Raw genomic sequence first — 72,089 nt, forward strand, 5'->3', positions numbered from 1 at the left:
AATCTAAAATTTTGCATGAAGAAAATTAACCCAATTTTTATACAAATAAATGATTTTCCATTCGGTCATCATTTTTATGACGATCAAGCACCCACATTTCACATTACAAATCTTTTATCCATTACTTTAATATATATATATATATATATATATATATATATATATATATATATATATATTAATTACTTAAATTGTAATATGGTGGCATTTGTTGTGCAACTTTTTTTAAAAACTGTAAAAATCACTGTAAGTCATGAAAATCACCACTGAGAAATATAATTTATTATACTCTTTCATATTTATGCAAACATATATATTTTAGAGTGAAATATGACCCAGACATGCTTTCCCACACATTCATACATATGTTTGTGTTGGTACAATAAAATAATTTTCTAAAAGGACCTAGGAGTGTCAAATGTAATTTAAATGTGTAGGGTTGGGGCCAGATGGGACAGGGTGGCAGCTGCCACCTAAAAAATGAGCTTTGCCACCCCAACTTGAGGCAAACTTGTCTTGTAAACACAACAATAAATGTGCAAATGGTATCTGAATATGGCAATCATACAGTGCCATGATATAAACACATGCACGCACAGTTGAAGTCAGATGTTTACATACACTTAACCTAAGTCATTCATACAAATTTTTTAATCACTCCACAGATTTAATATTAGCAGACTAGTTTTGGGCAAGTCGTTTAGGACATCTATTTTGTGCATGACATGGGTAATTTTTTCAACAATTGTTGATGTCAAGCTTTTAGACAATTAGCTTCTGATAAGAGGTTTACTGAATTGGAGGTGTACCTGTGGATGTATTTTAAGGCCTACCTTAATTGCCTCTTTGCTTGACATCATGGAAAAATCAAAAAGGAATTAGTCAAGACCTCAGAAAATAAATATGGACCTCCACAAGTCTGGTTCATCGGAGCAGTTTCCAAATTCCTGAAGGTCCCACGTTCATCCATACAAAAAATAGTACGCAAGTATAAACACCATGGGACCACGCAGCAATCAAACTGCTCAGGAAGGTGACACATTCTGTCTCCTAGAGATGAAAGTAGTTTGATGTAAAAGTGCGAAACAATACCAGAACAACGGCAAAGGGCCTTGTGAAGATGCTGGAGGAAACAGGTAGACAAGTATCTACATCCACAGTAAAATGAGTCCTATATCTACATAACCTGAAAGGCTGCTCAGCAAGGAAGAAGCCACTACTCAAAAACTGCCATTAAAAATCCAGACTACCGTTTGCAAGTGCAAATAACTTGTCCTTTGGTCTAATGAAACAGAAATGTACCTGTTTGGCCATAATGACCATCATTATGTTTGGAGGAAAAAGGCTTGCAAGCCGAAGAACACCATCCGAACCGTGAAGCATGGTGGTGGCAGTATCATGTTGTGGAGGTGCTTTGCTGCAGGAGGGACTGGTGCACTTCACAAAATAGATGGCATCATGAGGAAGGAAAATCATGTGGATATATTGAAGCAACATCTCAAGACATCAGCCAGGATGTTAAAGCTCGGTCAAAGGGTCTTCCAATGGACAATGACCCCAAGCATACCTTTAAAGTTGTGGCAAAATGGCTTAAGGACAACAAAGAGCAAGGAGGCCTACAAATCTGACTCAGTTACACCAGTTCTGTCTGGAGGAATGGGCCAAAATTCCAGCAACTTTTTGTGAGAAACTTGTGGAAGGCTACGCAAAACGTTTGACCTAAGTTCAAAAATGTAAAGGGAATGCTACCAAATATTAACAAAGTGTATGTAAACTTCTGATCCACTGGGAATGTGATGAAAGAAATAAAAGCTGAAATAAATCGTTATCTCTACTATTATCCTGACATTTCACATTCTTAAAATGAAGTAGTGATCCTAACTGACCTAAGACAGGGAAAGTTTTCTACGATTAAATGTCAGGAATTGTGAAAAACTGAGTTTAAATGTATTTGGCTAAGGTGTATGTAAACCTCTGACTTCAACTGTATATACATATATATATGCTGTATATATCAGAGTATGGTATCACCAACTGATACCATCACTGTACCATGATACAACTAAAGTATTTTTAACATATTTTCATGTTGTGTTCCCTGCCTCAAGCACATAACTAATAAACATAATAATACATGTAACTGATAGTGACAAATAGCGAGGTTTGATTGACTTCAAGAACACTGGCAGACTGTAGCTAAAAAAAGAAATACAAGAAAGAGAAAAGAAAAGTCGAGCATGCTGAAACAGAGCGAGCAAAAACTTCCTGTCACAAACAACAAACGTCTTTCCAATCGCACACAGCCAATCAACAGCAATTATAGCAGAAGACAGCAACGATTTCCCAACGAGAAGAAAAAGGATGACAAAAAACAGGTTAATGAAACGTCACAGAAAACATTTTACTGTAATTTCCTTTGAGATCTGAAGAGATCTTAAAAAAACCTTATTGAAACATGGAAAAAAACAACAACATGGTAAACATTTTAATGTGCTGTTAAAAAAAAAAAACCTACATTGGGGTCCCAAAAGCCCACATTGAAAATCTGGATTGAAATTAATTTACACCTTTTAAGTTTTAGGAACAGCTGAAAACAGAAACATAATGATGCAGTGACGCAACATGATAAAAAAATGTCAGAATACTGAAATTCATGTACATTTTCCACTAGTGGGCTCAGACTTATGGACCCCACTGTATGTCAAAAAATATGTTCTAAATAGAAAACAAATAAAAATAATAAAAATAACATGAAACCATAGCAACTACATATGCATCTATTGTAAATGAATGCCTTTTCTGTCTGCTATCTCTCACACACATCTAAAACCAGATTTATCAAGAAATAGCTCTAGTATACATCTGCAAAACACTATCCAAGAACGCATATGGGAAACATTTTTGTTTGTTTAAAGCATACAATACATCTATTAAAATTTTGTGAAATTTAGTTTCTTCCCTTTTAAAATTCGAGCAATTAGCAAAACAATTACTGAGTGGACCTTTAAAGACATTTCAGCCTGATCTCATGAAAATTGCATGACTGTGTTGACATTTTTGCAAAATTATATTACGTGGCTCCTAAGACACATCACGGCAGTGCTGAGGTGAAATGTCTACTGTGTGGCGCTAAAAGGGAGTTCAATGTTTCCCAAAATGGATGAGTTTTTTTTTAAGGTTAATGCTCTATTGAGTTTTAAATAAATAATAATGAAAAAAACAACCTCCCAACCCTAAACCTAGCCGATTGTGTCAGAGAAAGCAAACAAAAAACAAGTGCTGAAGCAATCACTTCATTTTGGGTGCTTCTATGACACTTTCAGCTTATGTGTCGACTTGCAAAGGAGCGGGGGTACGAGTCCTGAAGAGCATGCATCGCAAGTTTAACACTATCAGTTGAGCTACTGCGTAATTTGATTGCACTCAAACAAGCTTGTGAAAAGTGTATTGCCTTACAAGTCATGCACTATTGTAAAAGTGTTTAGATGTCATATGATAGCATAGCGTGATGAACAAAGCAAAAAGTAAGTGTTTATTAACTGATAATCTGATGTTTTACTTCTGATTTGTGGGAAAGTGAATAAAAGTAATTGTTGTTGTAGCGCCTCTAGTGTTAATTTCACCAGGAAACCAAGCCATACATACGATGAGCCATGCAAAAATTATTTTGCAGAAATACAGCTTTATTTACTTTCCTTAACGTGATTCAATGGGACCAGGTTGAAACGTTTAGATATTTATACTCAGATTTTTTTTTTTTGCAGTGCCATGCTGCCTTGTGAACACTGTAAATCTCTACTATCAGAGCTCTTTCACGTGACAAGGGCTTTGTTGTTCTTGTCTTCCAGTACTGTTAGCCAAGAGTGTTTGTTCCGGTGTAGTGTGTGTGCGTGTGTGTGTGTGTGTGTGTGTGTGGGGGGTGGGGGGGGGGGGTGGGGAGGTCTCCTGATCCGAGTGCATGGCATTAAGTTTCAGCTCTAATTCTTTTGTGATGGAGGAGGTACAAATTGCTGAGCAAGCCTTTAGAAGCAGGCCCAAGGCACAAGTCCATACTAACCAAACCCTGAACTCAATTGCAGTAAATGAGCCAAAACATAGTCAACGCGCAAGTACATGAATGCAAATGCTTGGTTCCCACCCTTTTTGACCAATGAAATTTCAACACTTTTCCATTACTTTTCCAGTCATTGGTGATCACTGGAAAAGTATTTTTGAATGAAGTGGGGATTTTTTTTTGAAAAATCCCATCATTTTTTTCAATAGGTAAATGGATTTTTAACAACTTCAATAAATGATAAAACCGACGTTATATGCTTCTGTTGGAGCAATCAGTCCACATTATTTAAATTTTATTTTTAACAATGTGTTTATTAGTGGAATTTCTGGTGAATAAATACACTTCCCATTATCCTGAAGGGAAACAATCCACCAATAAGAGAATAGCAGCTAACAAAGCAATCAAAAAGAGCTATGCAAAAATTGACACACTGTGAATGATGCAATCGATTCACTCTCCCAACAGTCTCAAACTATGTATATATATATGAATAATTTGCAATGAACAACTTTAAATCAATAGTTTTACATTTTTCTCTTTTAAATTATATTACATCATTCATAATGCTTCATGGAATTGTAGTTCATTCCTTTGTTAAAGATGTTAAGTGTACAGTCTTGTCCCTTGAACTTTCGTCTGATTTTCAAATACTTTTTTGCTTCAAATCAAATTTTGTCATGTTGTGATTCACCCCAGAGCTGGTTGGTTTGGTTCATGGCTTAGAACGATTTTTTGAAATCCCTATGGAAAAAATGAATGGGAAAAATACACACCGAACCAAGAAGGCAGACACTATTTTGCTCTCTATATCTAGCCAACTGAATAGTTAAGAGCTTGCATGCAAAGAAATTTAAGTTAGTTAAACTTAGTCAATATATAAATTGCTGATATTTTCACAGCTAGCTACCTGAATAGAAATACATACTGTTTAATGGCACAGACATTTGAAGAAAACTCTATTGCCCCCTTTAGTACTGAAGTTTGTTACCAATACAGTAATGCTATAGCATGCACGTTAAGTATGCTCAATGGGGGGCTTGCAATGTGTTGGCCCATTTACAAAGAGTGTTTTTTTGCCTACAAGTCAACATTTTATTACCTTAACCATGGCAATTAACCAGTCAGCCATTCACTCAATCTTTCATTCAATTACATGGTCAGTTTAGACCGGTTTTGATCAAGATTTGTAGGAGAACAAGACCAAACAGTGCATAAAGTCTGATGCATTAACATTGTGTCACAAAATCAAGGACAAAAAATTTGCTAATTTCACTCACATTCTACACAGCTTCTGCTCTTCCAAATGTCTTACGAAAGGAGAGTAGCACCATACTTAGAAGAATCGTGTTATAAAGTACTATCTTTAAACTTTATAACTTGCATCCGTCTGTCTAAAATTATAAACTAGTGTGTTTTTAACCCTGATGTGAAAGCAGATAGGCTCTTTGGAGCATTGATGTAGTGTAAAACAATCGTTCAATTTTGAGAAAACTTGATAGGTATCTCATAAAATACTTCTTTCTTTTTTGTACTGTAGTGACATTGAAGAAACTTCCATTAATCCAAAAAATAACATGTTCCTGCTGATAGAACAATATGTTTAGTGCAATAAGTCTGTAATGTCGCCCAGGCAGTTGCTTCATTTACAGTAGATATTTCCTCTGAGAGTGTAGCTCCCATTTCCTACGGTCGCCCCTTCCGGCCGTGCGTAAAAAGTCACGGTACTTCATCTCCGAAGCTTCGGTTGTTTGTTGAATTGTCACCATGGTGTCCATTTGGTAAGGGGGAAGCTATTTTGAACTGTGCATGTCAATCCATCTCCAACTCCATGAGTTTGTTGCGAGAGCGTGGTGTAGGTGTAGTGTTTTTACAGCAGCAGTGAGCACAGATCAGACCCAGGATGAGGGAAACGACACCCACAGTCACTGAAGCACAGATCCCGTACAGCAAAGGCAGCTTCATAGCAGTCCCACACTAAAAGGAGACCAAACATATGGCACATACACACAAAGTTTATGGACATCAGAATAGTTCACCCAAAAAATTAAATTCTGTTAAAATTTTTGTGATACCCTCATGTTATTTTGAAACACGCTTGGCATTCTTTCTTAAGTGGAATGTTCACATCACGTTGGTCAGTGCTCCCCTCCATCATAGCTTTCTGATTTAATTCATAGGGTTGGGAACATAGAAAAATGTTTCTGAATAAGATTTAAAAAATATATATATTTCGTAAAAAAATCCAAAAGACCAAATGATTTTCATGACTTCTGATTTAGTTAAAGTGTTAGATTCCCGAACAACTGACTCTTACTATGAGAAATACAGCGGAACCAGTGTAGTCCGATTACGGAACAAATGATTCTTATGAGTCTTTTGAATGTATACCAAAACATACAGTGTTTCCTACCAAACTAACGGCTTTTACCAGCCTATTCTTTTAGTGAATCAAAAACACTTACTGAACTGCAAGGAATTATTTTCAGAGTAATTACTGACTGGTTGTTTATTTGACAGTGTAGTAAAAGATTCACATAATTAGTTTTGTTGTAATTAGTGTCTTTTTTTACATTAATGAATAACATATCTTCATAAAAGGTCTGCATAAACATACCTTTTGCAAGAATCAGTTCTGTTAAATATGAAATGATCATATAATTTTCTAAGGGTTGAATATCCAATAAGAATTGCACCTACTCAAAAGTACTAAAAGAATCAATAATGGTTCCGTTAAGGTGTAATGAATCAAAATCATTACATTCCTTTTTCCATTTGCTTTTGCATGGCTTCAGAAGACAAGGAATATAGTGCTCAAAAGTCATACTACTTTTATTAAATCATACTTCATGGACTTCTTTTTATGGTGTTTTTGGTCTTTTTTGGACCTGGTAAATGTATTTTGCTGTATGGAAAAAGAGTAGCGTGAACATACTTGAAATATTCTCCTTCTGCCTTTCACTGAAGAAAAAAATGTCAAACAGGATTTTTAACAACTTGAGGTTGAGCAAATAATTAAAGTATTTAAAGTTCTGAGTGAATCATTCCTTTAATAAGCAAATGCACAAGCCGTCTAAATTTTTACACTTGCAAGTTCCAACATGCATTGACAAATTGGACTTAACATAATACTATCGTGGGAACAAGTGTCAAACATTGCATTGGCAGCTTCCCACTAATAATAAAATCTTGTGGAACTGGAATAACTTCAGGCTTGATAAATGTTGCAATTGTAAGTTAGTCATCAGAAAATTTCCTCAGTGTACTCACATGCAAACTTCACGTTCAGGAAGACTCTCTTTGAGGTCACCTCTGGCGCTTTACTCCAGGCCCCTGTGACGGTTGATCGTATCCATGGTGTGGCAGCACAGTGATACTCGCCGGAATCGCTGTCCTGGGTGCTGTGGACATTCAGGGTGAAAGTTTGGTGTCCAAGACGCTCCAGGCTACAGTCACTGCTGTCATTGCGTGGCATTTTGCGCACAACACCCCAGCGATCCATACTGGCTAGCAGCACGGGGCTGTTCGAACCCCTCAATCGACTCAGAAACCACTTCATCTCATACGCTACGTCTTCTAATGGAAGAGACCATAAAATTATGGTAAAAATGCATTAGACTGAGTGTTTGGTAATACTGTATGTATCACTGTTAGCCATAAGCAGGTGTGGGTTACAGTGATTTTACTATGGTTAAGAGTTTTTTTTTAGGCAAAACCCAAAGAAGAGTCCCTTAATTGTATTTTCAATTGGTGGAAAAAAAATATGATGAAAAGACAAAGATGTTTAATAATTGTTATGAGAAAAGGAACAGGGCTCAGGATACAGTCTCAGAGCAAGTCACGTGCACTGTAAAAGCAAAATGATACACGTTCACACATTTGCACAATTCCAAACATTTGTAACTGCTACGTACGTGTAAAAACGCAACATTGTGTAACTGAAATGGAGATGACTTCGTTTCACCTGATTTGAAACGAGGAACATTGTAAACTGTCAAATTCACTCTGCACTTTCAGTTTTTTGCCAAAATGAAAGTAAATATGATTGAAATATTTTACTAATGTGTAAAACAAATTATAATTCTATATTGTTATGTTATATAGTAACAATATCCTGTTATATACATAATAATAAAATAATGAATATATTTATTGTAATATATATATATATATATATATATATATATATTAAAAAAACATGAGTGAAGTTGCAGTTTTTGCACACCATGTTTAATCACAAAAATCTATGTATGCAAATAATGCTGTTTATTAGGCTTCTATGTATTATTTTACATTGGTGCATATAATTGAAAATGATTAAATATAATTCTTATTTTTAACAATATTTGTACTTCATGGATTAAATAGTTTAAATGTACTTGCCAACAAATGGCTGATGTGAAATCCTGGTTTCCATGATTTAAAAAAAAAAAATTCTGAGCAAATACATAATTAAAGATATTGAATATCATAAATAGGCTGAAAAATATCAAGATATCCTTTTTGCCCAGCCCTACCAAGAAATATGCATCAGGATATCTGTAGACCATTTGTGATGCTTTAATGTGTTATATTTTTGAATTAATATAGAATTCAAATGAAGCAAAACAGATTAGTTTACTTCATAGCTAACCAACAGATTTAGAGCTTTAACACTGTTTTATAAAACATATTATAGAATATTCACTTAAAAAGCTTAAAAATATTGATTCATGTTTTTTCTCTCAACTTAATAAAATAAAAAAGATTTATATTTCTTATTTGCCTCAATAATAGATGTTATAACGGCACATTTTCCCAAATAGAAAGAAAATAAATTGCCTCTAAAGAGTCAGTTGTTATGAATGGTAAACCCGGACATATTTTCAGAAATGAAAATCTCATTTGAGTTGCTTTTACTTGAGGATCCTCCACAATGTGTATGATATGCTTTGCTTTTTTCCATTTAGCATATAGCTTTACATTTATGGGGGTTGTGCCAAGATTTCTTCGAACTGCAAATGTTTCAGCTCCATTTCTTCCAAAAGTCTTTTACTGGTTCAAAGAACTACAGATCAATTAGAAAATGTGACATGTCCCATAAAAATAACAGACTTTTGCCACTTCACAGAAATTGCAAGAGAGAGAATAAAGCTAAGCCGGTCCCAAACTAGCAATTAGACTGACTGTACAACAGCCCTCCGCTGTCAAACCCACGCACAGACCTGAACGGCGTCTGCCTTCAGAACTGCCTCCTCGGAGAAGACAATGAAAATAGAGACGAGGAGGACGGAGACAGGGAGAATGAGAAAAATTCACATTACATCAGTGCTTCTCAACTGGTTTTGCATTGGCCATCAAGTGGTGACAAAACATACAAAATTGTCCTTTAAACATGTGTGCCAAGAAAACTGTATTTAATGTAGTCTGTGTCATAATTTATTTTACCATGCCATGTATGGGATGCGTTTTGGTATCCTAAGGCCAGAAACACATTTTACGCAAGTACTTGTACGCAAGCGCAAGCGCTTGGCCAACACGCGGTCCAGTTGAACATGCTTAACCTGTGTTCTCATGGTGGTAACAAACCTCAGTACTCAAGGGGGCAATATAATTACCTTCAGAAGTCTGTGCCATTAAACTGGATGTGTTATTATTCAAGTTTCTATACATTTATTGACTGTATCTTACTTGCTCAGCAATATTTTGATTGTTGACTTGAAAATGAAAAAACTCAATGTAGAAGCGGACAGTCCACTGTAAGGGCAACGCTGAGAATGCAACTCAAGTATGCCTTTCACAAAATGTAGCTTGTGTAGCCAAAGGCGTCTGTGTACATTTACTTGCATAGAGTCTGTTTTGGACTTGAATAAGCAGGTTTATATTTAAATCACAGTTTATTATTTGCATTTACTAAGTCTTAGATGTTGCAGATCTTTCAAAGCTCTGGAGACTTCATGGAGTACTTTGTTATATTTAATTTAAGTATCAATTTGGTCTCAGATGCTTTTGCTTAACACTCTAATGAGAAATAAAAATAGAAACAAATGCACCGACATACAGTAAAGAGCTCTAAAAAGATATTGTCAGCATAGCTCAGATCATTTGTTTTCGGGATAATTTGATGAGAAATGTTTGATCTCGTATTGAGTGCTCAGTTCTTTAAATGCTCAGAGTCTATGGGATTTTTTCCCAAACAATTTTAGAGCTCAACAAACAAAAAGTCTTAATCCAATTGCTTAGAAGTCATAACACACCGCTACTAAACAAATCATTCACATCCATAGCACAAACGATGCAAGATCAGTTGCATGCTTAAATTTAGTATTTAGGGTAAAGCCTTTTTTTAAATACTCAGTTCACCCTCAATAATTTTGATGCTTGCCATAATAAAGTCAATAGTTGAAAGAAGGGACTGATGTGAATCTAACGGTGCACAATTTACTGTTAGAGTCAAAAATGGAACGTTTTATCATTATGCCTTCCCATGATCACTATCCAGCATCCATCCTGAGCTGATGTGTTTGGAACTTGTATTACAATAATGATGAGGACAAGGTCAGTGGATTGAGTGATGATTATGGAGTCTGTAGGGTGAGAACAGAGAATGGATCACGGTTGCTTCTGAGGTCATAGCTGGTCACTCAGAGATATGGGTTGACATGCCAGTGCACACAATTGGCCTGAGGGACTTGTAGTGAATAAATAGCAAAAAGGCATTTAATTTAATGTGCTTAACCCAACTGATTTCCAACAATGGCCACATATCTTTGTAAATCCTTTTTAGAGGTCCTTTTTAGAATTATTTTAGTGTTACTTATTATTCATCTGAAAAACAATTTTTCGCTGTGACAATTATAAAAATAAACAGCCCATCTGGCACCAACAACCATCCATGCGATTATGTAAAAAAAACAGTAATCGGGCATTCCCACAATTCCCTGCATGACCCATTACATTTAATTCTATTTTATGGGAATAGTAATGTTTCATCATATTTTTTATATCAGTTACGTACACTGCGGTGTTCTGTGTTATATTTGATGTAATTTAGTTCATGTTTACTGCATTATTTAAATCTCACATGTGTTACCATGATGGTGTTTAGTGTTTGTGTGAGTGACACTGAGCACTGTCTTTATATGTTTATTTGTCAATACTCCTGGAAGACCCACTACTGATGAACTTCATGTCATTATGTGCCCTTCTGTAGTTACTACTACCTTATAAAGTAAACAACAGATTTTTACAGTTTCAGAAAGCATGTTAATGAATTTCTAAATTTCTAAATAACTAAATTTAACAGATTTTTTATGTAATTTCTTTTTACAGTGCCAGCATGTAAATTACAACCATTTTAAACTGTACAATGTACAGGTTATTCTGTAAAGTGGTTTACATTTTAACTGTATTTTTTACATAATTATTCTGGCAACCACAGCTGCCAAATTGTTTTTGTAAAAACAACAGGATTTTTTTTACAGTGTAGGGTAATTCAGATAACCACTCTGTACAATTGTGGTGAGAAGAATATAATCTCAGAATGCTATTCTGAAATGCGGGTTGGCACTGTTTTGGCAGCACGAGGGGGACCAACACAATATTAGGCAGGTGGTTTTAATGTTGTGGCTGATCGGTGTAATGTAAGATTCATTGTGAATTTGTTAATGTATGTGAATGACCGCAGTTTACTTTCGTTTATGTTTGCAAATATTTCTAAAATGAACAAATATTTATGCTGCGCTAAGTTTGAATAGTTTTATACAAATCTTCTATGCTGATTTTTGGCAGTATTGGTTTGGTGTGAATGGGCCTTAATATTGTGGGACGCTTTTCTCTTCCTGTAAAGTTTGATGATGTTTTTGATAGGGCTGTCAATCGATTAAAAATTAATCGAATTAATTACATGGTGTCCCGATTAATTAATTGCGATTAATCGCATATACAAATATTTGCTGAGAAAGCCCCTCATATAACAATAATTCAATACATAACGATGAAATAATTATACATAGTTATCTTTAAATATTAAACAATTATATATATAATAAAAAATATTCAGATAATTAAAATGCATTACATTCTTGTAGCAGAAGAGTTAATCATTGATAAAACAATATTAAAAGTGGCTTTAGAATACAATGTATTGTTTACTACCATATTATTGAACATAAGTCAATCATTGACATATAGTTCACAGCAATCCATTTCACAAGTGAATTTGTCAATCAGTTGGAGATTTATTATGAGGGCTTGTTTAAGAACCGTCAATGTACACCTGCGTCAGACATTTTTTTTTTAAGAAACAAGCCAGGGGTGTACATAGGGTGAACCACCTGGCTATTGCTCTGTTGCAGGTCAGCAGACCTGATTTTGCGGGACAATGCGGGACTCGAGGGAGAGATAACTTACTATTATTGTACTAGGTGAATAAATATTGATTTTATATTAGATGTATTTTTGCAGTGATGTTAAATGTTAATGACGGCGCTGTGAACGTCACTCAGTTTGGCATAAGGTCTACGATACAAACTAATTTTAACAGCACAGACCTACTCAATGTAAATATAATGAAGTGAAAATAATAATCTAATCGTTAAAAAGCACATTTCCAAATAAGCACATCAATTCCATTATTAAAGACTAGAAAGATTAAATGCGTTCTTACCAGATTTAGTGCATCTTGAATTTAATTTTTTTTGTCTGATCTGGCTGCTTCGAGTAGGGCCTTCTCATTCATTATAACTGTAGAACTCCTGGCAGGTGTAGGTGTTCACTTTCACCAGGAGTTCACTTTTGATGAGGTCCACAGATACTCAGTTCCTTGTCTCTGTCCACGCAGCGGTCATCAGAGAAAACACCCTCTCCACGAACGCGTTGGTGACAGCTCAAAGCCAAAGATATCAGAGCTGTCATGTTTGGGGCACTGAAATGCTTCAGCAGAGCTGTCCGTGAAACTTCGGTAGCATACCCTGCACTCTCCTTTTTTAGGGTCACCTGTAAGTAAGGAATAATTGACGACGGGCCGTTGAATTATTAGAAAAAATAATGCACACCCGGGGTGGTAATGCGGTCACGACGCGAAGCGGAGTGGCCGTTACACCTCGGGTGTGCATTATTTTTCTAATAATTCAACGGCCCGGAGTCAATTATTCCGCTTATACTACAGTTACCACACCTCGAAACATTGTTCAGATGATGTGATTCTAGACGTTTGTCAAGTTTTTGTCATTAAAACGCTCTTGTATGTAGGACTAATTTCTTACGCATCTAATCCCATGCCTCCGTTGCTAATTCCAAAACGTAATTTTAGAGTTAGTAACGGAGGTTTGAGCCACTGACAGCAGACTAATGCAGTTATTAGTGTAGGCCTAGTTATTAGAGAGACGGAGGTTGCAATAATGAGACAGAAAATCATGTGCGTCATATTTAATTTATTTATTAATTCATACGTTATAATTCATTCGTTAATTCGAACGAATTTATTTATTAAAATTAAACTGCACGTTAAACACATTGACAGCCCAAGCTGTTGTTTTTTTGGAGTTTTCTTCATGTTTTTCGCCCTCGAGTCGGTCTAGCTGTTCTTCGCTGATTGTTTTATGTCTTTTGTTGTTGCCGGCTGCCTTTGATGTCCTCTTCCGTTTATTTGTTTTTTCATCTGAGCTATCCAATACTGCGGTCGCCCAGTTGTTAAAATGTTTATGTTCACCATAAATATTAAAATTTACTTCCGGAAAATCAAAATAGTCTGTCATTTCTTTTCCTCTTGAAGTTGAAGTGGATTTGTCGCGGTCACTTCTTGTTATGAATTGTATCCTATTTTCCGTTATTACAGTTGACTACGCAAAGTGATATGGAACTGTAATGCGGTCAAGACCTGCCTGGAACTACTTTAGCCGTGCGTTTCCCTGAAAATAATTGCACACCTTAGAACGTTCTCAACCAATCAGAATCAAGCATTCAACAGCCCTGTAGTATAACTGGTTTTAACCATGTATATATTTTCTCCAATTCTTTATTATACGAACAAAGACACTTTTTCTTCTCGGGAGCTCGGATAGACCCATTTTTCTGTTGCAGTTCCCCCAGTGTTTTCCCGCTCTGGCAAGAAAAAAAGACTGCGCTGCGCATGTTCAGTGTTTTCTTATTAATTTTTTTTTTAATAGTGATTTTTTAATTAAAGGACGATGAAATAAAATGATGCCGAAATAATAATAAAGATACAAAATTATACAGACAAAATTGAAATGCGGGACACTGCTTATGACTTGTGGGACGCGGGACAAAGCTTCCAATTTCGGGACTGAAAGAGTCCCGAAGGTGGTCACCCTACCATACGACCTGCGTCAGACATGCTTGTGTCGCGTCTCGATGCAGCATGGCATGTTAGTGCATGTTAAAAAAACAACAGTGTGACTAGGTTCCCATGACATCAGTCCTATTGCAAACTTTTTCCCAACATTAAACATTAATTTCAACTTCTGTATTGCAAAAAGGGCAAGAACAGACACGTGTGAACTTGATTCCAATCAGGAAGTAACAACATAAAAAAATGGCAGTTTATTACCCAATTCTGATAAACATTTATGCTCTGAGTAATGCAACAGGTTTTAGGTGTTTCCTGAGCAAACTTACTAGGAGTTATTAAAAATTGAGGCTATATAAAAATGTAATTCTCACACACACTTCTAGTAACTCAGAATAATGTTTTGAAAGTGCCACAATGTTTACACACTTTAGAAAGTCAGCCTACAAATGGTTTACTTATAGCTGGGATACGAGAAACTTATTTGAATATAGAAAAAAAAAAATGACACATCCCTTAAACATATAACAAAAAATGTATTTGTGCTCATCTTAAAGGTGCAGTATGTAAGATTCAGAATCCCTTGTTATTAATGACACCTGTGGCCGTTAATTGAACTGCAGCCAGCTAGCTGTTGCTCAAGCACACACTCCATAGGTACGCAAGCGAGCGAGCATCGGCCAAAACAATGACGTAACATACAAAGAGTCTGAACGTGATTCACCGGCATCATGCAGACAGCTAAGGTAGCATAACTAAAATTACACAGTTATGATTGTTTTACTTCAAACTTTGAGACTGTACATTATATTTGACTCTCCAGTGCTGAAACAGGGCTAAAACAATGTGTGGATATAGGTCTGACTATGCAAAACTGTAGTTTGAAGTAATCACTTTTCTTTGCATGATACATTGACTGCATTTATACGATAGCCTATGTCGGCGTTAACTAGCTAGCCAGCTTTATCAATAGCTGTTAGCTAAATTTGGTTGATGATGACAGTAGCTGTTTATAAAATAGAATGTACATTATAAATATGTTGACACAATTCAGTATTGATGTAATTCCATCACAACTGTCATTTTGATATCTCAATGCACTATTGTTTTATAATAATAGAGTGTACATATTTTCTGTATAACCAAGTTACATTACACTAATGAATGGGTCTTTTTGCACTTGAACATTGTCTAGCATTCATTTCACGTGTTATTATAGTATACCTTGCTAAATAATTAATTATAGATTAACATTGTTTATGTCAGTTACTGTCAATCAGCAAACCTAACATTTAGTATAAAGAGAAGATTGTTGAAATTGTTTGAAAGTTATGAAGCAATATAGCTGCAAACATTACAATCTTATGGCACTATATTTCACATGCTTTGCAGTTATGTAAGCTTACCTGATCAATAAGTAGAACGCCAATTCAGGGTCTGTTTTTATCCCCAAAACCGAACGAATGTCCCTCCAGGAATCAAATGCCCTGCCAATGTTCTCTCTAGTTTTTGCTCGACCACGATCACGTTGCTGCTTAGCCAGATGGGATCCAGTAGATAAATATTTTAGTTTTTTTTGGGCTTGCTCAAGAGTTTGTGTAGGAGTCGGTGTTGCGCTGGTAACTGGATTCCATCTCTAAGATAACGTTACATGGTTTTGCAGTTTGTTGTCGCTGTTGAATATCAGAAGAGAAGCACTGAGGCAAGGCTCTCGGGAGCGTGCATAAACGTCACATCCTTTGGATTTTCCCTGCAAAACCGACCCGCTCCCTTTGCATGAAAATCAGTCTACTAGCCAACCTAGTTAGTCCAGGAAGGGCTCATTTTTTAAGTTGCGTAACAAGCCATTCATGCATTGGCAAAAAATTTTTTTTTACATACTGCACCTTTAAACATGTTTACTTTCAGTTCAAAGATGTCTATATTAACATACTCTTATGATGTTTAGATTAACACAGAATAATGGCCATTCACAAATAGAGAATTACAACTGGCAATGTAATACAATCCATAAATAGCCTTAATCTGTGTTTTCTTTTATTTTCTCCATGTGTTGATTACAAAAAATGATGTGTACTTGCCTGTGGCAGGGGACGTGCCAGTAACACTCACATCACACTCCATCTTGGTGGTTTCCCAGGGGCTAACACTGGTTGTGTCAGAACCGATGGATACATCAAATATTGGACCTTGTGAAATTTGATTAAACAAGATGAAAATGGCTTCAGCTGTATGGCAATGACCAACATTAATACATTTCTTGTGGTCTGACTGAAATATTGCTTTTACATACTCTGCTGGCCAAAAGTTTGGAATAAACATACAGATTTTGCTGTTTCGGAGGGAAATTGCTAATTTAATTCACCAAAGTGGCATTCAACTGATCACAAAGTATAGTCAGGACATTACTGATGTAAAAAACAGCACAATCACTATTTGAAAAAAGTAATTTATCAAATTTAGACAGGCCCCATTTCCAGCAGCCATCACTCCAACACCTTATCCTTGAGTAATCATGCTAAATTGCTAATTTGGTCATAGAAAATCACTTGCCATTATATCAAACACTGCTGAAAGCTATTTGGTTCATTAAATGAAGCTTAACATTGTCTTTGTGTTTGTTTTTGAGTTGCCAAAGTATGCAATATACTGGCATGTCTTAAGGTCAGTATTAGTTCAAAAATGTCAAAAATGCTGCTTTCTCTAAAAACTCATCAGTCAATCGTTGTTTTGAGGAATGAAGGCTATGCAATGCTTGAAACTGCCAAAAAACTGAAGATTTCATAGAAAGGTGTCCACTACAGTCTTCAAAGACAAAGGTCAACTGGCTCTAACAAGAATAGAAAGAGATATGGAAGGAAAGATGTACAACTAAACAAGAGGATAAGTACATCAGAGTCTCTAGTTTGAGAAATATATGAGAACTTCATTGAATTCTACCCGCTCAACACCAGTTTCATGAACAACAGTGAAGAGAAGATACAGGGGTGCCTCCTTATGGGAAGAATTGCAAAGAAAAAGCCATTTTTGAAAATGAAAAGAAAATGTTAGAGTGGACAACGAAACACAAACATTGGACATCAGATAATTGGAAAAGAGTGTTATGGATCTTAACCCCATTGAGCTTTTGTGGGATCAGCTAGACTATAATGTGCGTGAGAAGTGCCCGACAAGACAGCCACATATATGGCAAGTGCTACATGAAGCGTGGGGTGAAATGCCACCAGAGTATCTGGACAAAAAGACAGCTAGAATGCCAAGGATCTGCAAAGCTATTATTGCTGCACAGACGATTTTTTAATGAGAACTCTTTGAAGTAGTTTAAAAAGTTCAGATTATTTTTTTCAAATTCTAATAGTAATTTTTCACATTATTAATGCCCTGACTATACATTGTGATCAGCTGAAGGCCACTTTGGTGAATAAAAGTACCAATTTCTTTCCATAAGAACAAAATCTGTATATTATTCCAAACTTTTGGCCGACAGTGTATATGAAAGCAAATTATATAAGACATGACAGGTCATGCATTACAGTGATGGCAATATGATAGTACAAGACACTAGGTAAGGGATAATGTACATTTAGCCAGTTATCGTACAGTAAACCTTGACAGGGTGATCAGGGTTTGTATCAGCCTGAAGGGGTTTATTTTGCGATAACAACCGGCTGACTGTACATTTTCCCCACTTATTACATGGCTTCTAACCAAATAAATAAACACATATACATGAAACATTGATTTGAGTTTAAATTATTTTAATAGCTTAGTGTAGATTTCGCACAGTGATCTGAGAAGCAGGAAAGACAGCTTGCAGTACCAGGATGAGAAGGTCTAAAATGTGGATGTGCAGTTGTTACAGAGCAACATATGATTGCTGGATGGTGCCATTGACCAATCAGATTCGAATTTTCCAGAGTGTCGTGTAATAGGGTTTATTAAATATAGGAATAAAAAAAAAAACTAAATCGCAAATATTTGTTAATTCACCAAGAAATACAGTTCATAAACATTTTGTAGGTCAACTTGTCTGCGCCACTAGCCTCACCAAATGGAACTGCAAAAATAAACATTGTATTCAAACAGTTTTCCAACTGCTCCATCCATCTGCCATTGACCGAACAAACAGAACAAACTTCTGGTAATGGCAGAGTGAGCAATATTTAAAAAAAAAATGTTTAGGTAAAAATTGAAAGATCAGCATTACTTACCAATGAACAAGATTTACCATTACGAACACTTCATTGGATAATTATTATTATTATTTTTGCAGATTATAATTGTTTGGTACAATAGTATTATATTTTTGTCATATTTACTTGGAACTTTTATTTTGGTAAATCACTGAATGTGCACTGTAGTGTCAGTGTGTGTTGTTTTTAATGTTGCTCGTTACAAATTTGGTGAAAAGCTGTCACCTGTTTTCTGTGATACGGTGTCCTGTATTGGTTACACATTTTTGGAATTGCGCAAACGTGTAAACCTGCAGCGCTTTGCTTACACAATGCAGGCAAACTGCTCTGAGACAGCTACATTGCGTCACTCGTTCACACTAAAGTGCAAACAGACCATGTATTAATTGAAGTAAATTGCAGCCTTTTGTGGTTTAATAATCACACATGACAATACTGAGATTTTGATGTTATTTTGATGAATTGTGAAATTAGTTTAATGCTGCTTTCTTAAGGAAATGTAGTGCACATTACAAACATCGCGGTATTTACAATATTGCTTAATTTTACAGTGTATAGGCAGCAAAATAAATGTGATAATATTGTGAATATTCAATATATCGTCCAGCACTACTCATACATTTTACATTTTCTACCCTGGTGCTCAAAAGCCACGTGAAGCTTATTGGACACTGATTTGTCCACCCAGTCTTCCAACTGTCTTCTTCTATGTTCATCCTCTGATGAACCATGTGACTCAGGCTAACATTCTGTTTAAAATCTGCTTTTGTGTTCCATTCACCTATTCTTTGTTTATACAAACAAGGGTCAATTTGTTTATAGCTATCTATCTAGAGAGAAACACTAATGGTTTAATGGATCATACATTTAAAAAAAATGCCTTAAATTCTCTACCTTTGTGCTCGAAGGCGATCTGAACCTTATTGGACACTCCTTTGGTGATCTCCACCCAGTCTTCACCAAGATGCTTCGTCCAGGCTCTCATCTCACACGAGAAGAACCCACGATCAGTCACCTGCACCCCTTGAATACGGAATTGGAACTCCTTCTTCCCAGTCTTCACCAGCATCAAGCTGTTCTTTCGACCCGGTTCCTCCAATCGAAGAACCATGTCTGGACCCAGTGAGGCCAGTTTGTGGCTGGGTGACCCCATGGCCTCCTCAAATAAGATAAGAATGGAAAAACAGACTCCTTGCGGTAGGTTTTGAGCATTGGTCTGGCAGCTCATCTCAAATGTCGATCCGGCAGCCGTCGCTTCTCGAAGACGTCGGGCCACTACACCAAGGACAGGGCCTGCATTTTGATTAAAAAACAAAGCACTAATAACTTTATTATTTCAACTGTGTCTGCTGTAGATTGATAAATCAGTGTTACCGATTAATTGGTGCAGATAGCTGCTTTTTTGGAACTATCGGATATCGGCAAAATCTATGCCAATAGTTGATGATATTTTTTTCATAATTTCAAAATAAGAGTCCCCTTTGTGTTTCAGGCTTGTTTATAATAAAAGTCCTGCGTTATGCACCAAATCTTTCTGGTTATTATTTGGATTTAGTTTGAACAATAAACCGCATCTGGGATTTCGTTGATTTTGGACTCTTTTTTTTCTGTGCCCGCAATAATAAGGAACATTTTTTAACATTCTATAAATAGATTTTAAAATATTAGCCAATTCATCGGTTACCGGCCTTCCCACCACCTTAGTTATTGGTTTAAGGAGAAACATCTGAGAAAAGGTTAATAGTTTAAAGAAAGTAAGAACTCCATGAAATCTCCCGAGCTGCAGAAATGTCAGCATAAAAATACATACATAAGTACACACAGTTTACAGCAATTCAGACATTTGGTACCTTGCAACATCTTATTGGTCTTGTGTAACAAAAGACACAGTATTGCCAAGTGTCCTGAGATACAGAACAAATCTAAATATAGGAGTGACAATATAAGATAATGGCAAAATTATGCCAAATGTTCCTAGAGGTTGTTATAGCAGCAATTGCAACTGTAATTGTCAGTACCGTGATATTGTTTTGAAACTGCACATCACATGTCAGAATAAACTGTGCCCTGCAGAGACATGCATCAGTCCTGCATCTCAAAAAACATATCAGCATGTAATAGAAATCTGCATTGGTTTACTTCCTCATGAAAATGGCAACTGTCCATTACAGAGGACAAAGAGATGTTGTTAGCGTAAGTCAACCGGTACCAATGTGTCTATGGATATTGGATGTGAAAAATGCATTGGGATTGATGCAGAAAATTAGCTGTGTCAGACAGTCAAAGAGTGGAGGCAACACTGCCACCAAGAATAGAGGTGTGAACATTTAATCTGTGATATTAACAGCAGGTGTTTGTGGCACCTTGCAGGACTATGTTTTCATTTGATAATTAACATAGAACTCTTATGAAAGAATTAATAATGTTTGTATGGAAGAAGTTGGGCTCTATAGAGATTATTTTCTTTTGTGTTCGATGGTGGGGAGAAAGCCATCCAGGTTTAGTACAGCCTAAGGATGAGCAAATAAATTTTGGGTGAACTCTTTAAGATGATGGGACAAAATCCAAACGCATGCTTACTCACGCTGTTTAGCAAAGCTGATTTTGAGTCCAGGGGTCAGGAACTCCGCAACTTTTTTCCAATTCCCATGACGAGATGGAATCCATGCTGTGACAGCGCAAGAGTATTCTCCAGTGTCCGCGTCCGCTGTGTGCAGGAGGCGGAGCTTGAACATGTAAGGTTCTGTTCGTGACACTGTGATATGTCCCACCTCTATGCGACCCTTGTACGACTTGCCTGGTACAAGACTTCCATTTTCATCCAATAACGCAATTGTTTGAGCAATTGCTGGGTCGACTCCAGGCAGAGTTCCTTTGTATAACCATGACACTCCTAGTCGTACGTTGTGAAGGTTGGACTTGTTCGCAACTTTGCATTCCAACTCTGTTGGGTCACCTGAGAACTTCGCCATCACAGGTGCATTGAGAACAACAGTGTAATCTGGATCAAAAAGAGAAGAGAAAATATTAAATATGATTTTTTTAAAGAAAATAACAGTGGTGCTTGCCTATGCAGAAGTTGTCATACAATGCTAGGGAGTTGTGGGTGCTTGTCAGAACGATACCAACAGGTTCTTCGGTTGTTTTAACACATTGCTAAGTTATTGCTTGGGTATTCTGGGTGGTTGTAGATAGATGATGAAGTTTAATACTTTGGGTTAGAGGTTTAAAACAATGTGGACAAAACTTTCTACTTAAAAGCTAGGGTATTTTTTCATGTACCGTTACATGTCGCACACGGTCGAGTGCTCCAGCTTTTTAAGGTATACTCTTTTTACCATGAGCCCATACAGACTGCTTTGTGATACTTTTTTTAGCCCTGTCAACTCCAGGTGCATATGCAGATGATGTGCACAGATACAGACTTTTTGCGTCATTGCGTGCCTAGAAAAACTGGGCTATATGCAGACAGATCGCCCGTATTGTGCTAATGCCAAAATTTGTGCTAATGCCAAAATTTGTGCAAGCTGTAGCGGCACATGACAAACTGCAGTATGTTCTGGCTTTTAGTCTAGGATTTGACAAAACCAGAGACTATTTAGCAGAGATGGGCCACTTCTATTAAAATGAATGAGAGAAATTGGAACGCCTAACCAAGAGACTCTAAGCGCCCAACATTTAACAGGTGTAGAATTGAAGTTCCGTCTAACAGTGAAGAGCAAAATTATCTTTTAGATACAGACATCGCCTGTTAATCAACTCAAGACCACGCATGTGCATTAGCAATACAAGTGTTCTTTTAGCGTAATATGAGGTAAAGAAGCACAACTTGAGATTCCAGTATCAAATTTTATTGCTGATTTAAAATATGTTCTTTGATTGTAATATTTATCATCCTTTTTTGAGATTTCTGTCTTTCCCCATTCAAACTGCACTGTCATGACTGGAAATAGCCTCCTGAGCGCACTCCAAAGATGTCTGCCAGTGGACTGACTTTCTAGAAAAACCTTGACAAAACCCTGTGTTCTGCAACATGACAATTTTCCCATCTTTACTCGACGATTAAAACTTATGTTGCTGGCCATCCAACAACTTGTCCTTGACTTGAATGTATTTGAGGAAAATCACACAAACAGTGCCACAAAGCCATAATGTTTTTACTTTTCTAATGGCTTACTTATAGTTGACTCTGCATATTAAACTGAGATAGGAGGAAGTGCTTGAATATAGACAAAAATTACATACTTCACCATTAAATAGGTGCGAAATCTGAGACAGTGCAATTGTTCCTCTTAACTCTCAAAATATACACTCACTCTTACGCACAAACGCACACTCATTAAAGGTGTAAGGTGACCCTGCTACCAGGCTGTTAGAACAACACTGTCAAGTGTTTCTGGGCTGTGTGCCCAGCAGCATGATGAAAGGTGCACACTTGGTGAAGGACTCCCTACGTCTTTTCCTATACAGCTGGCACCTTCATGCTTGGGTGAGCAGTGCGAGACACACACACACACACACACATGGAACAACTAATATTTGCATGGAAAGACTTTGCCTAAGAAAACATTCTCCCACACCAGCACAAGACATACATTTTTAAGGGGTAATATTTGCCAACTGAATTGATTTTCAGGGGCATTTTTACCTTATACTACATATTAACTAATATATATATATCATCTGACCCACACATCTCATCATATTTCACTTGAATGTTGCGCAAGCTATCTCTGTAGCACGCAAGTGCTTGTGAGTACAGCAGGCTTCCCTACAATTGTGCTCCACAGACAGGAGATTGCAGTGTGGGATAACTCGTGCTACTCATTTATGACACAGTAAAAACCATATTGGAGAAAGACATCTCCACAGGATGAGACGACTTCCAAACAAGTCATGAAAATGAAGAGAAATCAAAATGACATCTGTGGTGTCTGGTGTGGTTCCCAAAAGCCGACACAGATAAATGTTATCTGCAAACTTTGTTGCACGACAATAATCACTCGTAATTGTTACGAATAGAGGCAGCGAAGCAGACGAGGAGATGCGGATCCAATCGCAGTTCAACTTTATTAAGTAAACAAGCAAGAAAAAACACAAAGGAAAACCCTCAATGGGAAAAATAAACATAAAACTAGAACACAGGCAGGGAACACACACCAGGCTAACAACATTCAACGAACGACAAGGAGTGAACAAAAAGCAGGGCTTAAATACACAGTGAGTGATGACAGAATGAGACACAGGTGAAAACAATGAACAAAATGGCAGTGATGATGGCAGGTGGATTCTGGGAAGTGTAGTTCTAAACAATGACAAGTGAGACAGTGGAGCTAAACAAGGGACAAAATTGAAAACTATGGAATGCAAGGTGACAAAAATGGCAGACAGAGGGCAACAGTGAAACAAGACAAGGAATTCCTAACAGTAATACAAGCAATCTGTTTTATCTCCTCAAAATGACACAAGCAATAGAATATTATGAAAGCCAAATGGTGCACTCTGCAAAAATAGGTCAGATTTGTTTTCACAAGAAGTGTTTATTGTTATTTTATAAGATAAAAATAATAATAATGATTACCAACACATCAGACTAATGTGGCATAATGTGAAATTTAGCGTTTTGGTAAGTTGATGTTTTTTTTTACTTTGACTATATTTGTTTGAACTATAGGCATTACACTACATTTATTTAAAATGTATTCACATTTGTATACATTTTCCACAGAAATTTTACTAAACTGTGATGTATATTGTTATCGTATAAAATGACTCATATCGAGATATTACATTTTTGTCATATCTTCCACCCTTCACGATTATGTATAAACCTTTAAAGACAGACCTACCATGAGCCCCCCCGCCCCCAATAATTAAAACAAGCAAGTACAACACCCCTTGGATATAGGCTATGCTTCTGTTTAAGCCATTAGTGCACACTATTTACACATAATTATTTAAAAAATTATGTTTAATATTTGAATTCCAGCTGGAAAACTACACTACCTGTGAATCAAGAAGATCATCAATAAGTGAAAAAGAGCACCAAAAGAGCACTGCAAAGAGCTCTCAAGTCATGCTGGATAACATAATGATCATCAGGTTCTGTACAAACGTGACAATAATGCAAAATATAGGCTAACTATTTTAACATGTCTCAAACATTTGGTCAGCTGGTTCCCGCCTCCTCCTTGCCCACCTTACCCCATTACAGATGGTTACAAAAATCTGGTTACTTATTGTTTTGGGCAATTTCATGCTGGTTTTAGCATGTTTATACCAGTTAAACTGCTCTACCTACAACAATACCTCAAGACATCTATTCAATTCTTTAATATAGGCTGATAAGAAATCAATCCAGAGACAAAATGTACATTTATCTACAAAAAAAAAAATTGGCATAAGCCTTCGGATCAAAAGGTTTTTTAATATCAAGAGAAACAAATCCAGTCAAGAGTGTCCAAACTTCTGAATGGTAACATTTGTAACATGCTATTCTGGTTCAAGTAAAGTGATCGAACTCAGCTAAAGCAAGAGAAAGTTCTACTTAAAGACAGATAAATAAAAAGAGGCAGAGAGGGTCTACAATGCATTTCTTTAGCCAGACAAACAGAGCTGACAAGATGAATGTCTCTTAGTTGCTCTTTAGCCAGTCGCTATGGACAGGTTTAGAGTATCCTGGGAATGGAAGACGGTGACGAGGGAGGGTCTAAAAGTGAGTACCAATCAAACAAAAGCCTCTTTACTCGAGACATTCAATGTATATTATCAGACATGAAAGGCTTTATTTCCCACTAGCTCTCTCCAGATTTTCAAAACGATTTTGTCTTCTTTCCTCCATTTCTCTCTTTTATTCTACTTTTGCTTGCTGTGCTACACACCTGTCCAAAGATACAGCTTGAGTTATTTTACAGTACCAGGTTTGATTCTAGGTTGAAGCGTGTCACATTTCCTCCTATTTGGAATGACAAATGCAAACATGTCAAAGGTGAGTTTAGATTACAGGTCACCTAATTAAGGTCTTTTTACATTAATGCTAAACTTGAGAGAAGTTAGCAATAAAACAAACAGCATTACACTGTTTAATGACACCTGATAATCTTAATTTCACCATTCAATGGAGAACATTTTTTAATAAAAAACAACCCGAGATCTAACCCAATACGAAACAACCCCTAAATCTAACCCAAAACAGAAAACACAACCTGAATTCTTACCCGAAACTAAGCAAAACAAAACTTAGCCAAAACAAAAACAACCTCAACTCAAACACAAAATAGACAAAACAACCAAAAAACAACCAAAATTCCAACAGCAAAAAAAAAAAAAAAATAATTCTTACCAATGAAACAAAAACAAACCCAACTTTTAGTCAAAAGTATGCAAACAAAACAACTCAACCAGAATTCTAACCCAAAATGAAACAAAACAACCCGAACTCTAACCCAAGCAAAACAAAAAGCAAAACAAAATAACCTCAAATCCACCACAAAATAAGATGAAACAACCCTAACTAACCGAAAACTATATAAAAAAAACTGAATTCAACCAAACCGAAAAAATAATAATAATTCTAACCAAAAACAATATGACAAAACCCCAATTCTAACCAAAAAGAACAGAAAATAGAACAGCAAACAAAACACAACCTAAACTCTTACCCCCATGCAAAATAAAACTAAACAACCCAAACTCTTACACAAAGTGATGCAAAACAAAGCCCAAACTACCTCAAATTCAACACAAGAATTAGACAAAAGAGCACCAACTTTTAAACAAAATGAAATAACCAGAATTTTAAACAAAAAATGAAACAAAAAGAACTCAAATTAAAATCTGAACCCGGTTTTTACCCCAAAATGAAACAAAACAACCCCAAGTCTCTGGAAGACTTGGAATACAGTATATTGCATGAGTCGTATGGAGTACCTTTATGGTGTTTATGTTTTTTTTGGAGCTTGACAAAGATGTCTGCCAGTGGACTGACTTTCTAGAAAAACCTTGACAAAACCCTGTGTTCAAAAAACAAAAAAACTAATTCAAACCCAAATTAAACTAAACTAGAAACCCAAAACTAATAACTAAACAAAACAAAAACAACCACAACTCTTACCCAAAACTACACAAAACAACTAAGCCAAAACTATATGAAAAAAGCAAAAACTAAACACTTCCAACATAAACATGAAACAAATAAATCCTAACTCTTACCCAAAATGAAAATAAACACATAACACACAAAAAAACTGCATAATGACCATGATCCTGGTAGAATACAACTTCTATGCCTTTTCTATACACACTCAGGCCAAATAGGCCTTATTAGGTTATGAGGTCTTCAAAATATTATCCGTCTTCAAAAATAGTCTTCGGTCACTGTACAAAAACATCTATTAAATCTTTTATAAATTCTCAAACCTGATGAAATTAAGGATATTAACAAGAAAACAAAAATATATTTCCAAATGTCCCACACAAACACATTTTCTTGTGCAAACATATTAGCTGCTTTTCTAGTTAGGTGTTTCAGCAAGAGACCTGTAACTTGGCATGTAAGCACCAAGAGCCTCTAGCAAGATGTTTTCAGGGCTGTACAAAGGAATGTTTGGGTTTCAATGAAAGGTGAAAAGGAGATTTTTGGAAGTTTCATCAGCAAAACCTTGCTAAATCTTCTCAAATGATCTTTGCGATACAGCCAGATGGCCAAATTAAGTCCATGATGGTCCTTGTTTCATTTTTCTTTCAAGTTATAAGGAACAGAACTTTCTGAGCCTTAACTTTCATTAATTTTGGAAATGAAAAGTATTCTAGCGAGAAATGGTGTGATGTGACTCAGTTCTGTTGTGACTCAAATTGTCTCGGTGCATCTTACTATAAGATAGCAAGTGTTTGATAGGAAACTGTGTGACATTAGATCAATAAACATATGATGTACAGGAGAGACAATGCAATGATAATACACTGAAAAGTTTGCTGCAATACAGTCACGTCCATAAATATTGGGACATCGACACAATTCTAATCTTTTTGGCGCTATACACCACCACAATGAATTTGAAATGAAATGAACAAGATGTGCTTTAACTGCAGACTTTCAGCTTTAATTTGAGGGTATTTACATCCAAATCAAGTGAACGGTGTAGGAATTACAACAGTTTGTATTTGTGCCTCCCACTCTTTAAGGGACCAAAAGTAATGGGACAATTGGCTGCTCAGCTGTTCCATGGCCAGGTGTGTGTTATTCCCTCATTATCCCATTTACAAGGAGCAGATAAAAGGTCATCAACTAGTCATCTCCTTTTGTGTTCCACAGAAGAAAAAAATTCTTAAAGACACCACATGAAGTTGAGTAAATGACAAAATTATAATTTTAGGGTGAACAATCACTTGAATGTTCTCCTTAGACAGCCTGAGGCTCTCCTGTTAATCACAGTGCCACTGGGATCCCAAACAATTGCCACCAACTTCTAACATGGACAACTGACTTTTAGCCTGAAAAGTCAGACAGCAGTCTTCCATCAGTTTGACCACCCACAGCCTTTGATGCATTAGCTGTTGACAGCATGAATCTGTAGAACAACTGTCTCATTACACTTCCACCCTCTGAAGAGTGAAACGAGACAAACACGGACCATGTCATATGGTTGTAGCTTATTTATTAACACCCCAGTGGCTAAACTATACGGCATATGGTCATTAGGTCAAAAAAGCAGCTTATTCTAATAATAAAAAAAAAAAAAACACTCACTATGGGTCTGTTCCAAAACCTAGTGAGCCTCCTTTGGAGGCAACATTTTAAGGCATCAAAGGCATACTCCCGACGCAAAGGCTGTTCCAAAAGGTAGGCATCTTAATTATGCTTCCTCGGAAGATATTTAATTTTGGCCCAATTTTAAGGTAGCATCGGATGTATCTTTCCCCGTGTAGGTGATCCCAGAATAAACAGTGATGAGCTCAGCAAAAAATTTATCCAAGATGGCAGACGACGTGAGAGAAATTTTTATATCCTTATAATCCATTCAATACTGAAAAGTATCAACAGTTGAATATGACACAAAACCGACTATTTAATCCAAAATGTGTGTGTCGCATTTAGGCTCATTAGAGAATTGCGTCGTTTCTCTGGCATCACCTTTATTTAAATCAGTTTTGAGTCCAGTCTTGTGCGCTATGTGTGAGGAGCGCTATTTAAATGGTGCACGGAGCTGGCATCGTTTCATTAAGGATGCTGCGATAAAAGACAGCGAGGCAGCTCTCTAAGTTTTGGAACAGACCCTTAGAAAGGAATAGATGGTTTCATAGACATTGAAAGCAACCAATCACAGTTTGTTGTGTTTTTATGCACAGTTTAGGGGTGGATTTATCTATAACGGATTATAACAAAATTTCACGGTATACCATGGTTTGAAAATTGATCGTTATCATACCATGTACATTTGCTTATCAACGGTATTGAGAAAAAAATGCAACCGGATGGAGAATCTATGTGCTTGCGCATCTCCTTTCCTCCTTGTCTGCATGTCACACACAAATGCAGCGGAGAAAATGTCAGAGAGAAGCAAGGCGATGGGATCTGACATGAGTGTCTGTGTGTGAGAGTTAAAGCAGTGTTTCTCAACTGGTTTATTCAGACTGGGTCGCGGACAGCAGGGAAAGAGCAATACCATGGTTCTCCCATTGAAGATATTTCGCCAGTCGAGGCCGATTTAATGATAATATCGCAAACAGCTAAAGCAGACATGGGCAATTTACAGCCCGAGGGCTGGGTCAGGCCCTCCACATGGTTTAATGTGGTCCGCAGCTCATTTATCGTAAAATCGTTTTTATTTTTCATTGGATATTTCAGTTAACTTGCATTGGGACCTAACGCGTCTCCACAAGCATTTACCATGCTCATGGTTGCCAAATAAGAGACGCAACACCCCCAGTTTGAGATTTACACTTGCGCAAATTGGAAATATTACGCCTTATGTTATACTTATTTTGTGCAATCTGGCAACCATGCACGCGAGTGCGCCATTTCTATCCCTTTGAACAAACTTGGCGATCTGTAGTGCAATATTCTGCTCAAGGAAAAGTGTTATACGGCAACTCCGTGTCCATTCTTGAGGCTGCTTGTGATGTTTGGTGCTACTAATTTTGCAGGTAAACCTTCTGAGTGATTAAATTAAATATAAAAGTAGATCTCGGCATCATTGACACACGGAGGAGTAATCATTGGCATGCGAGCAAAAGCAAGCCAGAGACAAATATGTACATGTATTTATTATTTGTGCAATTTAGAAATGTAGAATTTAGATGTTAATCTAACTCTTGCAGTATTCATTTATCATAGTCATGCAATCTGTATTATTCAGTTGTGTGCTGAAAGTCAAACGTTGACAACAACAACAAAATAATGTCACTTGATGCATGTCCTTGTACTGGAAAACCATGAACAAAACTAGGCAACATAAAAGGAAATGCAACCCAGGATACATTAAATACAGGTTACGTTTAATCTATGGCAGGTCGCCAATTGATGTCCAATGTAAAATCTAGTTGAGAACCACTGAGTTAAAGGGAAAGACAGGAGCAGTCTGGCCTCACTGTCGCACACCTACAGTATATGTTAACTGTTAATAATCATAGGACATTACTTCAAAAGCTCACACAGTTGATGTTATTTTTCATTTAGTAGTTCATTTAACATATAAACTAACATGCTTTAGTTATACAACATGTTATAGTTACGTATTTTTTTTTTATCATGTTTATAATTCTGTTTATTATAATTCTGTTAGATTTATTTTATTTTCAAAAGGAAGACTTTTACACATACTTCAATAAAATAAATGGTTTCAAGTTTAAATTATAATGAAGTATTTGCTTAAAAATAATTAATTAAATAACCCTTCTGTTTTCACTGATAATAGTAATTGTGTAATACCGTGAAACCGTGATATTTTCTGAGACGGTTATCATACCGTGAAAATCTCATACCGTTGCAACCCTAGACAGGAGTGACGTCTTTAAGCAATTTTTTATAAAAATCAATGTGAATGTGTACTTCTGGAAGCAAGAATGCTAAAAAAAGAAACTCCACATTTTGTTGACAGAATTGTGTGCTAAAGCACGACCAAAAGCCATAGCTTACGAGATTGGCTTGACATATAGAAAGCTATTTCTGTTAGGCACTATTATAAACATCAAATATACATTTTTAATGTCATTTAAATACCAAATAATCACCATCAAATTAGTTTTCTAAGAATTAGGGTAGAAGCTGTAGGTAAAGCAGAACACATTTGTATTAAAGGGGTCATGACATGGGTTTTTTTATTATATTATTATGTTCCCTTAGGTGCAATTATAGTATTAATATATTTTTTTTAAGAAAAACTTTTAAAATCTAGTGATTTATGACCTTTTCCCACCCTGTTTCTCATCCTCTGATTCAAACAGTCTGTTTTGGGGCGTTTTCCATTTAAGACTTCAGTGTTAACGCTCACTGTTATGATTGGCTAACGTCAGTGCCTATGTATCAATTATTGACGCCCCAGCCAGAACAATATGCAATTAAACTAAGTAAAAACACTGTGATTATTCATAATGAATGAAATTGCGCTTTAAAAAGTAGTTTAAAGTTTAAAATAGATTACTTACAGTTTGCGTCGTCGTTGTTCCCAGAATAGTCGGCACAGACTTATCTTTGAGCAACAGTTTTCTGGCAAAGCCAGCATCATATTGAGATTTGTTCACAAAACAGTCATCCTTAAAATGTACAGAACAAACGCTTAAGTTAACACTGCCGTGACTGGGACGTCCGCAAAAAATAAACTGCATCCATTTTTCCCTGACGTCTGGATCTTTCGGCAGCTTATTCAGAGGTTTTGTTTGACCACAGCCAGGAACAGCACATCTGTGTGGCAACGTAATTTTCCTGTGCACAAGTAGTCTGTCAGAGCTCGCTGTCCATCGACTGAACACTTGTGAGGCGCACGGCGATACGAAATGAGCGTAGTTGTCTTGCGCTTAAAGCGTAGTTATCTTGTGCTGGAGGCGGTCATATGCAAACGCTGGTACGTCACTTCTAACCGTCACGTCACTTCTAACCATGAATCCAGAACGAGCTGTATTTTGAGCTTGATTAAATAAATGATTCGTTTAGAATGGGGAGGACGTCTTAAAATATTAAACTTGCAGGACGTTTTAATGATACAAAGACCTCTTATATACCAAAAGATCAAGGCAAATTTGGTTTCTCATGTCATGACCCCTTTAATTTGTAAAGAACTTCAGATGGCATTTCACAAAATGGCATACTTTTTGCCACATAATGCAAGACCCTCCGGCTGTTTATGTTAAAACAAACAACAGAACACATTATATTAATGACACTACAGTATAAAGGAAAAAACTTAAATTTTGCTCTGTGCATGACAAGAGTTCCGAAGCTCCTTTGAAGCTTGTCAAACTACTTTTATAGGAGTTTAACTATAGTCAAGTGAAGCTAGAAAAAAATAGTTAGCTATGTTTCAAGCAACTAATTAAAAACAGTTAACCACAATGACGTTAATTGCTAAACTGACAAACGCGTTTAAAAAGACATTAAATGACATGTAAACACAAGTCATATCAGTCTAAAAGAAGAAGCTGCTTTATAATACATATAGCTTTCAAGTTTCTGTCTGTGTCCCACAATACGACAAGGAACACCCACTACATTAAACACCCACTCCAAGTAACAGTCCCCTAGGATCATAAAGCAATTTTATTGCAAAAAAACTATTAAAATCCAATGCAATCGCTGTATTATTCATGTTGTCAACTGTGTAAACTTAGCAAAAAAGTTGTGAAAAAAAATAATTATTTGTTCAGTTTTCTCCAGTTAGCTCATAAATTAACTGTTTAGCCTATTAGCTTAGCATATCACTAGCTTCTATTCATTTTCATCACATTTTTCCTTACTGTCACCACCTAGTGATGCATATTATTCGTATTATTGTACATAATCGAACCTTTAAAGTCTACATGTACTCAAAATTGACACAATTTACTGTGTTAGCACACATTACTAGTCTTTTGCGGTGAACAATTCATCCATGCAATTTAATCCACAGACAAAATTTGTGTTTGTCTTCATAATCTTAAATCTAAAGCTTCACCGACATGCCTTCTCTGACCGCTTAGGCAGAACATCCTTTAACCACTCCCCTCCAACCGTCAGTCTACGTTGAGCATTGACAGAGTAAAAAAGACGTATAACAAACAGATGGTGAGGAGTTGCGTTTTCGATTGTGGCTCTCCCAAAACTATTTTCCAATCCCCAAATACCCTGGTTGCGGGTCCGATGGCTTGATTTGTTGCTATTCGGAGGAGGGGGGATATTAGAGAGTGTTCACACGTGTTCGAGGCATTTCACCTGGGAATGCTTAAAAAATTGGACAGAACACGAAATGGGGTTTTTGATATACCTATCCTTAACAGACACAGCTGTCCTGTCAGTGTACACCATTGGTATCTCACAAAGTTTGAGGTTAAGTGAAACTAGCTAGCAAGCTCGTCAGAAATGGTTTTCGTCCCTAGCTGTGTTCTGCCAGCTATACATTTAGACATAGTTTTAGGCTACTGTTCTAAGCACTGCACCCAAATTAAAACTTTGCCATAACGCTGTAATTATATACCGGTTAATTTAATAAAAGGTTGCAGCAGTAATAGCAAATAAAAATTTGTTTTGAAAAATTAGCTTTACCATTGGGAGGCATCGAGATGCTCTCGAAGGTGAACTTGCTACCGAGCCCCCACGTTCAGGTCAACGTTTGTACTTTCAATAGGTAATGGCTCAAACATATAAGGCCTGATTCCCCGCAATAAAATGATCCTCTGTGTGCTCCTGCTCCTCGTCCTCCTCCACCTGCTGGAAACAAACTTCTTCCCCATCGAAAGCGATTGCTGGCGGTGTCAGACGACGAGAAGTCCTCCACAACTGACTGTAAACTTGCGTTCAGCTCTGCCTACATTTCAGTATGGAACGCCTACTTTTCTAGATCCAATCAATTGTCAATAGATAAAATCAAGTCTCGCCCTCAATTTTTTCTCATTCAATATTCCGATTCACTTGGAAATACGTCATGATACTGAAGTCGGTCGCAACTTCCGTTACATACAGACTATAAGTTGTGGTATATTTAACAATTTTCAAACTTTTCATTTGTAATCCTTGTAGTTATGGTTAGGTTTAGGGGTAGTGATAGGAGTAGGGTTGCTGTAGGACTCAAAATAAACACAAACAACAGTGTATAAATGTGACATCCAGCTGTTACAAGACTAAGCATTTCTCTGGTTATTTGAAGGGGGTATGCCTTGTGGTGGGTGTGTCTTGTAGTAGTCATGCAGGATCCAGGTAGACCCTTCTCATTGTTTTGGCCTCACATATATGAGCACTGCAATATTTTGATCACATGACTAGCTAAATATAGCTCACTTTATCGCATTAATCCACTGTAATTGGACATTCCATTAAATCTTTTTCAATCGTAGAATAAAATAATCATGGCTGACAGTCAATAGCAATTTTCGGAACAAGATCGATAACTGAGAAAGTCTGTTTGTGCATAATGGTGCATCTACTCCGCTAGGTGTCAGTGGTGCATGAATATTACTGAGGGCGCATTTACGGAACATCTTTTAGATATCTTTTATTATCCAATTGATTGCAATCTTCTTTTGAATGATCCAAATACTGATTCTTTAAATCCTAAAATCCTTAAATCTATCTTTCACTTTAATTTTACTCCCATTTTGGTTGTGTTGATTATTATATCTTTTATATAAATGGCAATTGAACTGCATAGTTTGGGCCCAGTTGTAAAAAATTTATAAATTACAGCATTATCTGAGAGAGAATTACTTCTATATGCAAGAAAAATGGACATTATAATTGAAATACTGTACATCCTAATGAATCAATCAAATTGAGCTTGTGATTCAAAATTGGGAAATCCGTATCAATACCCAGCCCCAATACTTGTTAAATATACATAGTTTTGAAAAAAGGTGAACTACAGTAATGCTACAGAATAATGTAGATAAGTTAGTAAAGTTGTCAACATTCATCCATGTAATCAGGAACATTTATGTTGATGTGTTTGAATTGGATTTTACAAACTGCTGATCTACTTACTTTGCTTAGTTACATGAACTCGCACGGGGGCAGATATCTTCTCTGCGGCTTTGTACCATTGTCTATGGTTGTGCTGTAGCCACGCGCTCACTTTACATGAATAAAGTCCTATGTCAGACATGTCCATGCTGTGAATCTTTATCTGAAAATCCCATTTCCCCAACCGTCTCACATCCACAACATCAGAAGTGTTGGTCAACACGCCATTGCGATCCATGTGCGCCAACACAAGGGTGGCATTCAACAGCCACGTCACTTCCAGGTCAAATGTGGGCACGTTGTCAGTCGTAATCGAACAGGTGAGGAGTACAGTATCTTCTGTTGACAACGTGGTGTTTTCCTGGACATCAACATTGAGAGAGAGTGCTGACAATTTTAAAAGAAAAAGTAGAAAAACATGTATCAGAAATGGATCTGACATAATTAAAATCGCAATGTGCAACCTAAAAGTATAGTTTACCCAAAAAAGAAAATACTAAAATTTGTATTCACCCTCACATAATTTAAAACCTGTATGACTTTCTCAGGTTACAAATAAAAAGAGAAGTTCATACTACACGCTTGAAGTGTGCATTAAATTTGAGAGGCACAACCGAGAGGAACATACTGTAATTAGTGAACAACAAATTTTCAATCGTTTCTCACAACAAGACATGGAATATAGCGAACAATTCATACACACTACTGTTATTTAGGAATACACAATGTTTTGTCTGCAATTTTTGGCAAATATAATTATAAATGGACAAAACATGTCTTGCATACAAAAGTTAAAAATCAAGAAATTCATAATAATAAATATATTGGGAAACGTTCAATCTAAAGGACATGTGTATACTCAAGGCATTTATTACTTATATTTTCAATTAATTTTTAAATGCATGCTCTATACTTGAAGCACATGTAACTTATCCTGTCCTCAGCAAGAGGTCACAATGTTAAACTGCCAAACAAAGTGTTTTAAAATGCAACAAATTCATAAATGTAAATGTCAAATGAAAGGTAAGGATCTGCAATATATATAAAACAATATAAAAAGTCAATTTTAAATTATATTTTCCTTTTACAGCATAATGTTCCATGTTTGTTGTATCAACGCCTAATTTGTTCTATTTACAAGTATTAACTTAGATATGTAGAGCAATTGCTAAAATGGTACCGTCTCTTTAAGACCTGTGGCAGGTAATTTGACAGTAATGTTTGTTTAGTCGAATGGTTTATTTACAGCATCAATGCTATGCGTTATTTGAATTAAATGTTTTGCTTGTTGTTTTTGATAAATAACTGACTGTACAGAACTGAAAGTATATTAAAAGAGATATTCTTAAACAAAAAATGGTTTGCTTGGATCTAGTATTTGGACTCACATTACACGGAAAGAGTCAAAACTGTTAGTCTCAGCATGCAGTGAAAAGATCTCGTGCTGAACTTCTTCACCACTACGCCACTCAAACACTTTGGTTGAAATCTAAAAAAAATTACCAGCCAGTGGCTAATCACAGACATTTAGGAAGTATTTACACACATCTGATAGTTGGGATTGCAGATAGAAAGCAACAGCAATCTTGGCATTTTAAGAATTGACATTGGGCTTGTACAAATGAAGAACAAGTAGAAAATCAATATTTTTTTATATACCTGCAGGATCAGTTTGTCTCTTTTGTGCCTCATATGAGCATCTCTGACTGCACTGAAAATATCATCTCATGATACATAGATCTAAGTACTGATACAATATCGTGAGAAAAAAAACGCGATATATCGATATTTGATTGTATCGACACAGCCGTACTCCAAAAGCATCTGTCTGATGCATGTGTGTACATTGACACGTCCTTAGACAAGCCCTCATAATGAATGAATGATTAACAAAATTCACCTGCAAAATGGATTGCTGTGAACCGTATCCCAATGATTAGCTTATGTTCAATAATATGCAAATATACAATATGGATTCTAAAGATGTTTTTTGTATTGTCTTATCAAATGCTTAACTCCTATGCCACAGTAATGTAATGCATTGTAATTATCTGATGTAATACATTGTATTTATCGGAATATAAATACATATATATGAAAGATAACTTTTTATAATTATTTAATCATTATATATTTAATTATTGTAATTTGAGGGGCTCACAGCTATTATTTATATACGTGATCAATTTTATAAATTAATCGGGACACCATGTAATTAATTCAGTTAAAAAATGTTTATCGATTGACAGCCCTAGTTTTTATAAAAACTTTTTTCCTTACATGGTTCGTTTGCTGAAACCTGTCCAAATCTATCATTTCAAATGAATTAAACATATTTCACAAGTTAACTAAAGAATCAGTGAATATAATTTTGAATTTGTTTAATTATTCCACAAAATTCTAATTTAAGACAATCTTTTATGGCCCACAATTATCATTTCGGTGCATCACTACTTTTATTGTACTTTTTGAAGCTCAACAGGTTGTGGTCATTTGCTTTCGCTGTATGGAAAAGAGCAGCATAAATATTCAGCAAAAAAAACTCCACTTGTGCTCAATGATAAAAAGTCAGTCATACAGGTTTAGAATGACATGAGATTGAGTAAAGCCTTCTTTTAATTAAAAAAATAAAACGGGGGAGACAGAATTCATCTCCTTCCTGAGCCGTATGAGAGCTGTGTGGTCCCATGGTGTTTATACTTGCATACAATTATTTGTACAGATGAACGTGTACCTTCAGGAGTTTGGAAATTGCTCCCATGGATGAACCAGACTTAAATAGTTTTTTTTTCTGAGGTTTCTTTTGATTTTCACATGATGTAAAGCAAAGAAGCACGGAGTTTGAAGGTAGTCCTTAAAATACATCCACAGGCACACCAATTCAGTACACCTCCTATCAGAAGCTAATTCAAAGTCTACACAACTACACAATGATCGTTGTAAGAAATTATAGATATTACAGTTTCATTTCTTTATTTTTTTATTAATGCAAGATTTCCTGTAAAGCTGCTTTGAAATGATGTGTGTTATGAAAAGCGCTACACAAATAAAAAGGACTTGATTAATTGACTAATTGTCAAAAGGTTTGACATAATTTTCTGGAATTTTACAAGCTGCTTCAAGGCACAGTTAACTTAAATTTATGTAAACTTCTGACCCACTGGAATTGTGATATAGTCTATTAAAAGTGAAGCAATCTGTCTGTAAACAAATGTTTGAAAAATGATGTGTGTCATGCAAAAAGTAGATATCCTAAACGACTTGCCAAAACTATAGTTTGCAAATTTGAAATCTGTGTAGTCTGTGTTTTTTTAGCAATGCATTGGTGCATTGTAATCTCTTTAATACTTTTGGTTACATTAAAAGTTTTCTCAAAGAACACAAAGACACTGAGAGTCAGTGTTTGTGTAATGTCCAACACCCATAGTCTTCTCGTTTTTAATTAAAACCTCCACAGTAACATTGACAGTCTATATGGTAACCGGGCAGGAATTTTGGCAGCAATGAAAATTCAAACACTCGGTTTGTGAGAAAGGTCTGGAGACATTAAACAAGATAAAACTGCACAAAAGGGCAGTTATTGTCCTCAAGCGAGGCGCACATGACTCAAACAACCATAATCAAAACTCATTCTCTCATTTTCTCTGTGTCTCCAAATGAATCTCTTTGCACACACTTTCAAAATCTAAATGACACGACTGATGAAACAGCCTTTGGGAAACGTAATGGCCAAATTAAAATCACAGCGATATTCACAATGTTGCTTAATTTTATATCAGCAGCGAAACAATTGCAAAAATATATCCATAAAATACAGAATAAAGCCATGACACAACAAAAATTGTTCACAACATAGATTAATAACTTTAATTTTGATTAATAAACAAACATTTACCTTCAGTCTTCTTTAGGTCAGCTTTTCCTTAAAATTTCCCTCGTAAACTTGAAATGCAGCATTTGTATGACTAATCCATTTCTATTAATTCCTTTGTGTTCTGGTATATTATGATGCATTATGTGCCATTTTTCTTGGGTTGTGACTTAATTCTAAAGTTTTGCCTCTTCTCTTTAAACACAGGTAACTCTCTGAAGTACACTAACCTGTAGGGGTGACAGCAACTTCCCCCATCTCCACCGATTTCTCCTGAATCCTCTTCCAGACGCCCTGCTCTCTCGTCCACAGTCCAGCCTTACAAACATACATCCCCTTATCCTTTGGCAGAGCTCCAGACATCACAAGACTGTGAGATACTCCGTTTCCCATTTCTAGACGTATTCCACCATCTTTGTAGCGTTGCATGGAGTTGTCTCCAACAGTCACACCCAAATCAGGACCAAAGGTGAGTAATTCCTTCAGTACAAATTGTTCCTCCTTGACCAACCAGGTAAGAGACACATAAATTCCCTCTATCAGGTTCCGAGAGACATTGCAAAGGAGCCTGATGGATCCACCCTCAGGAACAACAGAGTTTGGGGCCTCGGGTGCCACAATTAGACTATTAGGAACAACTGCAAGTTTTTAGAGAAGCAGAAAAATCATTTTAAAAATCGTTTTTAAAATCATGAGAAACAAATTCAGAACAAACTTTTAATAGTGTAAATATACTGTACATACAGTGGCCCCAAAACATATTTGGAGGTTGTTGCCAAGTAGCTTAAGACAAAAGAGTCTGCCTTCAATTCTTGATGATTTCTAAGGGAGTCTATTTTTCTAATTTACTTTTCTTTTTTTTTTATCCACCAGGTGAAAATCTGATCATACAGAAAAGTAATATCACACAAAACAAACGAATGACAAGTTGCATGGTATGAGGTTCAATTCATGTACGTAACAAAAAACTATGCAGAATGAGTTTAATAATTATGGTTAGAGAGTTAGAAAAACCCCCTGAATGAGCAATTGTAAGTGATGCTTGCTTCAGCAAACACTACTAACAATAAACCTTAGCATGTGGGGAAATTATTTGATTTAGCACACCTTACTGCATCAATGAATTACAGTAATTACACTTAGGGAAATTCCATTGTACACTGTCATCATAATGCACCAACCATTGAATTAAGCTTTTTTTACAGGCATACAGTTGAAGTCATACATTTACAAACACCTTAGCCAAATACTTAAATACTTATTTAAACTCAGTTTTTCACAATTCCTGACAATTAATTGTAGAAAACACTCCCTGTCTTAGGTCAGTTAGGATCACTAATTTATTTTAAGAATGTGAAATTTCAGAATAATAGTAGAGATAATTATTTATTTCAGCTTCTATTTCTTTCATCACATTTCTTTTTCTTTCACAGTAGTTCAGAAGTTTACAGAAGTTTTTTAGTATTTGGTAGCACTGCCTTTAAATTGTTTAACTTGGGTCCAACGTTTTGGGTAGCAAGCTTCTCACAACAAGTTGCTGGAATTTTGGCCCATTCCTCCAGACAGAACTGGTGTAACTGAGTCAGGCTGCTCGCACGCTTTTTCAGCCCACAAATTTTCTATCGGATTGAGGTCAGGGATTTGTGATGGCCACTCTAATACCTTGACTTTGTTGTCCTTCAACCATTTTGCCACAACTTTGGAGGTATGCTTGAGGTCATCGTCCATTGGAAGACCCAGTTGCGTCAGAGTTTTAACTTCCTGGCTGATGTCTTGATATGTTGCTTCAATATATCCACATAATTTTCCTTCCTCATGATGCCATCTATTTTGTGAAGTGCACAATCCCTCCTGCAGCAAAGCACCCCCACAACATGATGGTGCCACCCCATGATTCACTGCTGGGATGGGGTCCTTTTTCCTCTAAACATAATGATGGTCGTTATGGCCAAACGGTTAAATTTTTGTTTAATTAGACCAAAGGACAAGATCTTTGTCCCCATGTGCACTTGCAAACTGTAGTCTGACTTTTTAATGGCGGTTTTGGAGTAGTGGCTCCTTCCTTGCTGAGCAGCCTTTCATGTTTTGTCGATATAGGACTCATATTACTGTAGATATAGATACTTGCCTACCTGTTTCCTCCAGCATCTTCACAAGATCCTTTGCTGTTGTTCTGGGATTGATTTACACTTTTCGTACCAAACTACGTTAATCACTAGGAGACAGAATGAGTCTCCTTCCTGAGCCATTTGATGGCTGTGTGGTCCCATGGTGTTTATACTTGCATACTATTGTTTGTACAGATTCTTTTCTGAGGTCTTGGCTGATTTCTGTGGATTTTCTCATGATGTCAAGCAAATAAGCACTGAGTTTGAAGGTAGGCCTTAAAATACATACACAGGTAGACCTCCTATTCAGTACACCTCCAATCAAAAGCTAACTGGCTAATTATCTAAAGGCTTGACATAATTATCTGGAATTTTCCAAGCTGCTTAAACGCCCAGTTAACTTGTATGTAAACTTCTGACCCACTGGAATTTTGATATAGTGATAAAGAAAGATAAAAGTGAAACAATCTGTCTGTAAACAATTGTTGGAAAAATTACTTCTGTCATGCTCAAATGTCCTAAATGACTTGCCAAAACTATAGTTTGCTAATATGAAATCTGTGGAGTGGTTAAAAAATTAGGTTTAATGACTTCAACCTAAGTATGTAAACTTCTGACTTCAACTGTACGTAATAGAGAAACAAAACATAGAACATTTTTTGAAAGACACAGTAAAAGCTTTGTGTTTCCCAAGTCTAACCATGTGAACACCATTCACGAGTGACAGAACGAGATCTGCAAGTTTTAACCATTAGAAGAGGGCTTGTGTACAAACAGATGTAAATAAAGTTCAGTATGAAAACCAGAAACAAAACAGTGCTATATCAATAGAATCGGTAAACATGTTCTATCAAATCATTTTATTATGAACCACAGAGTAATCTTAGATACACCAGTACATCAGATAACCCAACAGCTACAACCTATACTAATCAGCTAATTATAGCTCTTAAAAGGAATATTCAGAATTCAATACAAGTTGAGTTCAATCAACAGCATTTGTATAATGTTGATTACCACATAATTTAAATCACGACTCGTCCCTCCTTTTCCTTAAAAAAAGCAAAATTCTAGGTTAAAGTGAGGCACTTACAATGGAAGTGAATGGGGCCAATCCATAAACATTAAAATACTCACTGTTTCAAAAGTATAGCCACAAGATGTAAATAATATGCATTAACATGATTTTAGTTTGTTAATCGCTTATTAACCTTTTCTGTGTGAAGTTATTTCCAATTTTTATAGCTTCATTGCCATGGCAACCTGGCGGAGTAAACCCTGTAATCCTACAAAAACAATGATTTAAACAACTTTACAGCTCAAATAATATACAAATTTTAACAGAAGAAATAATGTATGCTTTTATAAAATAAAAATCACTTCCAGCCTTGAGAAAGCAACACTTACATGCGTTCTAACACATTTTGAAATGCAATTAAACACGAAATCGAGCATGAGTAGCTACTATCTAGAAGCGCCTGCGATCACGAATTTGCATAGAGTATGTATCGGTCTTTAGAGAAACAAAGCCATACTAATACAGAAACATATTTCTGAATATCTTTTAAAGATTTGATGCAACTAACCTGGAAACCCAGTGATTAGTTTATCCTCAAAATTGCTCAATGTATTAACATGGCCCCTTGCAAACACGACTTCCCGAAAGGTTCGTAGCAACTAGCCAATCAGATTGGAACTGGGAATTTCAGTCAGCTTGACACAATATTTATGCATATTATTTGTATTTTGTGTATTTGTCTCAGATGCTGTCCATAGCATCGTAACTTGCATTGAATCCAGAGCATCCAGCTTGAACTGCCGAGCCTAGCAAAGCACACCACAAGGATCCCACTGATCTAAGCTTTAGCAACTCAAGGGTCTTTGGAAACACTCTGTTGGTGCTGGTGTGGTCTGCCAGAACTCTCCACCTGGTACAGAAGGTGTGTTATGTCATGGACAGTTGAACAGGAGGGAACACAGCACCTAAAAGTAGGTAGTTAGTATGCGGATAAGTGTTCATCATCTTGTTTGCAACCCAGGGATGCTGCTTAGCTATAGGGATGTGAATCACAAGGAATTTAACAGTTCAGTAATGGTTTCATTAGGGATTATTTTCATACATTTGAGGAAGAAATATTTGGAAAAAGATCAATCTAATTAATATTGGATTTACTGCCCACAGCAGCTTGTTACAAAATACAGATTCTTTAACAGATGTTTTGCAAAAGGTGTCTACACTGACCAATTTGATAAAATGTATTCAATAATTTTTTACATTATAATAAACTACCACTAATTAAACAAAACACAAAGTGTATCTCTTTAACAATCATATCATCAACCGTCCAGTAATGACTCTGATTAAAGTCTCACAAACCAAACGTACACATAACACAGTCTCAATGATTCTCTCATTTAAAGTTAGACATAATGAAATGAATCACTTGTTGTCAATAAGTCATTCTCTAAAAAGATGCGGCTAATAGGAGTCATTTGTTCGGGAGTCAGATGATCTCGCTGTATATTTCGCGTTGCAGATTCATAAGAACCAGATCATATGAGAAATTCGTTCAGGAATCAAACTACAAGGGTCGCGCTCATATGAGTCATTCAATCAGGAATCAGATTACACTGGTCAAGCTGCATGTTTCATGTTGTACATAAATAAAAACTGGCTCATTAGAGTCATTTGTCAGGAATCAGACTATTGACGTCTCTAGAATGGTGCAAATTACACACTGAAATGTAAAACTATACATTTAAAAAAAATTATAAATAAAATAAATAAATAAAAGGGTCACACTCAGGGGTGTAGATTCCAGGGGAGATGGGGGAGATAAACCCCAACCGCCAATAATCAAAACAAGCAAGTACAACCTTCCCCCCAATATTTATACCATGATCAATGGAAACATGTAAATGCTTCACACTGCAACCCCACCAATGTTCAAGCCAAATCTACACCCCTGATCACACTAGGCTTTGAGCACACACATTTTTTCTGGACAACGCAACGAACTAGGATATGATGTCACGTGGGATGGCTTCTGGTGAAAGTAAATAATACATCACAAATATCAAATAATATTAAAATATTAAAAATGTTAAAATATATTTTCTACTCATATTGCAACAATAAAACTTTAAAATACTTTTTCCTTGTATTGAGCCTAGAGGGCAGGATGTGACATTTCGTTCTTCTATTGGTCACGCAACCTCTTGCTGCATGACTTCACGGTTCAGAGTTCACTAAGCTCGAACTTACTAATTGCCCCATCGCTAAGCTCTGCCCCCTTGGTTATGATTGACAAGCTCTGCTGAACTCCCCTTTTTAATGAATGGGAGATTGCCATGAACAACACTACTTTTGGGAAAATATTCAAATAAACAGAATGGATAATATTTTTACGTGGGCTGGTGTGAAGAGTGATATTGTAACATTTTTATCTGAAGTTTTTTTGTCAAATTATTTGTTAAATTACACAGTAATTTGATTAAAAACAGTGGAGACTGTCAGAATCAATGCAAACCATTATTACAGTCACTTGAAAAGAGATCAACTTAATTTAAAAGTGATTACACATCTAATAAAATTAGCGTAAGTGAACAGAGCTGTTTATAACGTCTAATAACACTATTTTGATGCTGTGAACTGTTTATTTACTGTTGCTTTTACTATGACTTGAATCAATACATAAATAATCAATGTTCAGTTAGTAGCTTTCATTTCCCTTGGAGCAAATGTAGGTGTTGTTGCAGATTTAATATGTACATTTGGGAATGAGGGCTGACACACTTTACACAAACACTGCGTGTATCCTCTCTGGGTAACTCAAGTCACTATAACAAATTAGCTGGCAACAACGCGTTTTAATTTTTTACAATTATTTTGATAAAATCCCCTTAAAAGGACTCAAACACACATTACTTCCATAGGCTGTCATTGAAAAATAGCACACGTGAGTCAGATTAATGGCGGCAGGGCAACAGTTGCTAAGGCAGGATTGGTCAGAAGCACTTTTAAGGCAGGGCTTAGCAAAGAGTTAATTATTAGCATTATACTATTTTAGAGCAAATGCAGGACTAAAAACATGCATTCAAAAACACCTTTACAGACAAAAACCCACCTTGCAGTTTGACAGCAGCAGCATAGTTCCCATTAATATTTGAGTCTGTGCTTGGAGTACTGCAGCTGTAGGTGGCGCTGTCAGTAATCCGAGCCTCTTTGACTCTTAGTTCCACAGCATTGTCCCCCAGTCGAATCACACTAATGTCCCCACTGTGTATTCGGTCCTTAATGGAGCGGTCCGAGAACATGGTGTCAAATGTTGAAATCACATTGATGGTTTCAGTCCCTCGTGTCACTGTCCATTCAAATTCCTGCTCTTTAGGGCCTTCATAGTCCGATACATCACAGCGAAGAGACAGCTGCTCGCCCTCCACCCGGAGCAGGGGGCCCTTAGGCACCGTCACCACTCTGCAGTGGCATAAACCTTGGTAAACAAACACAAATGGTTACATACATTCGTTCAGGACTACAACGTTAAGTATGGACTGTACTTTATATGAATACATTTTTTTTCCCTTTTTCTCCCAATTTGGAATGCCCAATTCCCAAAGTGACCGAAGTCCTCGTGGTGGTGAAGTGACTTGCCTCAATCCAGGTGGTGGAGGACGAATCTCAGTTGCCTCCGCGTCTGAGAACGTCAACCTGCCCATCTTGTCACGTGGCTTGTTGAGCGCGTTACTGTGAAGATATAGGGCATGTGGAGGATTCACACCATCCACGCACAACCACTGAGAACTAACCACATTATAGCAATCACAAGGAGGTTACCCCATGTGACTCTACCCTCCCTAGCAACCTCAGCGAGTCACTCAGCGTGCCCTGGGATTTGAACTATCAAACTCCAGGTCCCTATATGAATACATTTAAAACTTTTTAATCTAATAATTATTTAACATGCATACTTTACAACTTCTGAATATTTTAACCCCAGGAGAGGCACTAGAATGTGATCTCTGGAGGGCATTTTTAACTTTAGGGTGGGCAAATGTTTATCTCTGGGTCACACCTCCTCCTTGATAATTTTACTTGGGTTGGTACCCCTTGATTGTGTGTGTCAGAAGTTTTAGGCGGAACAAGGATAGACGAGAAATCTAGGAGGGCAATGGGGGTTGTTGACAAACAGATAATTTATACTTCAGATGCTGCAAATAGAGCTTCTGTTCCACAGTATAAAGTCATGTGTGTTTGAAACAACATAAAGGTGAGTAAATAATGACAGGGGAGGGGATAATGTATCTCTTTGACTTGTAATGAACCCAGAACATTCTTTAACAGTCCAGCAGCAAGCACCTATGGAGTAACTTATTTACCATACAATTATTTATTTTATATTGCTTATTTAAGTATATCAAAGTGCATTGGTAATCTTGTCAGCATGGGAAAATATGTAGAAAATAACAGTAGTGTTATACATCAGAGACTAGTCTATAAAAGATGTTGAATCTGCATAGCAAGCAAGCAAGCAAGCAAGAAAGAAAGGTGATATACAGTATTCCCCATATGGTATAACAATAGTTTTTGTTTTAGTGCACAGGTTTAGTCCCTAGTCAGTAAATAATGAACATGTGCATATATGCAAATAAATAAATGTACAAAAACCAAAGCATGTGACCATCTCATGCTGAACCAAATCAGGATTTGAAATTCTGTCAGAGTAACTCATTTTATGATGTACATATGCATAAAAACAGATATTAAGAAACTGACATTAATTGATTGATTGATTGATTGATTGATTTTTGTGTGGTGGACATCTATGTGTATTATCTTACTGTATTAATATGCATTAAATATATTGATAGGGGTTTCATTAGGCTATACATTTTGACCATGTAAATCTAAAAATCCTGAGAAATCAAATAATCATTAAAAGGTCTGGTTAGATCTAATTTAATATGCAAATCTATACCATACTATAGTATAGAAATAATATACATCCATTTAGGTAGGCTACTAAACAGATTGACTGCATATAAGAAAATGGAAAGAAATCATAGAACTATTCTAAAATAATTGAGAGGTTTGGTTTGTTCTCATTTTATATGTAAATATACAGTATATTAGCCTAAGCTTTACAAAATTATATTATACTATGCAAATACTCCCATTGAGGTAGGTAGGCTATAATAGATTTTGGCCATACAACTAAAAAAAAAAAAATTATAAATACAAATCTAATGATTTAGAACCTGTGGAAAGAAGCTTGATACTTTTGATACAGGTTGATAACACCTTTTCACACTTTTAAAAGTGTATCTTAAAAGGAATGTTCCTTGTTCGATACAAGTTGAGCTCAATCAACAGCATTTGTGGCATAATGTTGATTACCACAAAAACTTTTTTAGACTCATCCCTCCTTTTCTTTAAAAACAAAAACAAAGCAAAAATCAAGGTTACGGTGAGGCATTCACAATGGAAGTGAATGGGAACAATGAAAGTGAATGTCACCAATTTTTTGAGGGTTTAAACACAGAAATGTGAAGCTTATAATTTTATAGAAGCACTTTCATTAATTCTTCTGTTTAAAATGTTTTAGCTGTAAAGTTGTTTAATTGTCACTTTTAAGTGAGGCCTGTGTAGCTCAGCTAGTATTGGAGTCCCCTGGAGTCCTGAGCTCCAGGGTGTGGTGAGTGACTCCAGCCAGGTCTCCTTAGCAGCCAAATTGGCCCGGTTGCTAGGGAGAGTAGAATCACATGGGGTAACCTCCTTGTGGTCGCTATAACATGGTTCTCTCTCACAGTGGGGCACGTTGCGAGTTGTGCGTAGATGCCACGGAGAATAGCGTGGGCCTCTACATGCGCTACATCTCCGTGGTAAAGCGCTCAACAAGCCACATGATAAAATGCGCAGATTGACATCTCAGACATGAGGCAACTGATATTCGTCCTCCCCCACCTGGATTGAGGAGTCACTACACCACCACAAGGATTTAAGAGTACATTGGATATTGGGCATTCCAAATTGTGGAGAAAAGTGGAGAAAAAAAACATTATTTCTTGTCATTTTTACAGTCATTTTAGGGTTTTAGTGTTTGTTGACACTACATCGTAATGGCAACGAAGTTGTAAATTTGGTTATAACTTTACACAGGAAAAGTTAGTAGGCTAAATTATTTTATTACACTAAAATTATGTTTACACGCATATTGTTTATGTCTTGTGGCTACACTTTTGAAAATGTGAGAATTTTAACCTATAAAAATTGGCCCCATTGACTTTCATTGACACGCTCTGGAACCAAGATTTTGTCTTTTTTTTTTTTTTTTTAAGAAAAGGAGGGGCGAGTCAAAATAATTTATTGTAGTAATCAACATCATGCCACAAATGCTGTTGATTAAGCATAACTTGTATTGAACTCAGAACAGTCCTTTAAGGAGTTATTTCTAAATAAGTTGAACCTTAAAAACGACTTTATTTATGTAATATAATGTAATCATATTGATTCGGTCATTTTAAGCAATATAATTGACATTAAAAAATAAATTAGGTTAACTGACTTGATTCAAGACAAATTCTCTCTGTTCATCGGTTACAGTTGTTGTTACATTGGCATTTTTAATACATCTCAATTGTTCCAAAACCTCAAACTCACCGACAGCGGCACACAACAGGATCAGGGCTCGAGTATTTCCCATGTCGTGAAGGCGCGTGCAGTCCGTCTGTATTGCTTTGGTTTATTCCTGAAATGAGCTTAACGCGGATCGCACGAGAGACAGACAGGTTAGGAATGCACCAGCGATCTGGAGACCCTCGGTGAGATGACGTCAAGCTTTCGGTGTAAACCCGACCGTGAGATGACAGACACGTTTCCAACGTGCGCTCCCGTGTTTCACGCTCTTGGAGGTTTAACGATTGAATGACGGAAGTGAAGCTGGATTCCCTACGAGTGACAGGGGGAGTGGCAATTTCTGCTAGAAACGTTGCGTTCAATATAATGACAATAGGACGCAAATATGAGAGTCCTGAAACTATTTAAAAGAGCAATACTTTTATAATTATTATGCAGTTTATGACCTCATGTTAATTGAGAGAAAAACTGGAATATTTGTGTAGTTATATATATATTTACATTTATTTATGTTTAAGGAAGAGTGTGAATTTAGTTGCAATATTAAAATGTTCGAGGTTGTGAGGGATAGTAGTTTGTTAAATATGTGCTAATCTAAATCTGCTAAGAACTTAGTCTCATCATAGAATTAATTTTATTGTGTCACTACATTTTTTCAAACTGATCTGTGATCAGTTTCCTGGGGAAAAACGGGGATATTTCAAGTTCAGTGTTCAATAGGTCATTGACATTTCATTTTACTTGTAAAAATGGGGACAAATGGGATTTTATGTATTTTGATCATGGCGAATGTGGTAATATGCTAATGTAAGAAATTATTTTAGATAAACTTAAAATATTAACCTATTTGCCTTATAATTTTGAGTTCATTTAAAATACAATTTTATAATAAAATTAAATCAATAAATAATTTGAATAAAAAGTTTTATTTTTATTTTACCTTATATCAGAGCATTGCCATTGTGCCATTAGTTTACACAATAAAAACTCAGATTTTTATATGAGTGAACAAATTAGTAAATCTAAGTTGATCTGGCAAAAATATAAAGTTTCTGGAAACAAATCATGGAAATATTTTTTTACATTGTGGTATATCATGCTTTTTAGAATACTCAATGAAATTCAAACATGGAGTTCATTCTTTTCTATGCTATACAGATGACATTGTGGCAAAAAAAAGTGAACTAAACAAACATGTGAGGAACTATTGCAGCTGACTCCACAGCATAGGGATCCTGCCCTTTGAGCATCTTCATAATTTCATGGAATACGGTGAAGAATGTAAACTTTAGCAACTAAAACATATTTTATCATATGACAAAGATATTCAATATTGTATAATGATAATAATAATTATTATAATACTATTTTACCTAACTGTTTGCATATCTCATATGGACCTGTTTTTCTTAATGACTACCTTTTATTTTGATCAAGTCTTATGTATAATGGTGCTCCTTTTCACTCACTTGTTTCCCTGCAAGCTGCAAATCTATGCTGTAATGTACTGACTTACTGTACATTTCTTTGCAGATATTTTATTATACATTTTTATTTTTCCATGTTATCAATGTCATATTATTATTTTACATTTCTTTTGGGTATATGTTAATACAACAATGAGTAAATGTGTGAGAAGGCACTTCCTTTGGTCAGTATGTGAATATTACTAGTTCAAGAGGGAGGGAGAGACGATGGTGGGCCGATAGCGCTGATATACTCAAGACACACTGATTAAAGGTAAAATTATTGATTTAATTTGTTCATCTGCGGGGATTAATTTGACTACTTTTCCCCTGTATGTTATTGTTTGTGCGGTCTGTGCAGGAATTCCCACATTATGAAAGCCAAACTTTCAGGAAGGATTTACACTTTGCAATAGCCTACAGTCCCGTGCCAAATTCAGAACCTGTTATAAAATACATTACAACATAACTTGATAACATAAATAGCTAGTATGTGCCTTACTTTGCAGATTCTAACAATGATGATAATTCTCTTCCATTTCCTGGTCCTGTTCTTAATGGCAAAACTAGACCGACCAAGTAATAAGGAAGATGAATGAATTGAAGCTGATATAGCCCCCTCTGTTGGTCAAAATAAACAGCACACAGTAGGCTTTGCTGCTCTGGCTTTCTTGCATAGTAATATTTATTTCACTATGAACGCTGTCTTGAACACTCTGGAAAAACCGGGACATTTTCAGGGACGAAAACGTGGACATCTGGTCACCCTACTTAATAAACTCTTAATTTTCACTCTATTACTTACACACTGCTATGATATGATATCAAAACACTTTTACTATAATGCATAATTTAAAAAACTATACATTTTATCACTTGTATTGAAGACTCACCTACATTTACACATTTCAACGAGCTTGCACAGTAGCTAACTTGATAGTGTTGTATTTTGAAAGGACAGCTCCATGCAGACTTACATGCGAGATGTAAGCCTCATAGAAACAACACGAAATGTTGTTTCAGAAAATTACCTTTTTTATTTTGCAATTTGATTTTGGACACATGGTGTAACCTCCTCTGTCGGTTTGGTTTATGTGTTGGTTTAGGGAAAGTATTTTTTTACCTCTCAATTTCTTTAGTCTGTTTTCGTCTAGGCAAACAATTAGGTTAGGGAGGTACGTTTTACTAATTGAAACCTCCATCTAATACTTACCTTAAAAACCTTGGGCTGGATTCAGGAAATTGTTCTTAAGAAAAAAATTAAGACAGTTCTTAGGATACATTATAGGAAGTTTGTAAGAAGGTTCCTAAGTGTAATTCTTTTTTTTTTTCCCCTCCCCTTTTTCTCCCCAATTTGAAATTCCCAATGCACTCAGTCCTTGTGGTGGTGTAGTGACTCGCCTCAATCCGGGTGGCAGATGATGAATCTCAGTTGCCTCCGTGTCTGAGACCGTCAACCCGCACATCTTATCACGTGGCTTGTTGAGCGTGTTACTGCGGAGATGTAGCAGGTGTGGAGGCTTTGCTCTATTCTCCACGACATCAGCACACAACTCACCACATGCCCCCACCAATAGTGAACCACATTATAGTGACCATGAGGAGGTTATCCCATGTGACTCTACACTCCTTAGCAACTGGGCCAGTTTGGTTACTTTTTTCTTATTTTAGAAATTAAGAAGAAAATGGTAGTTAAGAAGAAATATCTTCTTAAGAATGTTTTGTGAATCCGGCCCCTTGTCTGATTACAAGTTCATTTCACTTGCTTTTGGTGCCCCCCATTGGACATTTGACTGGGAAACTACAGCAAAATGTGCGATAAGGCACATAATCTCGCTTTGTAAAAATGTTGCCATGATCACGTAGTATTCACGAGATCAGGTTGGTTTTAAATCACATTTTCACAACCTATATTTTCAGGAGATTAATTGGAATGTTTGGCACAATTATTTTAAATTAAAATATGGTGTCTAAGCCAACTAGGTCTAAGGTGCTGCTAGGGCTCTACGCCACCACGAGGATTTAGAGCCTATTGGTAATTGGGCATTCCAAAATTGGGGAGAATAGTTCTCTTACGAGAGGTTCTCTCGTATTGCGTAAGCTAGCTTACGCTACGGGAAAGATTAATCTTTTCTGAGATATTGAAGCCAAAAAAAAAAAATTAATTATCCTTAATTTTGTATCATTTGTCAACGCAGTGCAGCAACTGCAGACCTTGAGCGGGCTAGCTAGCGAGCTCATTGGTTGCTCTGCGGCAACTGCTGCGCCTATGGATCGAACTTGCGTGAACTCGCGCCCAATGAGAGGCTCCAGCGCTCACTGTCCCAAAGCCCGCCAGAATGGGCGTGGCTAGGGTGCATATAAGCGCAGTTCAGTAGGCTGGAACCCTGATTTTCATCTCTTCAGCGAAGCTCTTCGCATCTCTGAAACTGCAAGAAGCCGCGTCGCCGTTCGAGGGGCATCAAGCAAGCTTGGACAGCACTCGAAGAAGCCGGCCGCCGCCACCTTCAGCCATCCTGTGAGCTACGCCATCCGGCGACGTATCCTTTTTAAAGCAAACTAGTTCCTCAATGAACTTCACAAAAGAGCACGAGCGTCTTTTTAAAGATGCCTCACACCTGCGGTTCATGCCGCACCCCTCTCAGCGCCGGAGACCGCCACATCATCTGCGCTCTCTGCCTGGGACTGGGGCATGCAGAGCTCGCCTTCGCTGACGGCGGATGCGACCTCTGCGAGGAGTTTCCGATGTCGACCCTGCGGGCTCGACTTGAAGCGCTCAGGACCGAAGCCGCCGCGCCGCCTTCTGTTTCGCCGCGCCGGAACCGGGTTAAGAAGCGACTGTCTCACCGGAGCCTCTCCCTCGAGCATCGCATTCACCCTCCCCGCCCCCCCGGGACGCGCAGTTGCCGCCGAGCGGCCGCACTGCTGCCACCTCGAGAGCGAGGCGGAGGACAAGGGCTGCTGTTCCATCATGGATTCGGACAGCGAGAGTGGTCACAAGCCTCCTCATCGGCCCAGGAATCCAGCAGGACCAGCGCCCGAGTCGAAGGGAACTGATACGCCTCCTCACACAGGCCGTCGACTGCCTCGGGCTCGAGTGGTCACCGCCCCTGAGCAGGCTCCCAACAGACTCGATGGCTGCTTTCTTCAAAGCCGGCACCGCAGGCGCCAGCGCCCGGCCGCTCCTTCCAACGAGCTCTCTAAATCGTGGAACGCCTCTCTCGGCCAGGATTCGATCCCACGCCTCCACCTCTCTCGCTTCAGTGGACGGCGCCGCCAGAAGGGCTACTCTTCCATCCCCGGTCGAGGATTCGGTAGCAGCACACCTTTGCCCGCCCTCTGCGAGATGGCGGTCTAAGCCAGTGCTCCCGTCTAAGGCCTGCAGAACTACTTCCGCCTGTGTTGGCGCGCCTATTCCGCCGCTGGCCAAGCCGCATCTGCTCTGCATTCCATGGCGCCTTGCAGATCCTCCAAGCGGACCTTCTTCGGGAATGGGATGAGAAAGGCAGGTACCCAGAGGCTGTTACAGATCTAAGGAGCTGACGGACCTCGCCTTCAGCGCCACCAAAGCTGCAGCTCAAGCCCTAGGGAAGTGCATGGCCTCGCTGACTGTAATCGAGAGACACCTGTGGCTAACGCTAGCCGACATGGGAGAAGCTGAGCGCTCCACGTTCCTCAATGTGCCACTCTCTCCGTCCGGTCTCTTCGGTTCCGCGATAAGTGGCATTGTTGACCGTTTTTCGGAAGTCCAGAAAGCCACCCAAGCCATGAATCTCTTCCTGCCTCGCCGCGCTAGCTCCTCTGCAGGCCGCCCACGTAACCAGCCTCCTGCACGAGCATCTTCACAGCGCCCAGCTCAACAAAGCCAGACTTCCCAGCGTCGACAGGGCGGCCGCCCCAGATCGCGCTCAGACAGCCGCCGCAGACCGCCGCCCCCCCCCCTAAGATTGGCGCTGAAACCTGAACAACCGAAGTCCTCCTAGCTTTGTTGAAAAAGCGACGGCTCAGTCCGCCGCGGCGGACCACCGTCAAAGCTTCGCCCCTGTCAGTCCCCTTCTCTCAGGCTACTACAGTGGTGAATTCAGCAGCCAACAAGCCGGTGTTACTACCCGCTTGCCTGCACTCAAACGGCGTTTTCACGGCGACACAAAAAGATCTTGTAAAGAGCAAACATGTCTTATGTGTAGAAAATGTGCCCACAATCCAGTGTTCACCCCTACACACAAGCATTACACTTCCGTGTCCCTATCAGAGAGCAAACATGTCTTATGTGTAGAAAATGTGCCCACAATCCAGTGTTCACCCCTACACACAAGCATTACACTTCCCGTGTTCCTATCAGAGCACACTCACATAAAGCGGGCACAGCCCGCTCGAGTGTTAGAGTCAATAAGCGCCCACGAGCCCGTCGCTGGCGTCCCTCTCTGCCCGCTCTGTCACACGGCCAGCAAACACCTCTCTATGTGTAAGTCCCGTGCCCGTGACTATGCTCGCGCATCACTTAACAGATGTGACTCTTTCCCCATTCATCTCAATCGGAAGTCACTCACAGAACAGCATGTCCCTGCTGTCTGCGAGCAGTCATGCATAAGCACAATAAGCGCTCACACATTCTGTTCAGCCCGCTGTGTACGGCAATCAGTGCGACTTCGGCCATTCACCCTCTAGCGTTACGCTTCAAAGCGTGGGAAGCTATCCCAGGGATATGCAAATGGGTGTTAAGCACAATAAAACAGGGCTATTTGCTACAGTTCGATCGCCGCCCTCCCCGCTTCAGGGCGCGGTTCAAAACTACTGTGAACACAGAAGCAGCCTGCATGCTTCGTTCAGAAATAGCAAACCTTCTGTGCAAAGGGCCATAGAGAGAGTGCCGCCTTCACTGAGCGAGTCGGGGTTTTACAGCCGTTATTTTCTTGTCCTCAAGAAAGACGGCGGCCTCAGACCAATATTAGATCTCAGGGTTTTGAACAAGGTGCTTGCAAAAAGACCATTCAAAATGCTTACAATCAGGAAACTACTCGCGCATGTGCGCCAGGGGACTGGTTTATTTCTCTCGATCTGAAAGATGCCTATTTTCAGATTCAGATAAATCCCCGTCACAGGCCATTCTTGAGATTAGCCTCGACGGTCAGGTTTATCAATACACCGTCCTTCCGTTCGGCCTGTCCTTAGCACCCCGTACTTTCACGAAGTGCATGGATGCGGCGCTCGCACCCCTGCGGAGTCAGGGCTTGCGAATTCTGAACTATTTGGACGATTGGCTGATTTTGGCACAGTCACATACGGAGCTTCTGTCTCACAGGACAGTTCTCCTCAGTCATCTGAACAGTCTGGGTCTTGCAGTCAATTGGACCAAGAGCTCACTACAGCCCAGTCAGGCAATTTCCTTCCTTGGAATAGAACTTGACTCTGTGGCAATGACGGCTCGCTTATCTACACTAGCCGCGTCTTTTCAGATGAACAGCCTCACGCCTCTGAAAAAATGTCAGAGAGTGTTAGGTTACATGGCCTCAGCCGCAGCAGTACTTCAGCTGGGTTTACTGTGCATGCGCCCGCTTCAGCATTGGCTAAACACCCGCGCGTCTCGCCGGCCGTGGGCCACAGGCCGCCAGCTGATCAGAGTGACTCAGACCTGTATATCAGCTCTGCAGCCTTGGACGGTGGCCGAATGGTATCAGCGGGGAGTGACGATGGGAGCTGTATCTCGCCGAAAGTCATCTCGACAGACGCGTCCAACGCGGTTTGGGGCGCGGTCTGCGAGGGCTCGCCGGTTTTCGGCCTATGGTCAGTTCAGGAAAAGCTCCTTCACATAAATTGTCTGGAAATGATAGCGGTCGATGCAGCGCTCGTGCGCTTCCTCCCGGTCATTCAGGGTCACCACGTCCTGGTCCGTTCGGACAACAGATCTGTGGTATCCTATCTAAACCGTCAGGGCGGTGTCAGATCCAGGAACCTCTTCCATCTGACAAAACGCATACTAAGTTGGTCCTAGGGCCACCTGTGCTCGCTGAGGGCGACGCACGTGCCAGGCCACCTGAACGACGGCCCAGACAGACTGTCCAGAGACAATGTTCCCCCAGGGGAATGGTCCCTGCATGCTCAAACAGTCCAGAAATTATGGCAAATATTCGGCAGAGCAGAGATAGACCTCTTCACGTCAGAAGAGAACTCTCACTGCCCAGTATTTTTCTCGAAAAGCAAGGACGCGCTGGCCCAGGACTGGCCCAACCGCCCGCTTTACACCTTCCCTCTCGTCTCGCTATTGCCACAGGTAATGCAGAGGATCAGGGAAACGCGTCACTCGGTGCTCCTCATAGCCCGCGCTGGGAGAATCAGACATGGTTCCCGGAGCTTACGCAGCTGTCACTGACAGCCCCGTGGCCCATCCCAGTGAGAGCAGATCTCCTCTCTCAAGCTCGTGGCACGATCTGGCATCCCCACCCAGAGCGCTGGGCGCTGCACGCGTTGGTGATCAACGACTACCCGTCGCTTTGCCAGGAGTAATGAACACTATCATACACGCTAGAGCCCCTTCCACGAGAAGACTCTATGCGTCCAAATGGTTGGTGTTTTCAAAATGGTGCACCGACAGAGACCTGGACCCACGGACATGTGGGGTGTCGTCACTGCTCGTGTTTTTACAAGAGCTGTTGGATAAGGGCAGATCCCCATCCACGCTCAAAGTGTGCGTGGCGGCGTCGCGGCGTTCACCGAACCCTGCACGGCCAGTCACGGGAAAAAGCGAGCTGGTCATCCGCTTCCTCAGGGGAGCTAGAAGGATGAACCCCGCGCCCCCATCGGTTCCTATCTGGGATCTTTCTGTAGTTCTCGAAGCTATGAAAGCCCCCTTTCGAACCGCTTGAATCCGTGGATTTGAAATACCTTTCACTCAAAACCGTTTTCTGACTGCCCTGTCATCAGTTAAGCGTGTGGGAGACCTTCAGCGCTGTCTGTCAGCACTGCGTGTATGGAGTTTGGACCAAGTGACTCCAAGGTCATTTTAAAGCCTAGACACGGCTATGTCCCCAAGGTGATCGGTACTCCTTTCAGAGCACAGATTATTTCCCTATCGGCTCTGCCATCATCCGATAGCGAACGCGACACAAATCTCCTTTGCCCAGTCAGAGCACTGAGATTGTATACTGCGCGCTCCGCCTCTTTCAGGCAGCTGAGCAGCTTTTCGTTTCGTTCGGGGCGCACCAAGGGTCTCGCCACCTCGAAACAGACACTGTCTAGATGGATAGTGGACGCTATTGCTGCCGCGTGCTGGCGTCGAAAGACCTGCCATGCCCGTTAGGCATTAGGGCTCACTCCACCAGAGGCATGGCCTCCTCGTGGGCATGGTCCAGCGGGATTTCCATTCAGGACATATGTGTGGCAGCGGGCTGGGCTTCTCCCTCCACCTTTGTCAGATTTTACAATCTGGAAGTGCCCGCTCTGCAGGCAAAACTACTAGCGGTTTAATACGCTACAGCTCCCCTGGTGAGCTGCACTAATGGGACACATTCCACACAGACCGGCACCGCGCCTCTGTTTCCCTTCCCACTATGTGCTTATGTATCACGCACACACTGACCCGCACTCTTGCCGGCCAAATATTATTTCCCCACTCACAAGAGCTCCCCCGGGTCCCCCCACCCCCCTGGGGCTCATGCAGTGGATGCTTGGCGCGCACGGCGTTGACAATGGGTTCCCGTAGCGTAAGCTAGCTTACGCATATCTGAGAGAACCTCTCGTGAAGAGAACGTCTCGGTTACCTCACGTAACCTCGGTTCTCTCTAGATGAGGGAGCAGTATTGCGTAGCTGGCCGTCTTTCAGCGCCATGGCGATTTTCAGCTTCATTCAATGAAAACCAGGGTTCCAGCCTACGAACTGCGCTTATATGCACCCTAGCCATGCCCATTCTGGCGGGCTTTGGGACAGTGAGCGCTGGCGCTCTCATTGGTAGCGAGTTCACGCAAGTTCGTCTATAGGCTGCAGCAGTTGCCGCAGAGCAACCAATGAGCTCGCTAGCTAGCCCGCTCAAGGTCTGCAGTTGCTGCACTGCGTTGACAAATGATACAAAATTAAGGATAATTTTTTGGCTTCAATATCTCAGAAAAGATGAATCTTTCCCGTAGCGTAAGCTAGCTTACGCAATACTCATTCCCTCATCTAGAGAGAACCGAGGTTACGTAGGTAACCGAGACATTTTTCATAATTTTCACAATTGTTAATAGCACTACCTAACTGCTATCACTTAAAATAAAAAACAACACACCTTGGTCTTTTTGGACAGAGGTACTCAACCTTTTTTTTGATGAACTTCAGTTGGTGCTGCTAAACCAGATACTGCAGGTGTGTTGCTAGACTTCAAAATCAGATGGACTGCAGCACAAATGCATACCAACCCGTATAATTGAGAACCAACTAATATATTCAAAGTGTAGATAAACGTTTTAATGCAAAGAGGACCTTGACAATAGTTTTTATTAATATGACTGATGAACGCCCCCCATTTGTAACCTAACACCCCCCTCTCTACTACTGCTCTCAGTGCCCACTGGCATCCTTTGAAGGCCCCCATTCAGAACCCCTGTTTTAGGAGGCCAGTCTGCGTTTTTTTAGCCAATCGGACACGCTCTCTTCCTGTTAGTCATTGCGTGCATTTGGGATTGCTGAAATTTGGTTGGCTGACATGTCTTTAGAGGGTGGGATTGTGGAACAAGGGTGTGCCATGTGCTTGACATCAGCAAAATGGCAGAAGATGTAGCAATTAACAAAACAGGTGAAACCACAGCACAGTAGTTCTCAAAGTGTGGGGGCACCCCATAGAAGACTCTCCCATTCTCAAATCTCTATCACAGGTTCAACAAAAGTACTGAGAATAAACACAAGAAACAATATGTGTGCAAATTCCTTTCCTCTGCCTTGTTTAAAGTTTTCTCTGGCCCGGTTACATCCCACCCAAGTCTAGGATTGGGGAGGAGTAACAAAATTAAAAGGATTGGGGTTCCCCTTCTCCCATCCCAGTGCTAAATGATCACTCAAGTTTAAAATCCAAAACATATCATTTATTTAATCAGAAGAGAAGGAAGTCAAAAAGGTTTCAGGAGGGGGCAAAGGCCAAAACAACAAACAAAACTTAAATATCTGTTGGAGAGTCAAATATCTGTTGTGGAGTCAAAACTACCTTACCTACCAAAGAAGTGCAAATAAACAACATTAACTTCCCTACCTCCCTCACTAACCAAAACACAGGAGAAAAGATAAAAAGGTTGAACAAAATGGCACCCACCTCCCTACAGCTTCCACACTTAACAACCATTTACAATATTTACCATTTACAATATTTACCCAATGATTAAGGTTAACGTCAACAAGTTACCTTCAACTCACTATTTACAACAATAGATGATGACCACAACAACACTATGCAGCAGCAATACATCAAACACAACTGTCTGGGATGGAGGGGAAAAGGGAAGTTCCATTACAGTGAAGATCTGCTTGGGATTGATCCTGTTTTTCCTCTCCTCACCAACCAATGCAGACAGGGGAGGGATTGATAATCATCATTGCAGACTCCTGATGTTAATCACCCTGCAAGAAGGCAAGAGAAAGAGAGAGATAGAGAGAAAAAAAACAGGAAAACCACAACACAAAATCTCCAATTGCAATAAGGCCAAAGCCTTACATCTATAGATATAAGTCAACAAAATATGTTGACAATGGAAGGAACCAAAAAAATATATATCCTGGGACGTAACACATCTCAAAAGCCCAAAGTGTTCATGGTGTCAGGTGCACTCACAGCGCTAATGTAAACAAGCCGTTTTGGTGTTCGTACCAGTTTCAAATGAGTGGAGAGGTGAATTAACTCTTAAATTTCAGTCTGTTCCTCAGTCTCAATGCTATCATATGGCTTCAGAAGAATTCAAATCTAAGGCACGAGTGCTATGGAGGACTTTAAGGTGCTTTGATGTGTGCTTTTAGAGATTGGACAGCCACAAACACGATCCTCTCATCCCTTAATCTTGTGTTTCACAGATGAAAAAAGTCATACTGGTTTTGTAAATTGAGTACATTGTGGCAGAAAGGTCTGTTTTTATTTCAAAGGTAATTAAAGTTTGTCAGTATAATTAATCAAGTTTAAAGGAGCAATATGTAACATTGATATCAAGCATTTAAAATGGGTACTGCAGTCCAAATTCAAAATATTGGAAAGAGTCATCTCCCCTGCCCCCTCGTCCCCAGACTCGAAGCTCACGCGGGTTGCAAGGTGAGAGGACATGCAAAAGGAACGAGCAAACTGACAATGGCAAGCGACAAGCCGTACGCTGTAAGTTGATCAGCTAATGTATTTGTTTGCAAAGTTTTTATTGTTTGCATATTATAAACCAGCTCATGTAAATTTTTTATAACTCTGTCAATGTTAGCTAGATTTACTGCTGGCTTCCATGGCTGCATCGCGCTTTGTTTACCCAATAACTTGTTTAAAATCTGGCAACCCGGGATGTCTAACCCTCAATTGCAGACCAGGGCAAACTACTGCCCGTGGGTTGATTTATCATTAATGTTTTTTATTATATCTTTAATTTATCTGGCTTTGGGACCTATTGTGCATCAAAAAGATTTTAGTATGCTTATGGTTGCCAGATAATAGATGCAACACCCAAATCAGAGTGTGGCAGTGCGGAGGGCGGGGCCGGGTGGTTATTCTACACACCCGGTCCCTTATCAGGCTAATCTAGGCTCTGAGAGGGATAAAGGCCGACTGCGGAAGATGGTGCGGGAGAGGGAGATCGTTTACGGGCACGTCCGTCATGTGTGTGTTTGTGTCTTTTGTTTAGTTTCTCATTAAACTATTATTTATATTGTCAAGCCGGTTCTTGCCTCCTCCTTGCCCATCTAAATCCCTTTACACAGAGATATATACTTGCTCAAATTGCAAATATTTCGCCTTATCTCACACCTGTACGTGAATGAACGGGATGCCAAACAAACCAGTGACGAGACCCACATCATGACCCATGAGCATGTAAACAGGTTGATAATGTTTTCTAAATAAAACAACTTTATCCACTTTGCGGCAAACATTACAATAAGCTTTCAGAATATATAATTTCCAATACTTTTTACTATTTAACCAGATTCCTGATGTAGAGTGTTAAATTAAAAACAAAATAGCCATTGCATTGAAGTATGGTAAAATAAACCATTAATAATTATACTCAGCCTTTATTCAGTTTTACAAACACATGATCATGAACACAAAAACTTCAAGCAACTGAAGAATGGTCCCATCAGTATACTCTTCAGAAAAATGAGCATCATTCATTGAGTGCTACAACTATTCAATTATTCAGAACTTTTTATCTTCTCTCTTCCATGTTCTACTTATCGGCTGATGTGGCCCCTGTGCCAAAATAATTGCACACTCCTGCTTAACTGAATATGTAATACTAATACTACAAATTGGTCAGCAGATTTCCTTGAATCCCAGCAAACACACAAAAATCCCTGTATTTTGTGAACACACAAAATGCTGCATCAAAACGTATAACCCTGTATGATTTTGAAAATCAGTATGTCATAATCTGCAGATGCAGCATTTTGCTTTAATTTTCAGTGTCAGATCATGTGAACCCCCCTATGGCTGTAGCATTGTTTTTGAAGAGGCCAGTATTTCAAGCTTAATCTCTGATAACACATTATGATAATTGTATGCTTTAGTACAGTAAATATATTACATATTGCTCCCTTAAATGCAGCTGAAACAGCGCATAGAGGGCACAGTCACATTATCCTTGTTACTTTTTTCAGTGCTGGCCAGGATGGGCAATCACAGTCGTTTGATATTACTGGATGAGGATTTAAAAAATACTTTTATAGAGTCAGCTGAGTCTTATTCCCATTCACGTGTTTGAATCCTTGCAATTATCAATTTTGTATTAAAAATAACGAACTAGTGTAAAAATATCTACAAGGAGATATCAAACTTTATGACAGTTAAATGTGGATAAATGGAGGATTCGGTTTTCATGAGCGGCCAAGCGACCCTGGAGGAAGAAAACATTGTGTCTCATGACATAAAACAATAGTCTTTGGCTGACAACAGGGGAATTTTCCAGGGAGGTGCTTTCGCCAGGAGTGTAAGATCCGAGAACCAGGTACGGGTGGGCCAGTAAGGGGCCACCAGGATGACCTGTTCCTCCTCCTATCTGATCGTAGTTGAGTATGCGGATGCCCACTTCCCTTAGCGCGGCAAGAGCTGCCTCTGTGATCTTCGTGAAGGCGCGAGAGGACAGGGACAGGCCGAAGGGGAGGACCTTGTACTGATACGCCTGGCTGTCGAATGCGAACCATAGGAAGGGTCGGTGTCGAGGCAAGATGGAGACGTGGAAGTATGCGTCCTTCAGGTCTACCGCGCGAACCAATCTAGCTTGTTGAACGCAGGTAAGAATGTGTTTCTGCGTGAGCATTTTGAATGGGAGTCAGGGCAGTAGAGACCCTTCTTCGTCTCAGCTGGAGGGACGTGCTCTATCACGTCATGATCTCTGCCCGTAAATCGCTGGCTTTTTTTGCCACATACAGAGGTGGAGCGAATACCGGTGAAACGAGGCGGGAGCCGGGCGAACTGAGTCGCGTAGCCGAGTCGGATGGTCCTGGACAACCAGCGCGATGGATTGGACAATGAAAGCCGTGTGTCCAAACTCCATGCAAGGGGCACTAAGAGGACAATTGCTTTTGATGTACCGGGAGGTGGCAGTCCAGACGAGTCACTGGCATCAGACCCTCTCCGATGCAGCGGCGATGTTGTCATCCAATTATGGGGGCTCAAGGAAGAATGCCGGCTGGCCGCGAGGCTAGCCACACTTGTCCCGAGCTCGGCCAGAAGTGAAAAAAGTACTGGACGGGTGGTCATCATCCCCAAATTGCCTTCATCGCCAGCCGTGTCGTCCTCAATCCTGTGGGAAGAAGGAACCATGTGGGGGGCTGCTGAAGTTGCTTTTTCTTGTTAGAAAATAAAGCCGCGACCGCAATGTTGCAATGGCTATATTCTCGCACTGAGAACATGAACCATTCATAAAACGCTGCCTGCGTGTGATCGCAGCCCAGGCACATGAGGCAGCTTTTATGACCGTCAGAAGTGGAGAGAAATCAACCGCTTCCAGGAACTACACAGAGGCGGAAAGACATCTTAAAAAAGTAGCGTCCTGAAAAGGACGTTCAATGCCTGCTGTGTATTGCTCTTTTATGAGTGGGAACTATTTTAGAGGAAATAAACTCTTTTTAGGAGGAGAAACACACTTTCAGGCAATGGAAGCGCTGTCGAAGTGCCCAGTGGCGTGGACTGGACAGCGTGCAGAGAGAGAACACCAGCTGGAAGCACGCCGTAGATCCAATAGCAGTGCTTCTTGCCAACTGAGGTGAGTGGAACAGTGGTGAACTCAGCTTGCTGTTGCACAACCGTTCGGCTCCGAAGAAAAATTCTGACTGACAGTCGCTGCCCCGCTTCCCTTTATACCTGTATGTCCGAGGTGGGGCATGCAAATTCTGTCTGCCAACTTGACATTGGCCTTTTCTCGTGTTCAGAGTTATGCGAGGCTCTCAGAACAACAATATTTTTTAACACTTGTATAGCACATTAAAGGAATTTTCTTGCAATATTCTAGTTTCAGTACAAGTTAAGCCCAATCAACAGTATTTGTGGCAAAATGTTGATTACCACAAAAATGTATTTTGACTCGTCCCTAGTTTTCTAAACAAAAATGGCCGCTATGTGCAAGCGATCCACCCGGTCAGTTTGTCAGCATGTTACCGAGTTCTACCAGCTCGGACCTGAGAAAACACGGGACGAGACTGACACTACCCTGAGATTGTAAAATCTCGCAAAGGTATTAGGTGTTGCCCAACAAGCTGCTCTGCATATGTCTGCCATGGAGGTGCCTCTGACAAGTGCCCATGAGGACACAACACTCCTTGTTGAGTGTGCTCGGACCCGCAAGGGGGGGGGGGGGCACGGCCTGGGTGCGATAGGCCAATGAAATGGCATCCACCACCCAATGTGAGAGCCTCTGTTTGGAGACAGCGTTCTCTTTCCGCTGTCCGCCGAAGCAGACAAAAAGCTGCTCAGGACGTCTAAAGCTCTTCGTGCGGTCCAAGTAGTTACGCAAAGCACGTACCGGACACAGCAACGAAGGGGCTAGGTCTGCCTCCTCCCAGGCAGTGCTTGCAGGTTCACTACCTGGTCTCTGAAGGGCGTGGTAGGAACCTTGGGCACGTAGCCCGGCCGCGGTCTTAGGATCACATGCGTGTCTGCCGGACCGAACTCCAGGCAAGTGTCGCTGACAGAGAACGCTTGCAGGTCCCCGACCCTCTTGATGGAGGTGAGCGTGATCAGCAGGGCCGTTTTTAAGGAGAGGTCCCTGAGTCCAACAGATTCCTAACCGTCAGGATGGACTGGGTGAATCGCTTGCACCTAGTGCTTTTTCCCTCGGCTGAGGTAATACCGTGGGCTTTTTCTCCCAGGAGAGCCCACTTACTCGGCTCCCTGGATGACTCCTCCCTAGCCCTGTGGGTCTGCAATTCGGCGGAGGAATTTGCCGACCCAATCCACTGCGGGCACTGAAATCTACCCTGTACTGGAATAGGTGCTCCGCAGGTTAGGGCTCTTATGTGGATGTTCCGCCTGTGTGTATTTTCCGCGGTACAGTCTCCTTATGAGTGAACCCGAGTCTACCTTGGGCAGTTCCCGCTGCCCCCCTGTCGCCATGTCTGTAGCAACTCCTCCCTCCGAAGAGGTGGGATCTACCACCGTGCCACTTCCCACATGTGACCTAAAAGCCCATGTGGTGTATTTTGCCACTTTTACCTCCTCCTCTCTGGGTGGGTGTGGTCTTTTCCCCCTGAAAGAATAGGAAACTGGGTAAGACCCCCTTCCCACGATGCGTGTAAGGGCCCCAGCCGTTTTGCTCTATGAGAGAAACATAAAGAGAAAAGAGGCCCGGCTAGGCTCGACCCTTTCCCATGTTGGCAAGCATCACCTTGTTCCCCTGTCTAGGGTAACTAAGTGTTTCCGACAACTTTATGGGTTATTTGGGAAGGTACTTGCAGTCTGATACAGCTGGTCGTTTTGGCATGTCAAGTACCTGCCCGCTCCTGTGTCAGCAGTACACGTACACGGCTCAGTGCATGGCGTGATTTAAATTGGACCCCTAGTGTCACTTCTTCGACACAACGTTGAAGTGAGCGACAGATGGGAACGTCTAGGTTATGGATGTAACCTCCAGACGCATTTCTCCGCCTTTATACCCGTATGTCCGGGGGTGGAACATGCAAATGCCGACTCCTCATTGGCCTTTTTTCATAGTTCAGAGGTATATTTGGTGCTCAAGAGAGACCCCTAGTGTTGCTTCTTCAACACAACGTCTGATTCCCTCCATCAGGGAACGGAGGTTACATCTGTAACCTAGACGTTTCTTATGAAATAATCTAAAGCTAGTATCTATTAGACCTCATTTTATATCAACAGTGGCAGTTGTAGTTAAAGTTTCAAGATGTGTTTCAGCTAGTATTTATTTGTTCATAAATACTATAATTTGTTGTTATTATTAATACTATTATTTAAGACTAGCTACAATGACCATAACATGGTAACGAGGATAATATGCGTAATATGTGTGTTCTGTTTGAATTATGTTAGAAATTAGGAGACAAACGTATAATAATGGGCTCATATAAGTAAATATGCTCTTCAATTTTTAAAAGGGGGAGAGAAAACTTCCTGCCTCTGTTGCCTCTGGTGAGAGGAGCTTTTCAGCTTTAAAGCTGGAAAAAACCTACTTGAGGTCAACCATATGCCAGGAGAGGCTCACAGGACTGGTCTTTTTTGGAAGGTTCATGGGGAGTGGCTGTGGAGAGGGACTTGTAGTTTAGTTGGGTATCTGTTATATTGATTTTGTTTGAATGTATATTTAGTTTTTTGTTTTTTTATGTATTTTTTGTATTTATATTATTTTGATGATCTACAGTAGTTAGCCATAGGTGGCCTTGTCTTTTGTTGATGTTTTGGAGGCTGAAAGTATACATTAGGGTTTTATTGAAAACTATTTAAGAAAGAATTCATACATTGGTGAAGAGGTGAATATACTGTTTGTGACTTATTTAACAGAATATACCAGAAGTGTTTGTTTCCATGGTGCTCGAGATCATCATCTTCTCCCTCTTGAGTGAATCCTCACAAAATGTATCTGTAATATGAAGAACTCAATTATCATCACAAATAAATACCTTAATAATTAAACTGTATACATATACATACTAAATGTCAAACATACTTTTCCTTATGTCCTTATTCAGAAATGTTTTCATGTTTTTATTTTGTAGAGTTAATACTGCTTGAGTTTCTACCAGGTTTTACACTCTATAACTGTAACTCATAATGTAAATTTATTTGGTGATGATAACTAAAGTATGTGAATAAAAAAATAAAGGTAAAAAAAAGAAATAAAATAAGAAAAGGAGGTCATGTCACTCAAACTGTCCACATTGGGATCTGTTTAATCTGGCCAGTTTTCCCTCTTCCTTAAAATTTTGAAAGTCTTTTTATTTTAGCATGTTTGTGCAGGGATATATTATTTTCTCCCGGTTTGTTGCATTTTATTATACGCATTTAACATAGTCTTTCCCTACTGTCCATGACCCTATCAAAGCAGATCTGATACCAATTTTCCATTCCATTTAGGTAAAGGGTGAATATTTTTTGATAACTAAATAATTACTTCCATTTGTGTTATTTCATAATTGTATCATTTGTCTAAACTTTTCACTGGTACTGTATGGTATGCACCGTAGTAACATGTAAGTAATGTGCCTAGTTAAATAAGTTTCTCCCTGTTATGCATTCAGTTTGTAAACTGTTTTCCCCACTATCACTACACCAGTATTGTAGTTTTAGTTTTTACAGATATTTTATTATTGTCCATCATCAGCACCAACAGCACTTTTTAATCGTTTCCTTAACCATTTGATTGGGCCTTTTTAATTTCATCCATTAATTAATGGTTCACTGGGCGCTTTCATTTCCAAACAATAGAAACTTTCTATTAAGCAACATCAATGCTTAGATAATAAAGGACAGCTCTGTTTAAAACTAAACAAGATGCAAAATCGTCATGCTTTAGATGTTGCTGATAACTAATTTGCTGATTTTGTTTTTACAATATAGAGGTCTATGTAAGTGTATTCTGCCACAAAATATTCACAAAAAGATCATTATTTATTTATTTATTTATTTTTCTCCCCATTTCTCCCCAATTTGGAATGCCCAATTCCCAATGTGCTCTTAAGTCCTCATCGTGGCATAGTGACTTGCCTCAATCAGGGTAGCAGAGGACGAATACAAGTTGTTTTCGTCTGAGACATCAAGCCGTGCATCTGATCCCATGGCTTGTTTAGCGCGTTACCACTGAGATCTAGCGCGTGTGGAGGCCCACGCAATTCTACACGGCATCCACACACAACTCACCACGCGATCCACATAGAGTGAGAACCGCATTATAGCGACCACAAGAAGGTTAACCCAACGTGACTCTTCCCACCCTAGCAACCGGACCAATGGAGTCGCTCAATACACTCTGGATTCGAACTCACGACTCCAGGTGAGTCAGAGTCTTACTTGCTGAGCTACCCAGGCCCCACAAAAAGATTATTATTATTAAATGATTTATTAGAAAGCGTTGTAAGTTGTAAACTCAAAAATTACAAGCATGTGAAATGAAAATAACTTACATTGGACTTCTAATGTCTCACTTTGTGCTGTGTGGTCAAACAGGATTGGTCACTTGGCATGAACACTTGTATGTTCCTTTACTTGTATGGGTGTCAAGGATAGTTGTTTTTTATTTTGTTCCTGGAAGATTTGCTCTCCTTTTGACCAGGTTACTGTTAGATCTTCACTGTTTTCAACAACACAGGTAAGTGTAGAATTTTCACCTATGCACACCGATTTCACTGTTGTTTTATAGAGCTTTACTGAAAAATACAGGACAATGAGCCTGTCCTCAACTTAAAAAAATAAATAAAAAAAACATACAGCTGTCAAAATTTTGACTTAATCTGCTGAATTGAAATTCAAGTCATTGTAGTAAATGTAATTTTTTAATTTACCAATTTTTAATGACCAAAAACATAATACAGTGGCTGGCTTTTGCATGCAGCCCTGTTACCACATGATTTTACCCCTTTACAAAACATGTAACACTCCTTTGTGACACCCAGGAAGAGACATAAGTTGGACCCCTTCTACATAAAGTTGGAAAGACGAGAAAATAATCTCATTCCATTTTTATAACTTTTACATATTGTAGTGTTGATAACTGTCAAACGATTTGACTCTGTTGCCCAAGTAATTGTAAGAGAAAAGGATCAATGCAAATAAAATTCTTAAATTTCTATTAATTTACATTTATAAACCAACATTTGGTCTCAAACTAGTTTGATCCTATGAGTAGTAGCTTATTTTGGCTAAATGTGCAACCCTGGTGTGTGTGTGTTTTTTTTCTCCATAAATCTTGTCTATAATTTTTGTATGCAGTATAAAAAGAAAATAACAAAATCACACGAATCAGGGTTGTAATCTGTATTGAGACCTACATTTTGGTGTCAAGGTTGCAAAAACATCAAATAAAGTAAACGTACAATAAAACAGCGCATGTAATATTTAGTTTGACTTTCTGAGGTTGAAGATCAATATTTTCTGAAGGTTAAACACCTCCTTTCACTTTTTGAAAAGGAAAAAAATATATACTTTTTATAAGATTTTTGAAGAGTTGCAGGACCTTTTTTGTACCCCATTCACAGAAAGTAGCTACCTTTCGAATACATTTGATACAGTCTTAATTTGTGTGTTTTGAAAACTTCTTACCATAAACTTTAATTTCCTGTTCTCCAACACCAATCCTTGTGCCTTCATTGTAAGCTTCATAGTTATATTTTCCAGTGCTCTTCAGACTCACACTTTTAAATGTTAATGATCCATATTTTTCCATTTTTCCATTTTCAGATATTCTTTTGATTGTCCCATGTTTCCACAAGACTACTTCCATGTTGGAAGCCCTAGACTCATGGGTCAACTTTATGTTATCAGGGTCAACATTTGTTTTTTGCATTTTTATGGTGCAGGATGTTCCCTCTAGTAGATTCTTGCCACATATCTTCTCAGAGACTACAATAAATACAATAAAATTAGAATTTAACAACAAAAGAGTGTCATAAATGGTTTACTGTCAGGAATAAGAATAAACGTTATAGGGGAGATTGGGGCTAGTTGTCACACTTTTACTCATGAATATTTCTTTTTTTTTTTTTAAGTCATTTTCTGTATAGATAAACACTTACAAATTAACACTGTTATTATCCAGGACACAGCTCATGATAATGCATCTTGACCTTTTATGACAACATCATACAATAGCAGGGCAAACGTTAAAGCAACATTTAAAAATTTTGAACAATTATGAAACAAAACAATTCATAAATCAGCAAAAATAAAACAATTAATAAAATACATCTACTGTTTTGGGCAAAAGAAACTATAATAATAAATTGTGTGCAATTACAACATATACAACACATGACAGTTCTAAAAAATACAACTTTACAGAACAACATGTACATTTTAAAGTTTAAAACTGTTGTAATTTACATGACCATGCTGGCACTGTAAAAAAACAAAAACAAAAAAACAAATCTGTTAAATTTACAGTAAAATAAGTAAAAGTCTTTATATTAACCTCCTGAAACTGTAAAAATCTACTTTTTACATTATAATGTATTGTTAATCGCCGTAAAATTTTAAGTAGAGTACATGATAGCATGAAGTTCACCAATAGTGCTTTTCAAGGAGCAATGACCAATAAACATGTAGAGACAGTGCTCAATGTCACTCACACAACACTTAACACCATCAGAGTAACACATGTGAAATTACAATCATGCAAACTTCATCAAATATAAAACAGAACACCCCTATGTACATAACTGATATTAAATATAAGAAGACTATTCCCATAAAATATAATGAAATATGAATGGAAAAGTAACAAATAATTTGCATATGTACACTATATATTCAATTATGAATAGGAAAAGGGTTATAAAATACCTCAATATTCATGTTAATATAGATAAATGACCATAAAATCTGTTAATCACATTGTTAGCTTTGAATTTAACAATTCCTCCCTAGAATGAATAAAGGGGAATTTGTTTTTAGCCTTACAATCTATTGCTCTATTAATGCCTTTATAAAAAATGCAATCAAAACCTACCAGTGAGCACAGAAAATCCACAGAGGAACAAAAATATAAGCTTGTGTTTGCAACTCATCACTCATCTCAAAACAGATACTGTTCCAGGAATGTTTTCACAGACAGTTGAAGGAAATTTAATGAGTTTCCTGTTTGCGATCAGAGAGCTGCAGTTGCGCTTAGCGAGGCACAGAAACACATTATGCATCACAGGTGTAAAAATAGTTCTTGTGAAGCGTTTAAAAAAAATAGAATTAATGTGATTCTCCAATTGTTTCAACATGTTGGCTAGTTATTTTAATGTTGATCCTGAAAAATGGTAAACTGACAAGCATTCATTTCAAAAAGTTTTTTTTGTATATCATGTACTGTAGGGAGATGAATATTAAAGTAAATTTGCTAGATTAGAAACAATTAAATGCTTGTTTTGTTTCATAGAAACATTTACATTATCTGATCACTACTGAATCAGTTTAGGAGAAATTTGCACCAAAAAAGTAAAAAAGCTATGTATTGTCTCTTCAAGAACACAAAATATAAAACTGAAGTTGAAGTGGTTGTCAGCTCCACATTGGCCTGCGACTGAGCTGCCGCACCCGAGGGTGGAGAGTCCAGCCGAGTCCTCAGCGTCAGACATGATGAGACCGCAGGGCCGGCCCTGGCCAATTTGCTGCCCTAGGCAAGATTTCACCTGGTGCCCCTGGAATCACAGACAATTCCACCACTGATCATTGTGTTCATACACTCACACAGAAACAAACTGCACAGCTTTGTCTTGTTTTTCTTTATTTTGAAAATATTTTGGAAACAAACACATACACACACACACACACAACTAAATTATAAATATAATATAAATAAATGTATATTATAAGATTATTGCGGAAAAAAAATACAGAAACAAAAAGATACACAAAAAAATAAATAACTATACACAAACTGGAATGCAAAATGTAGCAAATGTTCTACAGCCTTACTCTCCTTGCCTTTCTAGCAGCAAAGTCATCTATGATATCATCATAAGACAGCTGTTGGGAGACCACATGATTTATGCTAATGACTGAAAGTCCACTGAGACGTTCTTGAGCCATTGTAGATCTCAGGTAGTTTTTAATCAGTTTGAGCTTAGAGAAGCTCCTTTCAGCAGCAGCGAATGTAACAGGTAGAGTGGCAGAGATTCTCAGAGCGACCCACATATTGGGGTAAATTTCCGTCAGCTTCTTCTTGTGCAGGAAAGTCAGGAGCTCAATGTTTGTCATGTTTTTTGATGGCAGATGTGGAAAGTTTTGCATTTCCAATACAAGTTCCCTGCCATCAATATCTGGCTGTCCATCATGACTTAAAGCTGTGCTCAGGGTCTGACAGTGCTCTACCAACTCTTCTTTGGACATGTTGGGAAAGTTGAGGAGCACTCCAAATTTAACAACAACAATATCTTAATAAAAACCTAAAGTAATATTGACAAACTATATATAATTTGAAACCTCATGTTTGTTTTCATGCCAAGAGTTCAAAAGATAACACCAATTCAATTTTATGAGGAAAAAAAGGTCTGAAAATGTTTTAAATATAAAGAAAGATATTATGGATTCTCGATTTGTGATGTGGTTGCGAGCTATAACGCACATATGTGCTCTTTTTATGCATTTATTAGAGGTTGAATTCAAATCAAATACTAAATACTACAATTAAACACACAAACAGCAAGAATAATTACATCTGGTATTCATGCACAAAACTGTATTGAGCACTTCTCTAGTATACAGTAGTTACATTTTCAAAAAATTAATTTTGAAAGTGTTTGTTTTCCAGTAACAGTTAGATGGTAGCAATGTCCTACTAACTACACATTACTAATTTAGCCAATTCAAATAAAAATACCATAAAATAGTGCACAAGTTCAACTAACTGTCATGATAAGCTATTTCAAATTAGCAAACGTTACTAGCATCGATCGTCGAACTAACTGCTAACTTATGCATAATGCAACATAGATAAACAGATACATCATTTACATTTACATTTATGCATTTG

The 72,089-nt window shown here is 38.5% G+C and overlaps 1 pseudogene; it reads right to left on the minus strand.

Moving 5' to 3' along the window:
• Positions 1-3,965: 3,965 nt before the first annotated feature.
• On the minus strand, positions 3,966-48,551 carry LOC127651382 (prostaglandin F2 receptor negative regulator-like; annotated as a pseudogene).
• Positions 48,552-72,089: the final 23,538 nt, after the last annotated feature.

This window comes from Xyrauchen texanus, chromosome 11 (genome assembly GCF_025860055.1).
Source record: "Xyrauchen texanus isolate HMW12.3.18 chromosome 11, RBS_HiC_50CHRs, whole genome shotgun sequence".
Taxonomy (NCBI): domain Eukaryota; kingdom Metazoa; phylum Chordata; class Actinopteri; order Cypriniformes; family Catostomidae; genus Xyrauchen; species Xyrauchen texanus.